Here is a 69,255-nt window from a genome sequence, read left to right as displayed (position 1 = left end):
TATTACTATTGCGTGGTTCATGATTATACTGGTTAATCTGTTGAAATTTGTGGATTTGAAACATTTGACTCAGTTTTGAAGGAATAGATAAGTAAGCCCAAATTTTGAAAAGATAGATAAGTAGATAGATAAATAGAGAGAGGGGGGGGGGAGGAGATATAGGACTATGTTAAACATAGAATGATTGCTCTCATCTGATTTATTTTAGATCCTCAGAATTGTATTTTATCAAGCGATTATGCATAGAATTTGATATGTAAAAATGTACAATTTCGGCTTTCAATTGCTGATACAATGTATCTCCTAAATCCTTGATAAGAATGAAATATGGTAGGCCTTTTTTTCTGTACTACCGTTTAAAGAAATCAGAAATGTAAGTTCCTCTGCAAAATGACATTCGGGCTCAATTTGAGAGTTTTGCCCAAGTGTCTGGAGTCTACAATTTATTATTAAATGGCAATTTTGTTATGGCCACCGCACACCTTAAGACTAGTATACGCTCCGATTTAGGTTTTACCAAATGAACACTTCTTTTTACCTCAAGTTCCAATTAAGAATACTAATATCAAAATTGTGGATAACTGAAAAGCCTTATTTTGGCGGAAATGCCAAATTGCTTTAAAATCGTAGCCGATCGTGAGCTTGCTACGGCGTTATTACTATTAGATAAAGAATTCACTTTTATTCTAGTAAAGATAATATCATAGTCACAAATTTCAAAACAAGTATTTACTACTTTGCATAGTAAGAGATACCAAGTCTAGAATATTCGGATCAAACGTAACAACGTTTTATTGTAAAATCGGGTCGCAGAATTATCGTTAGGTGTGCGGTTGCCTTAATCTCCGTTTGGCTACTTGTATTTATTCTCGTATTGATTTCGTATAAAACTCCCCCTCGCTACTCTTTTCTTGAAGTCTATTTCATCATAAACCATTCCCAGCTCCCACTATCTCTCAACTTTCATCTTTTTATTCTTTTTATATTGACAATTTGCGTTTGTTATTTCAACCATCCTTTCTTTATAAATCTTTCCAACTTTCTTTCTCAACCCAATAAAACAATCCTCTCCCCTTATATATCTCTTCCATGTGAATATGTACTTTCCTCTAACCCATTCCTAAATATCATTCTCTATACTTCAAATTTTAAGTTCATGCATTATTATTCTCCCCCCCCCAAAAAAAAAAAAACTTCATCCTTTTCCCTTCTTACATCCGGGCAATCTTGAACACCATTTTGCATTTCATTCCCCATTCTCACTCATTTTTTTGGTTGTTGCATTTTTTGTTTATTTCAATTTTCAGTAATCACTCATCTCTTCTCACCTCGCCTATTTTACCAATTAACGTTGGTCTATATCTCTTGCTCTGTCACATCCAACTTAACCCATGACTCTGTCATTGGTTACTTTCTCTGTTAACAAAAATTTTCATTTCATCATTCCTCTATCTCTTTCCCCCACACTCAATTGGAAGAATTTCATAGACGTTTTGTCAGTGAATTTCATTCATCAATTCGTTCTCAGCCAATCAGATGCAAGGATTTGCAGTAGCTTATAACAATAGTGAATAAAAATCACTGACTGACTGTTTCATGAAATGCTCACCATGTCAACCCAATTTCCACACAGCCCTTGGACAGAGTGAACTTCATGAAATAAATTACTTCTTTAGCAAACAAAAATATAATGGTTAATTAGGAACTGAACAAAACTTTCAATTATCCTTGGATCCAAAACCCTTATGATGTACACTTAAAATGTGCACAAAACATTAACTTTATCCAAAGTTCATTTTGAAATGACACTTTTCTTCATGTATTGCATCTTTCAATGTGTAATAAAATATTTAACATATTTTGGTAATTCCCTCAAACGCTATAAAAAAATCTATTCAATAAAATTAATTTCATTTTATGAAGTTCACTCCTGGCATATCCCTTATTTCTAAATCAAAATATACTTGAAATGTTGCAAAGTGGATTGTTATCGAGTTACACTCTATGAATTAGTTTTAATGATTTTTATTTTGGATTATGGAAAATTTTGTGGTTGATCAAGCATCCATTTGGATGAATAGTGAAAATACTTAAGTTCAATCTCTTAATAACGGGACAATGCAGCAATTGCTGCTATGGTATGAGAAGACGATCAATATTTAAAAATAGTAACAGTTTACCATCAATTTCAACCCATTTTGCAACATTTTACCAAGTCCATGATCAGGGGGAGGGGTGGAGGAACACTAATTGAGTGTTGCACATCTACAAGGTTTACAATTTTTTCGAAGCTTGTAAAAACCAATTCAGTGGATTTTTTATTTTATAAAAAAAATTGAGATTGCGAAATGATTTTCGTAGATGTGCAATGCTCAATTTAGGGGGATGATTAAACCTGACCAGTTGCAAGCCAAACTATGACATTCTCTTTCATAGTACTGTTTTAGTATAACAAAATATGATCTTGCATTTTACTGATTTTTGCGAGTGGATTACCAAAATAAAAATCTGCATGTTTAAATAATTGACTTGTACAGTGCAAAGGAATAAAAAAAAATCAAAATTGAATGAAAATAAGATATCATTGGTTTTCTATTGACAACCTGGCCAGCCTTGTCAAAAAAATTGAACCAGAAAATGTAACTATAAACATTAATTTATTTCAATGTCAACTTTGGCTTGCAAAATGGATAAAAAGGAGTAGGGCAACTTGGGCGGTCACAGTGGATTAAAGAGGGGCGGGGAGGGGGATGTCACAATGGATAAAAGGGGCAGGACAGAGGAGGGTTCAAATTAGATTAAAAGGTAATGTGGGGGGGGGTTACAATGGATAAAAAGGGGGAGGGGGGGGTCGACAAAACGGATAAAAAGGTTCGGAGGGGGGTCATGATGGATAAATAAATGGCAGGGTGAGTCAGTGTACACAAACGAGCACAAGTGACAATTTCTTTTTCATTTTTAAAGGGGTTTATTATCAATTTTGTCAAAGAAAAATATTTACCAAAAAAAAATGACCAGCAGCCAAGAAGATTCATTCAAGTAAGAGGCTAACAGAGCAAATGACCTCTTGAGACAATGGGGTAAACCCCTAAACCTCACAAAATGGCAAACTGTCTTATGTGAACTGGGGTCTTCTTGACAAAATCACACAATATGTAACAGCGCCACCAATAGTCATCAGTGTGCAGAGCAGGGCACTGGACACTGCCATGCATGGCATACAACATCTTTCATGTAGGTGCTTTATATTCAAATTTCAATGCTATTTTGTGTAGCCAAATGTATGCGAGACAATGCACTGATTTTCTACCCCCCCCTCCTTAATGTCATATGAATTGGTCTGTTAATCTCCTTTGTATTCTCTTTATTCATCCTAGAACAAAACCACTTAATTTCCTTTAACCTGCCCCCTTCCTCATTACCCCTCCCCCAATCCACCTCTACTTTCTACAGATTTACCACTTAATCCACTGATTGTGACCTCTCTCCATACCACCCTGTACTATCCATCTTGGGGAGCATTTCATGAAGATTTTTGTCAGGTGATTTTCACCGACTAAATATTCTTGCATCTGATTGGCTGAGAGCTAATCAGTGAAAATCATTGACAAACCTCTCCATGAAACACTCCCCATATCTGCCTTCATTTCACATCCTTCAACATTTACTAGCCATGACTGATATTTGAGTAATCTTTTAAATTCTTAAAGAATAAAATTTATGAGTATTATTACAAATTACTTTCATATTTTTAATCATGTATTAGTATAATTTCTGAATAATTCAAACATTAATGTCCTTTTCTTTATTGTTCATGTTCAATCTTTAAATTACTTATTTTCTTTATTAATTTGATTTCTTTAATATAATTTGGTATTTATTATTTATTTTCATTCATTATTAATTTATTTATCAAAATCGTTTATTATTAGCATTTCTTTATTTGAGGGAGGGGGGGCTTTCCTATCAAATGTGCAAATGAAAACAATTTTGCAAATAAGTACATCCTTTCTGTACATGATGTCATTTTCTTTTAAGAACTCAAATGTATATTGCATGTTGGTCAATATTTAGAAAGAAACCAACAGCAAACTTTTTTTTGAGAGGGGGGGGGGGTTGTTCTGCTGTTTTTTTTATTTGCTTTTGTTTTCCCCCATGCATTCATTCACCATCATAAAGGAATCAAATGTTTGTGATTGCTACTTCTCCATCACTCCACCATGAACTCTGAGAGATAAGGCAAGGCAATGAAACGACAAGTGAATCTAGATCTATTTATTGAGCCCTCAACATAGGCTAATCCTGAGGAAGTGCACTCTATATCCCACAGTGATTTATAATGCCCCATCAATCATTACAGTACAATGTATGAACCCCAGTAGTGAAGCGCAATGTCAAATTTCATAGACGGCACCAAACAAGATTTCTGAAATCCGTTCCAGGCTGGAACCAAAAAAACATTACTTAAGCAAAAAGGGTAATTAGAAAGCAAAGTCAAATTTCACAGACAGCACCCGATAAGACTTCGTAAACTTGTTCCACACTGGATGCAAAATTCATTTCTTAGCCAAAGTGTCTAAGGAAGTAATGTCAAATTTCACAGATGGCACCCAGTAAAATCTCCAAAACTTGTTCCCAAACCTGATGTAGGAAACCTTTTTCTCAGCCAAAGGGAATATTGACAGTTGAAGAAATTAAACAATCTCCTTTGAAGCCTCTTTCATCAATCACCATAATCAAGATTCTCTAGTCGCCTCTTAGGTCATGTAGCAGCTCTGCTTTGGACTGAACAAGTTTTTTTTTACGCCCAGTAAAGAGCTAATGTGAATTTGAAAGACAATGGGATCAACCTAATCAGATATGCCAAGTTCCCCTAAACGCCTTCCTGAAAATTGTAATCTCTCTTCAGCCAAGTGAATAAATGCACTGCTTGTTCACACAGGATATGACTTCCCTAAAAAAAAAAACTACCAGACGATTCGATGATTGAATAAACATGAATTGGACAAACGGGTGAATCACTGCCTTACTCCAAGACCAGAAGGCAGATGAACAGCCCAACAGCACCTCATGTCAAGCCCAAGAACATGGCTGAGAAACTTCAAACTCATCGAGGCTGATGAAATGGACAATAAAGAAGAAGGAACCAACTCTATGATGTTCTGCAAATACAACCTATACATCATTATAAAGACACTGAAAGACTTGCAAGTTCCCACAAAAGATTTTACAATGTAGATGCTGCAAGATCCAGGGATATGTCACTGATGAACACATATTGTGATGCTTAGAACAACGAAGGACACAGAATTGGCAATTCGGAAAATGGAAAACTGGGGTCTCTATCCAAATGCGACCACCAAGAAGCCAACACACTCATAGGATATCAGAAAAAAACAATCCTAGATGGCAAAAAGTTTAGATGACAAGGGTCATGCATATCAGAGTGCTAGTAAATGAAGCAATGAATATCCTCATCAGACCATCATCATGGCATCATACATTGGTATTAAGGCACAGACACCGAATACACAGAACTGCCAAACTCTGGGAATGAATTAACTATATTTTTTGGACCCAAAACTGTATTTTCTCCCCCCCCCCCCCAATAAAAAATGTATTCTATGCAAAAGTATGCACTGCCCCTGTAAACTGAAAAAAAAACCCTCATTGTAACACATGTTTATCTCACTGTGGTTCGAGTTTACTGATTGGAAAAAAAGAGCTGTATGAAAGTTACCTGAAATTAAGTTTATCCCATTGACTATACTTGTGTATGTTTTATGAAATAGAGATATACACAGAAATGATTTTCTCAATGACAATATTTTTTTTCGGGGGGGGGGGGGGGGACTTCATTAATGAGGAAAAAACATAATACCATAATTTGTTTGGATAAAATATACTAACTTTGGCAAAATGTATTGGTTGGCAGCTCTGCATTAAAGATATCAGTATTTGATTTCACACAAAAGATAATGTGCAAGTTTTAAAGAGTTCTGGATACCACAAGTAAACTGAAAAGGATACTATTTGTCTTGGTCAGACAAAACCTGTGGCATCCCAACTTTACAAGATGTCCAAACACCAAATACAAAGATGTCGCATACAACTGAACCAAATATCCGGAAGACAACAGCACTCTGTTCAAAGATAGGTCAACAGTTCCTCTCTTCTCTCCTTTGTGCAGACCAAATGGTTATCTGGGTCAATTCTGAGTACAACTGGTTCTTGAATGATCTTAATCAATGCCACAAAGCCCCAAAGCAGTCTTAGCTAAACAGCTCCACTAATGAAACTTGACAAACATGCAAAAGTCTCATTACAAATATCGATAAGAGTCAAATAGAAACACGACAATGACAAGGCTCTCGTGAAATGGATTGAGAAGTACTTGACAACTGAAGGCAGAATAGAAATCAAAATTTGACATTGCACTTCTAAAACTGGGTTTCAGATATGTATTGCTTTAATTGAAGGAGCATTGTTTTGCAAATTGTGGAAAAACCCATGTAGCACACAATCCTCATAAAAATGGATTAAAATTTAGTAAATACATTTTTTCAAATTCATTTGATTTTTTTGGGTGGACGAACCGATACTGAGAAGCCACCATCATCACTTGTCATTACACTGCAAGCCACTAATATCTCTACACATTGCTGTGATTTCATGATGGATACACACTTAGCAAACGTCACAAACATGAATTTTATGGTGAATAGGGAAAGTACCGAGATGAAGTTTAAAATATTACTTAAAATTTGTCCAAAAAAGTAACATGCACATGTACAGAAAATTAATATATACTACATTGCAAAACAATTCAATTTTAATTCTAATACTTTCTCAAATACTTGCTCTTCAATTATTGTAAAAATAATAAGATCAAAGTATGCAGAGATTTATGGATTGTAAAAGAATTTGCTTTTGTCTCCTTAGCACATTATTATATCAGTCATGGCAAATATCATGCTGCAACGATGTGAAAGATGAATTTAGAGGTAGCGCAGATAGTAAAGGAAGGTACAAGACAGACGGCAATCAATGGATGAACAAAAGTCCCGACAAATTTATCAAATTTTCCATCAGGAATATCATTTTTGAGAGATTTTTAAGTAAATAGAATATCATTAAATGAATTAAACAGAGTATAATTAAATCAAAAAGTGCAAAACATGCATAAAAAGCCCAATGTTGGTAAAATTGCTGCCCGATATCTCCAAAATTAATCGATGCCCTCAGTAATGATTACTGGAAAACCGATTGTATTGTCTCGCATACCCAGGCTAAACAACATATCATTAAAGTCATGAATAAAGCACTTACATGTACATGTACATTATAGATGTTGTATACCATCCACAGCAGTGTCGAGTGTCCTCCTCCGCACACTGAAAAATAGAACTCTTGGTAGTGATGTCACATATGGTGTGATTTAGGCAGGAAGATCTCAGCTCAAACCAGACAGGAAGCCATGTTTGTGAGGTCTGGGGCCTACCCCAGCAATCAAAGAGGTCAAATGCTCTGGTCCTTCAACTTGAATGAATCTTCTCGGCTGCTGGTCTTACATATTTTTTCAAAAAAAAAAAGTGTATGAATACAAAGTAAGTACATGTATACAGTACAGACAATCATACACTAAGTGTATAGGGCAGGTCCAAGCTATTTGACATGACATTAGGGACAGTGATTTTCAGTTAAAAAATGATCCTTCCTGTTTCTGAAAATCTGTTTCAAACTTGATCTGAACTGGAATATTCATTTTGTCATGAAACACAAATCATGTTTGTCAAAGGTAAATTCAATGAATTTTTGCATGAAAAATAAAGAACGCATATCAAAGAGGTGTTTCACAAAGATCGCAAAGATTTAAGTGTGACTGAAAATTTCTCATAAATTTCCACTGGAGTGTGGAAAATAACAGATCATCATATCGGTTGGATCATAATCAGAAGATACACACTTCTGCATGCTATCATATTGTTACATGGATTCAGATTTAAATTATCATGCGTGTATTAATACTTCAGACTTCATGACTTTGAGTCAATTTTGACTATTGTGAAACACTTCCCAAAATTGTCTTGGCAGTTTTATAAACTTTTAAATGAATTCAAAATGATCTGATATTTATATACATGCAGGCACTTTTCGAATATCATATTTAAGGTATGGGTTTTCTTAATGAAAAATAACCCAAATGACTGGAACAATAAAAGTACATAAGTGGGACTATGCAAAATTTGATAGCAACTGATGGGATTCTCAAGTGCACACAGTCAAAGTTAATGCCTCCACTTGAAATAATGGCCTCTGTGACCTTTGAACCCTGACTTTGTGAACTGATTAATATCATCCTCTCATATTGCATTTATGAGTGAAAATTTGAGATATGTTCTTCAGTTAAAGTGAAAACAAAATATCTTAATGTATGAAATCATAAAAGCGAAATCATCTATCCCAATAACAAGATATTCCTGTTTATAATGACCTATGTGACATTTGAACTTTAACCTCATGACCCTAACATCTTTTAAGATCATTACTTGTGTATGTACACAGGTAAACTCTGAAGTTGAACCCTTAAAAGGTTCTTTAGTTATTGCTAGAAAAATATATTTTCAGGTATATCGTGACCTCCAGACCCCAAATCTTGTCAGATCATTGCCCTTTCAAAATTCTTATTAGTTTGACCAAGTCTGCAATTGATCTCTCATACAGTTTTTAAATCATTGCAAGAACAAGGTATTTGAATGTATACAATGACCTTTGACCTCAGAAGTTCATACCCTACAAAAAATACACAGATCATTCTCAATTCTACAATACTTAAAACTAATAAAACAAGTTTAAAATTGATCTCTTACACAAATCTTTAGTTATTGGAAGTACAAAAACAGGACGGATGGACAGAAACCATGACAATTCCAGAAACCACCTACAGTGGGTTGAGGTATAAAAATCATGCCCTGACAAACATTTTAAAATACTGTCATGTATATTCAAGCATTAATTCCCCTAATTGTCATGTATATTCACAAATTGATTTGCCTAAAAATTATTTATCAGGCATAATGCACAACCATCGACTTGATAATTCTGATATGAATTAATTAAACCAATATCTCACCCAATAACCAATACAAATTTGCTGCCTTTAACAAAGCTTGATTCATCTACCAATGGTCGATGAAACTACTAAAGCATCAGGTGTGCTGCTTTAATGGTTTGAAAATTTGCTCTTTGATCACAAACAGCCTAACTTTTGTTCAATTAATTAATGCTAAATCTGATCTTCTGCCCGTAACCTGCAGTGTCCCACACAGTGTACACACTCTAACCATTCCTGTTTTTAATGATTCCTCTGAAGTATCAATTTTCAATTATGTATGCAGATAATACTAAAGTATTTTGTCACATGAAAATGAAGTCTAACTGATTAATCAGCCAATAATGAGCTGCACTTGTGGATGATAGGCATAAATACAAGTGTTTAAGATTAACAATGTCAAACACATGACATTCTGTTCATTTGAAATACCCTTTTCCTCTAATTAGCAATTTAAATAGGTACTGAAATTGAAAATATTCATATTACAACCCCCCCCCTGATTTCGGCAGTCAACTGTACCAATCTACCTAATTGTATAGTTCATTTTATTTTTTTAAATGATATGATTACATTGATAATGCAATAAAGTTATGCATAATCCATGTCGCTACAAGAAATTTTTGTGATTTAGATTTTAGATGCTAAGACACCCCATTCCCTCACCCCTCCCCCCAACTAATTCTACGACAAGTAGATCCAGGGTAAAAAACCAGAGATAAAACTCAATAAGGAAAAACTCTGGAAAACCTTTGGGTCCACTTTTGCAGAATAGTCAGCCCAACCCCCATCCCCCCTCCCGACTTGTTGTACTACAAGTACATCCAGGAAAAAAAAGGATAAATGATAAGAAAAAAAAACTCTGAAAAACCAGTGTACCACATTTGCAGGATAGTTAGTACAATATAAACACACATACAAACTTCATAAAGTTGTAAACTATTAACTCCACAAACATCTCCTACATCTATTTTCAAACTATGATAGCTTGGACCTGCTCCTCCGAGCTACACAAAATTCATTAAATTAAAATGGGTTCATGAGTAGTGAATGCATTTGCAAGTCAAATATTTCATACTAAATATGTTTTCCATAATTTACATCAAATGTGAACTAAAATTGGTTCATGCAGTCTGATGACCCCCCCCCCCCCCCCCGCCCCCCTCACTAAGGTTTAATCATATTCTAGACATTCTTGGGAATATAAATCCACATAGCCATACACTTAACACCAAACATCATCTACACTCTACATGTATAACAGAAAAATGTTTAAAAGCCCAGTTGAAATAAGGCTAAGACCAGACAGAATGTAGATAATGACTGGTGTCAAGAGAATATCCCTGTAAACTATCTCTATCATGAATACTAGGAACCTCATTAACACAAGATGAAGGGTGGATATGAAGAGTTTGGTGTCAAATCCATTCTTATGTTGACCATACTTCAGCAAAGACCTTCACGCCAGACATTCCGTGTAGATGAAGTCTTGAAGATTGGTGTCATCTTTGGTAGACTATCTCTCTCACCTCTGCTTGGAAGATGGTTAGAACCAGATAAGGGGGTGTATCCATGTTTACACTCAGTGACATGACTGCAAATGTAAACTGAAAGAACAAAATATCATTCTAACAACATTCTCTTTCAAAACTATTCATTGCACTGTGACACACGTACATATGAAATAAATCAAAGTTTGCATAGGAACAAATATGCTTTTCCTTTCATTTTTCAGTTTGTTGCATTTTAGTCTTTTACACATGCAGCCTTGATATGTGTCAGAAAAATATTCAGACATGTCATTTACATGTAACTTCTTTCACATCAGTTTGAAAGTAGATACGGTTTCTATTATCCAGAGTAGGAGTGTGTAGTAGTGATCAGGCCCCCATCTTACAAAGAGTTATGATTGATCCAATTAATCGTAACTATGGCCGGCCGGCAACGTCAACATGTATTATTCATGTTTGTTCAAGATATTGTCTAACTATGATGTATATTCATGCATTCATTGTTTTCTTGAAAATTCACTGTGCTTCTCTTTGTTTACAAAGGACATTGTGCAAATTTCCTAGAGAAAAAAATATGACACTGATGGATTTCAATAGTAACGATTGATTGGATCAATCATAACTCTTTGTAAGATGGGATCTGACTATATTCTTCTTCTTTAATGCACACAAAGAAAAATATATTACAGACAAACTGGAAATGAAAAAGTTTGAAATGTGTACTCCTTAGAAAAGATGATTTCCTTTATAAATCCTAACATGGGGCCTCAGCTTTATCATATAATAAAATCATTTCATGGTAAAAATATTAACATACTTATTTGAGAAAACAGAGAACGACTGTTCCAAAGAGTTTTGATTGACGCTGGATAATCAAGTATATTGTCTGTATAGCAGGAAGTGCAAATTGCCAACCAGACCAAATAAGATACATGCTTTGACTTACATTCAACCAGTGTTTTCACAGCCTTCACAGTTTCCTTGCCTCCGTTGAAAAGTTAATGGGTCCTTTACGTTCGGCAAGATGACAAGAACAGTATCCGTTCATCCCTCTTCTGGCAATCCACCCTTGTTATAATGGCTGCAGCAACAATGACACAGAAATAAAGAGTAATAAATGGAATAATCAATGATAATACACCAAGTAATATATTAAAAGCTTTTGCAACATTAAGCAAATTTAATTGTAATTATTAAGCAAATTTAATTGTAATTACAGCCATTTCATTTGTTCTGTTAGAAATGAAAATGAATAAATTTGGATTTAGTTTGCAAGCCTGTTAGTTAGGGCATCAAAATCCTTGCCATAGACTTTACTTTGAAACTACAAATATTTAAGATGGCATCACAGCCTTTACATTCTAGAGAGAATATGCCCTGAAACTGCACACTAAATACACCTCTTGACAGAAGTTTTACCGGGACTAGTGAGTTTTGTAGAATTATACAATGAATTTGTGACTTGTTATTATGCACTGATTATTGGCTACATCCTTGAACTCATTACAGCTCTGATATCGCAAAGACAAATCATATGTATGTAGATACTAAAATAAGCATTTTCAAAATGCACTGCTATTCAAAATATTATAATAATCATAACACTGCTCAACTTACCACTGATTCTGGTGGCATATTTCTGGACATTTTGTTGACCTTTGACCTGAGATTGTTAATTCTCAGTTTAATCCTCCATCATGATGACTTCTTTATAATCTTGCTCCATCCAGTTGGGCCACTTGTGCCAGATACACCTTGTAGGGTTTTGCTTTTGTGAATAGCATTGTATGCTTACTGCAGAGAGAAAAGTAAATTCAAGATAATTTTTTTTTCATCCAGGCAGCTCTACAGTGTAGAGCTGCCAAATTGGATTAAAAAATACTTGCATTGGCCGATAGATATCAGGAATCGTAAAATATTTGTTTTGGTCAATAAATATAATATAAATTATTTTATATTTCAACCGAAACAAATATTTTACGAATCATGATATTTATTGGCCGATGCAAGTATTTAAAAAAATCTAAGTTGCAGCTCTGCACGCGTGTGGCATCTAGGTATCGATAACAAAAGACTTCAAAATGGCGACGTAAATAGACTGGGTAAGTGAACGCTCATGCTCTTAATTTTTTTTTCAATTTTACTACTCTTTATTCAATGAAAATTGGGAACTTTAATAACTAGCACATCAATGATGTATAGCTCATCCCGCATCTCGCAACAAAATTCAACACAATTTCAGCCCAGTTGACACTGTAGTGAATAATATTGGTGACATAAATTGAGGATATAGAATTGAAATCAATGAAGAAATGACATAGAAGCATTTTTTTGTGATATACGAACAAATTTCATATGAATTAAGTAATAATAATTATCTAGTCAAAGTTTCTTAACACTGTAGAACCTTGGTGAACCTAATTTAGCTCTCAGATGGAACAAAAATAACCAAAGTCAATCAACAAACAAATAAGTAATTTTTGTGAGTTTTGAAAATAGATGAATAAATTAGCATATTTAATGAGTTTCAAAGTTCTATGTTGAAATTTTGTATCACCACCTCGAGCTATTATATAAAGCAAAAAAAAATTGAAATTGATCAACAAACGAAGAAAAAACATTTCTTTGTAATTCTGTGTAGAAGTTTGGTGAACCTCATAAAGTTCTACAAAATGGAAGAAAAAAATAAAAATCTGTAAACAAAGAAGAAAAAGCATTTTATGTGAATTTTCAAAATAAATCAATTTCCCATAAATTAGCATAAAAATTGTTCTAGTCAAAATTTCAAAATTCTGTGAAGAAGATTGGTGAACCTCATTAAGCTCTACCAGATGGAAGAAAAAAATCAAAATCAGTCAACATATAAAGAAGAAGCATTTTATGTGAATTTTTAAAATATGCATAAAATATGCATAAAATATGCATAAATTAGCATAAAAATTGTTCTAATCAAAATTTCAAAATTCTGTGTAGAAGATTGGTGAACCTCATGAAGCTCTTCCAGATGGAAGAAAACAAGTGGAATGCCTCTGGCCGTCTCACCTGCATCACGCGATTCAAAATAGCAGCAGTGCTGACTTTGAAAACTACTATAACTCGCACAAGATGTTCAGTGATACTTGGTTACTCATATTTCCATATTTTATGAACTAGAACCAATACACTTACAGAGATAGGATGGTAATTCAACAAATACCCCCAATGTGACCAAAATTCATTGACTTCACATGACCTTTGACCTCGATCATGTGACCTGAAACTTACACAGAATATTCAGTAATACTTGATTACTCTTATGTCTAAGTTTCAAAAGTCAGATCAATAAACTTGTAGAGTTATAATGGTAATTCAACAGATACATGTACCCCCATTATGGCCAAAGTTCATTGATCTTTGACCTTGGTCATGTGACCTAAAATGCGCAAAGGATGTTCAGTGATACAGACCAACATACTTTCAAAATTATGATGGTACTTCAACAGGTCCCCAATTCGGCCAAAGTCCACTGACCCTAAATGACCTTGATCATGTGACCTGAAACTTGCACAGGATGTTCAGTGATACTTGATTACTATTATGTCCAAGTTCCATGAATCAGATCCAAAAACTTTTAAAGTTTTGATTTAATTCAACAGATACCCCCCAATCGGCCAAAGTTCATTGACCCTAAATGACCTTTGACCTTGGTCATGTGACGTGAAACTCATGCAGGATGTTTAATGATACTTGATTAACCTTATGTCCAAGTTTAATGAACTAGGTCCATATATTTTCTAAGTTATGATGACATTTCAAAAACTTAACCTCAGGTTAAGATTTTGATGAACATTGTATTCCCCAAACATGGTCTAAGTTCATTGACCCTAAATGACCTTTGACCTTGGTCATGTGACATGAAACTCTAATAGGATGTTCAGTAATACTTGATTAACATTATGTCCAAGTTTCATGAACTAGGTCCATATACTTTCTAAGTTATGATGTCATTTCAAAAACTTAACCTTAGGTTAAGATTTGATGTTGACGCCGCCGCCGTCGGAAAAGCGGCGCCTATAGTCTCACTCTGCTACGCAGGTGAGACAAAAATCAAAATCGGTCAACACATGAAGAAGCTTTTTATGTGAATTTTTCAAAATATGCATAAATTAATTTCGCATAAATTAGCTTAAAAATTGTTCTCATCAAAATTTCAAAATTCTGTGTAGAAGATTGGTGAACCTCATGAAGCTCTACAGGTTGAAGAAAAAAAAATCGTTCCACAAATAAAGAAAAAGAAGCATTCTATGTGAATTTTTAAAAATATGCATAAATTAATTTCGCATAAATTAGCATAAAAATTGTTCTAGTCAAAATTTCATAATTCTATGTAGAAGATTGGTGAACCTCATGAAGCTCTACCAGAAGAAAAAAAATCAAATTCGGTCAACAAATAAAGAAGAAGCATTTTTTGTGATTTTTAAAAAATTCGCATAAATTAGCATATTTAACGAATTTCTAAATTCTGTGTAGGCCCTAGAAGTTTTGAATCCCCCACCTAGTGCTATCATATAAAGCAAACAGAATTAAAATGGTGAAGTAGTAGCATTTTGAAATTGTGGACGGACGACAGAAGACGGACGCCACGGCATAAGCTCATCTTGCCCTTCGACGGACGCCACGGCATAAGCCCTTCTTGCCGGATGAGCTAAAAACTGGGGGTAAACATAAAATTGCACCATGTACGTTAGTTTGGGCACAAATTACTAAACAAAACGTAAAATTTGTGATTTAGGTCTAACTTGTTAGGCCTAGTTTCACCATTTTGGGTAATCCTGGCCTCTACAGCCAGGTATAGATAGCCACGCCAGGCGTCATAGGGCATGAAGGGAGTAAGCCTACGTATAGTAGATGATTTTTATTCCCCAGACGCCTCCAGGCTAAGATCCCGCCAAACTTGATATTTAAGATGGCGACTTTCTGGGGGATGCAAGGCCAAGAGTGACAAGATCATATCTGTTTATACTATGGACCTCAAAATACATGATGTAAGATTTAAATGTAATCATAAAGTATTGTACAACGCCTACTTAGCTAGTTGTACGCGATCAAATGGGAGGCTGAACGTCACACATTCGTACCGTTGCACACACAAGACGTACCATCCAAAATGTACCATTGCACGTACGGCTTTAGGAGGTGACGTCACAATGCGATTTCATTGAATAAGATGACAATGCGCGTAAAACCAGCTGGCTAAATGCGCAATGCTGTCCAAGATCATGTGCGCTTGTGGGCCCAGCTTGTGGGATTTTGCTTTTCGCTTTCAATATTTTTGCTCCTTTTTCATAGATAACTGGAGGGAAAAACTCTTCTTTTTTCATATTTTCGGTAGATTCCGAGGCGTTGTACAACACAAATAGCGAATATTCTTATTCGTGCAATGGTGCGAGATTTCGCATTCGGTGAAAGAAAGAAACGCTCTATTCAACTCGGCTAACGCCTCGTTGAATATAGCAACTTTCTTTCACCTCATGCGAAATCTCGCACCATCGCACTCATGCCTATTCGCTATTTGTATACTATAACGTGTTTCACTTACATTGTACATTAGCTTTATTACATGATTTTTTTTTTTTTAAATACAGACAAATTATACATCACTTGAAAGGTTTTTCAAGACAAATTCAATGGTGAAGACCAAATTACAATTGGAGCACCATAACTGAAGATATGGCCTCTTAAAGGGACGCTATACGCGGAACTTTTCTGCCACCCAAGACAAGTACCCATTGGGTGGCAGATCTACAGGTACTTGTAGATCTAAGAAACTTCCATACTTTTTTTTCATGTAGGTTACTAAGTTAATTTGACTAAAATGCAACACAAGAGGTGATCTTGTAGAGCATGGCTGTGTTACCTTTAGTCTTCCTCCTCCTCCACGACCAAGTCCCCTGCTCTAAGGTCCTCCTCAGCAATTTGCTTCTGTGCGATTACAAGCCGCTGTAAGTTCATATTTCGAATCGTTGAATGACTGGGCACTCTGTTTGGTTTTTTGTCCACAAGTTTCAGAACTTCTCTGATTACGTTTCCCACATGATTTATTCCAACATTTTCAGTCAATAAACTTTGAACACACCGTTGTGTTTGTGGGGTAAACTCTTTATTGTCTTCGTCGTATAGTTCTACTGTATCAGAGGTTACCTCTTCCTGCAGAACATAAATTCTATATTCCATTTCAATAACTTCCTTCCTAATATCTTCTATATCTTCTGTGTCAGCCGACTCCTGCTGAGTAACTTCCTCAGTATACTCTGGTTGTGTCTTTTCAAGTTCAGAACATTTCTCTCTATAATACTTGTGCTTTCCCCTTTCTCTTTTCAGTTGCAAGTTTTTCGCACGTATTCTCCTCATTAGAGTTTCTCGCTCTCTATTTGTATTTTCCATCTCTTTATTTTTATTTTCCATCTCGATATTGAGTTGCTTCACTCGTTCTTCTAATTCTTGTATTCTCTCATCTTTTCTTTTCATGTCACTCTGAACTGTCTCCACCAAAATTTCATGCGTGGATGGAGTGTGTAATCTACGAAGTTCACCCTCGAGGGTGGATGTGTGTGCCTCTGGCTCCTGTTCTTGTTGTTGTCGTTCAATCCCATATCTAAAAGTCTCTTCTAAAAATGTATCTATTGCTTCCTTTCCTGTTTTTCTGTGCTGGCTTTTCAGAAGTTTTTTGTATTTCACATTCACCCTCTTCACTTTCTGTTTCAGGATGCTAACATTTTCATTTGTCTGTCCACCAAGCAACCATTTCACAACGTCATCACATGATCCTTTAGCCAGTCTATCAACAATGTCCCGTTTTTTTACTTCACCAGCTGCCATTGTTACATATATTGGAACAGGTGACAGGGACACCCGCTTCCTCTTTAGTGTGTTGTCCTTCGTGTACCAGTACAGATAGTTTCCTCCGTCCTCCAAATGTGAAGAGCTAGCTGACTCCCAACCTGATCCTGGGGGAGAAGAAAAAGATGAATAACCTCGAGCAGTAGAAGCTGGTGCCTTGGGAGTTGTTGGTATAATTGTTGGGGAAGATGGGATGGAATCTGGGGAGTTCTGTCCACATTCGGTCACTGAAGATACTGGTGAAGATACCGGTGATGATGATGGCAACCTCTGTGCACATTCAAAGATTGAAGATGGTGAAGATACCGGTGATGATGATGGCAACCTCTGTGCACATTCCTCATCAGACTGAAACATAAATTGAAAATAGTTGGGTAATAATCAACCAAAGGCATTAGAATGAGAACAATTTTTAGCAATTTAAGCAAAATATAGTTGTATGAATTCATATTTTTCTTATTCAAACAGCTTCTATTTGTGAAAATATAGTATACAAGAAGAAAGATAACAAAGTAGAATAAGACAAGAGAAGTGCATGGGACGCTTTGCGTTGTTAAAAAAAATTAATCAACTCTTGGGGGTCTCATTCCTCAACAGACTTTAATCAGAAAATAAAAATGAATGTCCCACTATACTTCCCGGTATCTGTAAGATTTATATCATTCAAAAGTAGAAAATTAAGTTTTGCAAGTAAATTTTTTTTTCTTTCTGTTTGTCCATGTTCACTCTGTATTCTGTATAATTACCATGATGTCTCAAACTTGTTTGCAGATCCGAGAATGCGAGATCAGACAGCTGGAGCTGCAACAGTAGCTAGAAATGTACTCCACTGCTTAGAATTATAGAATATATTAACATTAAATATATTGGAAAGTTAAAAAGCAAGTCTCTGACATTATCTGAATTTCTACTACATTTAAAATCACATTTACAAAATAATCTCCCTCCTAGTAAACATAATAAAACAGGGACCCATTATTGTGTACATCATGTGAATTGATGAGACAGCTTATTGATATGATGACACAAAACAACAGAATATAGACATAGTCATGTATCTATTCATTTTAATACCAGTACCAGGCAGCAGTCAATGCATGGTCTGTGCTTGTACACCATGAAAAAAAATGAGGCTGGAATTAAACATGCTTTAACTCCCGCCTGTTTTTTTTTTCTTGAAATATTAAGTTGAAATTATCATTAATTTATCATCAGTACACATAATTCATGCAGAAATCAAACGCACAACTTATCACCTACAACTAATTTCAATGGGTTTAACAATAACATACATGCATCAAGTACCACACCCACGGCCACCACGCCCACTCACTCCTTTCGGTCAGCCATGGCACCAAAATCACACTCTAGGCGGCACAACATGGGCTTGCATTCGCCTCTTGCACAGCTATGCGACACATTCTTATATATCAAAATAGATTTTCTGATACAAATACACTTAGTTCAAAGAATTAATTCATATCTGATATTTGACTGTTCCCTGGGAAAATTTCTGTTTATACGGCTTTGAAGTAAGAAATAGAAACATGATTTACCTTAAGTGTCCAAAAAACTCCTTTTTGTAACGAAAAACATTGCACTGAAATCGTCACTAACTTGTAGAAGAAAGTCTGCCGATTTTAATGATACATAACACATGGTTATTTGATGCCCTAGAGGGCGTCAACAAGTAAAAGTAACTTGCAAGATTAACCCGGTTCTGGAGTCATATTTTCCAAAATGGCGACTTCCATCGTGTGACCACGGACAGGTGGTGCTCTCGAAAACGGCCTTAAAAACAACATTTTGGCGATGCAAATGTGAGTAAATTGACTAGAAATAAAAAGTTTAGATATAATAGAAAAAGATCGTAACATTTTATTAAAAAAAAAGGATTTGAAATGTTGATACACTGGCTCAATGAATTTTGCCCATTTTGTGTGTTGGCAGAATAGGAAATGTGTTAAACGCGAACCCGTTGCGATCGCTACTTACATACCATTTTTATTCAAAAACTTTTTGGAAAATTAACTTAACACGGTGACAGATACGACAGTGTCGTAATCTCGAACTGGCTGTGATATATAGCCTATATTTATTATAGTGAACACCGTGGCGCATGCCGCTGCCTAATTCGGCGGCGCCAACTCCCTGGGCGCGGCCTGGCCTGGGTAAAGCCGGCTTAGCCTTAGACCAAAAGCTTCGGTCTCTGTTTTGTTGGTTATTCAGCTGAACTTCGTTGGCTTCACTCACCAAATACAGAGACCGAAGTTCTAGCGCGATCTGTACAGGGGACTCAATGGCCATATGTGTATGTACTTAAGATCGGATAAAACAGGGAAGTGAATTTGCGAGACAGCCGAGGTAAGTCACTGTTTTTGTTCCTTTTAACTTCATTTTTCTCCGTTTTTTGGCAATTGATGCCAAGAGGGAATATAAATTTGCACTGAGGGGCCCGTTTCTCAACACTTGGACAAGTTAGTCTTATCTTTATCCACAAACCACGGAGTTAGTTCCAATCTTACTAAACCTGTTTCACGAAAGGCTTCCTAACTAAAATACCTTGATATCGATACTATATCGGTAAAAAGAGCAGACGAGACGTAGCCTTAGTCACAAAATAGCATAATTTTCAAAAAGAAAAATTATGACAAAATTGCAAATATTGTGATGAATTGGGAATTACATCTTTTTAAAATAATAGCACAGGTAAATTATGCATCATACATACTTAGACCTTTAAGACTGGGGCATTCAATTGCTGAAAAATTGAATTATGAATAATTTATTTCATGACTAAAAAAAATCACATGTGGACGTTGAGATGGGTACCCCCGGGATATCCAATTTTAATAGTTTACGAAAGTAAACCATAACGGTTTTATTTGTAAAATTATGATAATTATACAATGTTTTACGATTCCAACCATCATCGAAATATAGTTTAACATTATTTTTTTTTATAAATCTTTGATACTGATCTTACGATTTGACAAATTCTATGCATAAATTAAAGATTAGAATTTAGCCAAATGTCAATAGGGTCTGAAAACGACAAATACAAGTCCAGTTATGGATGGCCTGACGTGGTAGAATTTCTATCGATTAAATTATTTTACTATTTCAAAATGAATGGTTTTGTGGCGTTGTACCAACAGTTTTCATAGTTACTTTGTATTACAATGATCATTGAATGCATTATCCCACTTATTTTGGGATGTAATTTCAACCTCTGTGATTGATTACGTAAGATTATAATTTTTAAATTTCTCGACAATTTTGCATGTCATAGTCTACCCACGTGATGCCACTACGTCATTAAGAAAGAAGTTGTGACAGGTTCGGAGGTGTCATAAATATTTAGTGAGGTTGTTGTACCCGATCTTGGTAAAGAGGGCTTCGTGAAACGGTTAGCGGACAAGTAGCTCACTATCTCCGATTTAGTCAAGAAGTTAGACTTATGACGGTGTTGAGAAACGGGCCCCTGGTCACTATAATTTTCGAAATTTTTATTCATTAAAGACAAAAATTGAAAAGCCCCGACGGGGGGATTTTGCATTGCAAGTCCCCTAATGGTGGCTGCACGATAGCGAGCCGTCTGTGTACGAGGAGAAATAAAAAAAAAATGTTAAAAAACTCCTCGAAACAGACGGCTGCCAGCTGTCTAGCTTAGCCTTAGCTAGACTCGAGCGCGAGTCAGCGAGCGCACAGGTCTAAGATACAAACAAATTACACGATAAAACCCGATTAATATTTCAGAAATACTCACCTTTTAATTATCCTCCTTTATTTCAAGAAAGAAAAGTGCAATTGAAAAGTCACAATAACGACAATAAGTCATTGAAATCACAGGATCTTTTTGGTCGTACCTTTTCTTGCAGCATTCAGTGCCACCCGCTTGAATATGGCGCTAGCTTATGTGTCGCCGAATCGAAACGTCCAATCGCAAAAATGGAAAAGAAAAGAAAAACCGGGAAGAAAAGAAAAGATAAGAAAAGAAAAAAAAACAGAACTTTATGTGATAGCAATTTTTAGTTAAACCTGGGTTCCTGCTGCAAAAAGTTGTATGTCGAAATAATTGAGTGTGAAATGGAAAGAATAAGAACATACAACAAAAGTTTAATTGATACATTATTACTGACGTAAATGGAAGAAATTTCAACCCGGCATTCCTTACGAATGTATTTGAAAATTCTAATTTAGACTGTATAGGTATAAAACCTGGGTTATGCCACCCATAAAATCGCGACTAGAATCCTAGGCAATAATCATCTAGTGCTCTAATATATATAGAGACCCTTGCCGATTAATTTGTTTTGGTTCTTATTTGGACGAAATTGCTATGAACCAGGAAAAACATAATCTGAAGAAGAAGGAGTCGGAAAGCAGCTGCACCAAACACAGAAGCAGGAACTTAGACAAAAAATAAAACAGTTGTAAGCCTCGTTTAGCATGCGGAGAAAGCCAGGTAATTTTCTATAAGGTCTGGGGGTTCCGAATCATAAACCTTTCTAGTGTATGATCAGTTCCGTTACTTCCCGGGGCAGATCCAGCTTTCGCCAAATAGGTCAGAAAAAACCCAACATTTTCCCAGATCGGCGACTAAATTAAAAGAAATGCGAGGCAAGCACAATTTTTATCTTACATTTGATGTGCCAGTGAACGCTGAGAGCCTCTCATCGTTCACTGGCACATCAAATATATAAAAAAAAAATATTGTAAATTTTTGTAATGGTGATCAAGAGGCGTATTTATGCCCTAAGTGAACAATATTACATGCGTGCGCGAAGCCCAAGATGAAATTTGCAATATATTGACATAAAAACATGAAAATGGGACTGTTTATTATTATTTTTTTGCAGTGTCTCATGAGGAAATATATCCCACCAACCAAACAATCCGCGCGCAAAGCGCGAGTTAAACTTTTGTTATATTTTCACAAAAAAACTTGACAATCTAAGCGCTCTTTATGCCAATGATCAGGATGTTATCTGAATAAACTATTGATGCGAGCGCCGAAGCGTGAGCTGAAAATTCTCTATATTCAGACCTTAAAGGACCAATGATCAGATAAGTATTGAACAATTGATGTGATTTTTTTTATATTTCGATTGGAAGAAAATGGGTGCTATATGGGAAATCTAATAAACATTTTTGGGGTTTAGATCTAAAAGTGGGACATTCTATTCACTTTTTATAATCATAAAAAGGATGTGTATCTTGCTAAAGAAATGTTGCGAAGCGTGAGCTGAATTCTTTTTATATTCCAATCTGAAAACTAGACAAGCACGCTTTTAAATAAAGAGGAAATAATTTCATGTGACAAAATACAAAATAACAAGTGGGGATATGGCATCCATGATCATTTTGCTTATTGAATAGGGCCTACTCAGTAGCGTATCTAGGATTTTCCACAGGGGGAGGGCAAAATCGTCCGCCAAAAAAATTGAGAAGCAAAAAAAAAAGTCCTCAACAGGATATAAAAGACATTTCGCACGCGAAAAAAAAAATTCAAGCAAAAAATAAAAAGTCTTCAACTTCAAAGGAGGGGCCACTGATGGCTCGTCAGAGATCACTTGTGACTCGTCGGGGGGGGGGGGGGGGAGGGATACGTTCCTTGCATGAGTTGTGACTCGTCGGGGGGGGGGGGGCAGTCTGCCCCCGTAGGTACCCTATGCCTACTCATGAGTATATGCATAGAACTGTTTCACCGAAGAAATGCAATTCTTCAAAATGGTATTCTTCCCTTGGCCGACTTTGATCATATGGGTTGTTTTTTTTTTTTTTTTACATCTGTTTATATCATATTATTTTCAGAGTGGAGTGGAGTGGAGTAGCCCTTTAATGTGAACTCAAAGCGCTGAAAATAATTGATATAGGCCTACTGACCAGAAAAGGGAATTTAGGAATTGGTTAAAGACAGCTAATCAATTGTCATTGCACACTTTTTTTTATCATGAAGAGGATGTTTATAATTGCGTTGAAACAAAATAATTAAACTAAAATCGCGATAAGATCAGATAGATTATGAAATATGTTGTGCATATTGGCTTTAAAAGTTGGATCTTTTAAGCTTTTTATTCCATTCATTTTTCTTTTCTTTTTATTCATTTTCTCCTCTCCTTCCCCTTTTCAACTTTTAATTATTATTTTTTTTTCTATTTTTTTGCTACATTGGCAAGCGGCGGGGTAACCCCTGGCTATGGCTCTTAAAGCTAATCATGATATCAGGGAATGGCTTAAGGATGAAAAGAGTGTGTTTCTCACTAATAACAATGCGAGCGCGTAGCGCGAAAAACTGACATCAAATAGGAACATTTTAAGGACTTTATGAAGATAATGTATCTCTTACTAATCAAAATGCGAGCATGGGCCATGCATTTTCAAAAATAAAAGGAATTAAATTTATTGATGACTTTTAAAATCTTTGATTGATGGGGGCGCGGAGCGCAAGCTAATTAAATCCGAAATTAAGATATTCTGAGTTTAATAATAATACCGGCGCAAAGCGCGAGATTAAAATTGTTGAAACTTAACATTCTAAGCACTTTCTGTAACCATGAACAGGAGTGGCTTAGGCCTATAACTAAACAAGTTAAAACAACTGATGCGAGCGCCAAGAGTAAAGTTTCGATTTTCTAACATGAAAACTGGACCACTTTAACAAAACTTTATAAAGAAAAATTATACATGTATATATGTATCTCAAAAGCACGAGGCGCCAGCTTATTTTTGTATAGCTTTAGACCTAAACAGGTACATTATTCTATGCACTGCATTATAATCACAGAAAGAATGGGTATCTTCTGCATGCTTGCATAATAGGTTCCCAATTGTCGGGTAAGTATATATAAAAAAATCGCATTAATTGTTCATTTAGGTATACAGCCCAATTGTTCTTTCCTTCGAAACGTGCTTAAAACAGGATGCGTATCTAAAAAAAACCTTTCCATTTGTAATCTATTCATTAGGTACAGCTTTTTTCCTCTTTCACCCTCTCTTCTTCTCTTTTAAAAAGAGAAAAAATTCTTCTCCTTCTTCTCCCCCTCTTCCTCCTCATTTGCTCCTCCTTCTTCTACAGAAATTTCCGATAGATATATCTAAAAAAAAGTGTTAAAAAAAATTACTGTTTCCGCCCGGGTTCGAACCGGGGACCTTGCGCGTGTGAAGCGCACGTGATAACCACTACACTACGGAAACGCTGTTAATTTTCAGCTTATTACATCACATTTAATTCAGTTCTTAGTTCCTGTTTACCAGACTGATAAATATTATGAAGGCTCTCTGTGGGTACTGATTGGTCATTGAATAAACGCACTCAGATCCTAGAAAAGTGTTTTTAGACTATTATGACAGGCGAAAAATAGAAAGAAAATCGGTTCCTTTGTTATTTTCATTTTGACACTCACATAACTTGTTTTCATTTTCAATATTATCATACTTCTTCTCTTCTTCTCTTCTCTTCTTCTCATCTTCCTTCTTCTCTCTCTTCCTTCCTCTCCCTTCTTTAATTCTTATCAATTTTTATTTTCATTATCATCCTTCTCGTCTCTTCCTTCTCTTCTTTTTCCTTCTTCTTCTCCTCTTTCTTCTTCTTCTTCACTCTCTCCCTCCTTTCCTCCTCTCTCATCTTTTAAAGGACAAGTACACTCCAACAAAGAATTGATTTGAATAAAAAAGAGAAAAATCCAACGAACAAAACACTGAAAATTTCATCAAAATCGGATGTATAATAAGAAAGTTATGATAGTTTTAAAATTCGCTTAATTTCACAAAGCAGTTATGCACATCCTGGTCGGTGTGCAAATGAGGAAACTGATGACATCACTCACTATTTCTTTTGTATTTTATTGTATAAAATATGAAATATTCTAATTTCATCATTATTGTCCTGTGAAACAAAGTTTTATTTCTCCCTGAACATGTGGAATTACCATTGTTTAACATTTAATGGTTTAATCCAGTTTGTCCTTATTGTGAAATGTGTAAATATTGAAATATTGTATAATTCAAACAATAAAAAACAAAATAAATAGTGAGTGAGGGACATCATCGATTCTCTCATTTGCATGTGACTAAATTGTGAATATAACTATTAGGGAAAAATAAGCGAAACTTTTAAATGTCATAACTTTCTCATTTTACATCCGATTTCGATGAAATTTTCAGCATTATTCTTGTCTGATTTTTCTCTATTGATTTAAATCAATGTTTTTCTGAGGTGGACTTGACCTTTAATCTTATCAAGTCTGCACAAGAGGGAACATAACAGGATCAGAATCTTTCTGTGGACCTCAGGACAGTTTCAAGTCATAAACTGAAAAGATCTCTTAGTTACTGCCCCTGGCGACCCTAAGGAAAATGTAAACATAAATGTAGAGGCCCATATTCTGAAGCCTAAAACCCTTGGTCTAAATCTTGGCTTAAATTATGGCAAGCCAAATATGTCAAAAATCTGTTTACATTGTATATTTTTAAAGTTTACTGCACTCTTTCATCATGCTTTAATGATGAAATTATCTGTTTTAGCTAAAGCTGTGTGCGCTATGAACACCTAGCCTAGCCGGATAATATAGGAGCGCCTTGAGCACCTAACAAGGTGGATATGTGCGCAATATAAATACCCTATATTATTATCATTATTTACAGATATGTATTTATTACTTGAGTAATAAATGAACAGATCAATTGAATCTACACTGTTATAGATTTATTTCACAACTGGCCAATAGTTAAACCACAATTTTAGACCAGAGTTTATACTACACCTGACTTCAGAACATGGGCTGTAGACAGTGGAGTTACAGTTCATTGATTATTAAAGAATAACAATTCTCCACCTGAAAGATATCAGAAATGAATTCAAAATATTTAATTCAGAGCACTTTGCACAGTAAGTGTGTGTACAAAACAGTGACGTTATATACATGTCTCAATGTGAACATACAATGTATGTCTACAAGTAGATTACATGGCAAAACACACAGAACAAAAATCCTAAATATACAGGGAAAAGGTGAAAATCAAGAAGGAAAAATATTTACCACTTGTATCTTTCATTATTTTTCAACACAGAAAAATACAAGTGAACAATAGATTGCTAATACGGAGGAATCAAGTAGTACAGCGCATATTAACAAAAAGTATGCACTTTGAAAAATCCCTCCAGTTGAAATTTTACAATTTTACTTGCTTAAGCGGAAATGAAAACAATAAAAACTTAATAAAAAAAAACTTTTTGTCATTTGCTTATAGAGACATGTACCAATACATAAATGTGGAAAGTGTCTTACCACATCACATTTAATTGAAAACGAATTTCCTTCAAAGAGCATACTTTTTTTCACATACAAACAGTTGTCAAGCTTCAATCTGTTTGCGCATTTGTGTTCATTTATCCCCATTACCTGTCACTATCTCCTTAAAAATTTCCAAATATGAGCTTTACATAGTGTAGGTAATTTCAAACAGCCACAATTTTCGAATTTCTGGTCAAATTTCTTTCAACATTCAACCTATACTTAATAAATCAGTCATTAGGGTTGGATGCTCACTGGATCACAATTCAGAATACCAACCTGCACTGACCGAACAGAATCAATGCTTACGTTGATAATGCACTAACGGAGGCTTACAACCGGTGATGTTGCAGTGATGCCTACGTCACAACAACATGTTACATCTTGTATCAACGTTTGACATCATAACTCAAAAGATGTGACTGGGCCTACTGTTAGTGCGCTGTCAGCACTAACGTTTCTGTGTGGACGGGTACAGGGACATAGATTATAACTGGCTGTAGAATTGTATATATTTAAAGGTCTAGTCCACCTCAGAAAAATGTTGATTTGAATCAATAGTTTTTGTTGGGGTGGACTTGTCCTTTAATAATTCAATCATGATTCGACTCTATATTCATCAACCATTCATAGACTTATTGTTGAAGAAATACAACATAGGTTACTAGTAATATACAACTCATTCCTTTTAAAGTGACATAGTTGGTGAACATGGAATGGCAGAAAAGGGAATAAAATATCAATGAAATAAATAATACTGCATAGGGTTTTGTCTGGGGTAACAGATTGGGTTCAACACATAGAGTATCTGGAGTTAAAATAACCTACAAATTGGGTTCAAATTACAAAAAAAAAAAACACAAGAATAAAGCAAATTTTAAAAATGGCAATTCTTCTTAATTGAATGGACATGGCACTTTAGACAATTTTAAAGCATCACAGCATTTACAGCATTTAAACAGGTATTGTTGAGTTAATCAGATATATTTAACATTAAATAATATAAACAACAACTTTAACCAAATTTTACTACACAGTTGCATTTTTAGTGCACCAGTGTCCGTTATGTGAAACAATGGCCCAAATTCACAACGGCGGTTTTGAGCATACCATGGATAAAAAATGGAATATAATGATTTCTTGTATTATTGTGTCTCACTTTTCTAAGCGTACGCAATGATATAAGCATTATTGTGTACAAGAACTCTGCATACTCTTTTGGGTTGTACCATGGTAAAATTAAAATCAACTTTATGAAATCAGGTCAAAAATCCTTTTTTTCCTTAAGTGCTCAATAAAATCTGGTTAAATTTGGAGTAAGTATAACTTTTCAGCTTTCTGCAAATCATGTTATGAGGTGAAAGGGAATTTTCAAAATCATTCCATGGCTGTGATGTTACCTTTTACAATTATATTTTGTAAAATACTTTCTGTATAATATTCTATGGATATATCCTCGACACATCCTGCAATGCACTGGTATAACTTGAAGTAGAAATCTAAGGATCTTTCTCAAGATACCCATTCTAACTTTCAAAAAGTGATACACATCTTTGAAAAGGGGAGCTAATTAAATTATAGCCTATGATTTGATATGCCAACAGTGATTATCCAGGGTTTACATCATCCTTAAATCAATGTAAATGCTCTTTCTCACAATAAATGATAAGATGCATTTGGATGTCTTAGCCCTTGATATTCCAGTTAGAAAACCAGTTTGTGTGTTGGCAATCATACTATAAGAAAACATGACATATTTCATATCTCAAAATAAATTTATCACATATCTAATGATTATCTATGATACAATGTACACCTACGTAAAGCAGCCTGTCCATAATCAATATGATTAATGCTAGGATACTACCAAGGTCATCGCCTGTCTCTTTCTCTTCTCCTATCCATTCGTTCTTTATCCCTTCTATCATGCCTATCTGATATATAATCCTCCTTCTCATAGCTTCGGTCCCTTCTTCCTTCTCTTTCATAAGAATTCCTGTACCCGTCATTCTCTCTACTTCTGCTATCCACAGGATATGAGCGTACATCTTCTCTTCTTCTAATGTCTTCTCTCCGCTCTTCTTGCCGTCTTCTCACTTCATCCTTTTCCGGTCTTCTATAATCTTCTCGTACATGATTGACCTCTCTACGCTCTTTGCTCTCCTTTTCATTATCTTCCTCCTCTTCACTTTCATCACTATCACTACTATCTTCATCACTCTCACTTTGCTCTTTGGCACGTCCACGCTGATCTCTCATCTGACCTGCACTTTTTCTCTTCTCTTCCTTTTCTCGTTCCGCACTATCACTCTCCTCACTATCACTACTATCTTCACTTTCACTCTCACTTTCACTCTCGCTCTCTTTTACACGCTCACGTTGCTCTTTCATTCGTTGTTCTTCTCTTTTTTTAGAGGAAACGTTTTCACTTTCACTCTCTTCACTATCACTATCCTCACTATCATCGCTATCATTATCACTCTCATCACTGTCACTATCCTCACTCTCATCTCTTGCATTCTTGGAAACATGATTTCTTTCCTCTTCTTCCCTCTCCGTGCCCCTCTTTTCATTTCTACTCCCATCGTTTTTCTCTCCTTCTCCCTCGCTCTCTTCTTCACTACTGGAATCATCAGTTGAATTATCCTCACTACTATCATCCTCCTCACTGCTAGATTCAGTAACTTCTACCTTCTTTTTCCTTTGATCACTATGCCTCTCTTCATTTTGAATCTCTATTCTTTCATCTGATCTCTCCCTTTCCCTTTCCTCTTTTCTATTCCTATCACGTCTTTCAGATGTTTCACGTTCATAAAAACCTCTATCGTCTATTCTCGGTCTTGTTTCTCCTCTCTCATTCCTTCTCTGTTTTGAGCTATTATCGATTTCATACTCTTGTTCTTCATCACGTCTCCTACGATTGTCACCCAGATTTCTATTGCCAGTTTCAAATTCTTCTTCCCTCAGTCTCCTTCTTTTGTTTCTATCATTCTCATCAGACATATCAGAGTCCTGCTTATTTTCATGTCTTCTTTCTCCTGTTCCCATTCTCCTTTCTTTCCCCTCTCCTCTCCTTTCGCTACCATCTCTTTCATTCCAATGTCTTTGTTCTCTAGACCCTCTTCTCCTTTCATCATCAGAACTTTCTTCTCTTGTTCTCTCTATCCTTCTATCTTCATCTCTTCCCTTTCTCTCATTCTCTCTTCTACCTCTATTCCTCTCTGATATCTCCTCTCTATAACCCTTATCCTTTGATCTAACACTATCTTCTTCCTCAGAAGTATGTTTTTCCCTTCTTCTTTCATTCCCTCTCCCTCTCCTTTCACTATCATTTCTCCTATTCTTCTCTTCCACCTCTCTGTACCTTCTCATATCTTCCCTCTCAGAAGATTCCTCTCTTTCTCTCCTTCTCTCTTCATCCCTTTCCACCTTCCTACCTCTTCTCTTCTTCTCCTCCTTATCTCTCGACCATTCCATACGTTCATCAGAAGACGAGTCCTCTTCCCTTCCTCTCCTTTCATTCTTCTTACTCTTCTTTTCTTTTCCCTTGTTGCGTTTACCATCAGAGTTTATATCCTCTTCTTGTTCTCTCCTTCTTTCCACATCCCTCTCTCTTCTTTGATTTTCTTCCCTCGGCCTTTGTCTCTCATCCTTTCCTCGTCTCTGTCTCCCATTTTCTTCCTCCTCACTCTCTTCCCTCTGCTGTTCACGCCTATCTCTCTTTTCTTCTCTTCTGTCTCTCTTATCTTTATCATGCTTTCTTCTACCTCCTTCAGACTCGTTATCTTCCATAGCATGTTTATTCCTTCTAACTCTACTTTCCTCTTTTCTTCTGACTTCCTCACCATCGTCACTTTCCTCTCGTTTTCTCCTTTCCTTCCTTTCCTCTTCTTTATTTCTTCTTGCTAATTCTTCATCACTATCATCTACATTTCTCTTCTTTTCCTTGCTTCTCCTTTCCCTTTTCTCATTCATTCGTTCTCTCATTCTCATGGCTAGTTCTTTGTCACTATCTTCATTTCGATCCTTCTTATTCCTTCTTTCTTCTCTCTCTCCTTTCCTAAGCCGTTCTCTCATTCTTGTGTCTACATCTTCATCACTATCCTCTTGATGTCTCCTCTTTTCCTTATTCTTTCTTTCAACTCTCTCATCCTCCCTCCTCAACTGCTCTCTTAACCTCGCTGCTAGTTCTTCATCGCTATCAGCTCTATCTCTCCTCTTTTCCTTACTTCTTCTTTCCTTTTTATCATCTTCCCTTCTTAGTTTTTCTTTTCTCCTATCAGACTGTTCTTCACCACTGTTTCTTTCATCTACTTCCCTAGTATGTCTTCTCCGATCTTCATTATCTTTCCTTTCTCCTTTTCTGTGTTCCCTGTTATCCTCTTTTCTGTGTTTGTCGTCACTTCTTGTCCTATTCCTCTCACCTTCCTTCTCCTTTGCCCTTCGGCTAGCCCTATCTGATTCATGACCTGTTTTACCCCCTCTATCTCTGTCTTCTACATGGTGTCTATTTCTTTTCTGTGGAATGTGATCAGTAACGTCTTCACTCTCTTCACTGCTACTATCTACCTTTCTCTGTCTTTCATTAGATTTCTTGTGTCTTGAATCTCTTTTATGATGAGAGTCTGTTTTAGTCCGACGCTTATCTTCTTCTCTACTCCGCCTTGAAGATGTTTCCTTCCTTTTTCTTCTGTCTGCAGAGCTTCCTGTGAGAAATAAAATAACAGAACAACTTGGAGTGTCTTTATTCAAAATTTAAGATGTTGTTTAAATGTTGGCTCAAGTGTAAAAACATTGGGGGAGCTAACTCGGCCCTTCCCCCTTGATTTTCTTTTGCAATAAATCGCTTTGGCTGAAACTTGTCATGACTCATTTTTATCAAGTCTTAGGCAACTTTTGAGACCAAACTCGCGATACCTGAATACATGGTCCAAAATAAGTGCATGCTAGACCCTGCACTGCTAAAAAATATGATTTTATAAACAACTCCAATTTAAAATCTGTGTCTGGCAAAAATTCATAAAAGCGTCATTATTTTTACTTCCATGAATATGTTTCTTTTGTCTAATCTCGGATGAGTTTGTCTCAGATCTAACACTGATTATTCTAAATTCTAATAAAAAAATGAATTTCTGTTAAACTCTTACCTGAGCTTTGACCTTCTGATTCCTCATCTGAAGATTCATCTTCATTCCCACTATCTGTTGATTCATGCCTTCTTCTCCGTTTCTTATCTTTCTTTTTCTTCTTCTTTCTCCTTCTTTCCTCTTCCTCACTATCCTCACTGCTACTCTCATGTCTCTTCTTCTTTTTCTTTTTCGTCCTTTTGTCTTCTTCTGGACTTTCTTCACTGCTACTGTCTTCCTCCTCTTCCTCACTTTCACTCTCATCGCTGTCACTCTCTTCCAAGGGCTGTTGCTGCTGCATGATCTGTCGTTGAAAGTTCTTGAGATGATCACGAAGGTTATCCCTGCAAAGATAATCAATCATGAAGGTTAACTCTACAAAATAATCACAATCATGCTCCAATAATTGCTGCCTGATCCGATTTGATTTTTAATATCATAACAAACAAGTATTATGAAATGGATCCCGTGAGTTGGGTGTTCTTGAGAAGACAAAAACTGTTATAAAGGAAAATTAAATCATAATATAGTATTTTGGACTGCATGATTTGCCACTGCAATATCAGGGCATACTGCACAAAGCTTTGAAAACTAATGACTTCTCCATAGGCATATGTACAATCTTACTATGTAATATCGTGTTATACTGCATGGTCTCATGAATACAGATCATAAAAACTTATCATTATTTCGGATTGATTTTCTTCATGAGAAACCAGAAACATTCTACTTGTATATTCTGCATGTCAGGGTAAATATTGCACTCATCTTCAGTTCATACAATCCTAGCCAAACTTGTTGATTATTTTTCGGGTATAACATGAATAGCCATCCAATATAATATAATTATTAATCATATTTAACCATGCTTCAGTAATTGCTACATGATCTGGCATTGAATTTCTAGAAATTTAATATGAATTTCAAGAACTATTGGAATATTCTTAATATTATTATTTGAAACCTCACTGATCTAAAATAACCTTTAACTTTGATGATGTGACATAAAATTCATTCCAAATTAGTCAAAACTGAGTCAAAACATGTAATTACTGTTAGAAGTATAACCAATTTGAAAATTACTTATCCATTTGACTGAATGGGACAAAACCACTCCCCAAAAGTCACTGAAAATTCACATACATATGAATTTAGATGAATTAGATGTGAACTGAAACTCATGCAAAATTACTACTGACACTTGATGGCATTTCAAAAACTTAAAATTTGATGTTGATCAAGTTGTAACCATCAAATAAACAGTGTCTGTTTCTCACTTCTGCTATGCAGGCAAGACAAAAATCATATATGCAATTTATAATTCCTCAATAACAGATTGAATAACTTACGTTAGACCGCCAAGTCCTATGGTGGTGAAGAAATTGATGGCGAACCTTGTATGAGCAGGGTTGTTCCTAGGTAACATTCCTTCAAAGAATGGCATAAGGGTCCTGTATGCAAGTGATTAAATGTTTGAGAATTATTACAGAAGCAACATAAGTACAATTAAATGAACAGAAAAAAAGGAATATCACACACTTTTCATAATACCAAAACTGACGCTAAGTACACAATGATGTCAACAGTGTCTCGACCAATAATTTGACAAAGACTTTTTTTTAAAGAAATAATTGATAATAGTAATTCCGCGTGTTCATAAAAGCAAAATGAAGTCAACTGACAATTAAGGCCAGAAATAGCTCTCATTTCTTTTTTCATTGTCAACTTGCTTTACACTCTGCAAGGTGATGTTGGTGTTTGAAGGTTATGATCACCGGATGTACTTACGCATCTTTGAGTCTATCGTTAAGCTTTGGGAGTCCCATGTACTCTGATAATTCTTGGAAGAGGATCTTTATGAAGATACGACTAGATGATGTAGTTTCTTCCTCATTCAGATGAATACAATCAATTACCTGTGTAATAAGAAAAACAAGTGGAATGCCTCTGGCCGTCTCACCTGCATCACGCGGTTCAATATAGCAGCAGTGCTGACTTTGAATACTACTCTAACTCACACAAGATGTTCAGTGATACATGGTTACTCTTATGTCCACTTTTTATGAACTAGACCAATAAACTTACAGAGATATGATGGTTATTCAACAAAAAACCCAACATGGCCAAAGTTCATTGACCTTACATGACCTTTGACCTTGATCATGTGACCTGAAACTCGCACAGGATGTTCAGTGATACTTGATTCCTCTTATGTACAAGTTTCATGAATCAGATCCATAAACTTTCAAAGTTATGATGGTAATTCAACAGATACACCCAATTCGGCCAAAGTTCATTGACCTTTGACCTTGGTCATGTGACCTGAAACGCTCACAGGATGTTCAGTGATACTTAATTACTCTAATGTCCAAGTTTAATGAACTAGACCAATAAACTTTCAAAGTTATGATGGTAATTCAACAGATACCCCCGATTCGGCCAAAGTTCATTGACCCTAAATGACCTTTGACCTTAATCATGAGACCTGAAACTTGCACAAAATGTTCAGCGATGCTTGATTACTATTATGTCCAAGTTTCATGAATCAGATCCATAAACTTTCAAAGTTATGATGGGAATTCAACAGATATCCCCAATTCGGCCAAAGTTCATTGACCCTAAATGACCTTTGACCTTGGTCATGTGACGTGAAACTCATGCAAGATGTTCAGTGATACTTTATTAACCTTACGTCCAAGTTTCATGAACTAGGTCCATATATTTTCTAAGTTATGATGACATTTCAAAAACTTAATCTCAGGTTAAGATTTCGATGTTGATTCCTCCAACATGGTCTAAGTTCATTGACCCTAAATGACCTTTGACCTTGGTCATGTGACATGAAACTCTAATAGGATATTCAGTAATACTTGATTAACCTTATGGCCAAGTTTTATTAACTAGGTCCATATACTTTCTAAGTTATGACGTCATTTCAAAAACTTAACCTCAGGTTAAGATTTGATGTTGACGCCGCCGCCGCCGTCGCCGTCGGAAAAGCGGCGCCTATAGTCTCACTTTGCTTCGCAGGTGAGACAAAAAACCATCAGGAAAGGTGCATTTATACCTATCCAATGACAAGAAAAAAAATCTATGGTTGGTGTTTCATAAAGCTGTTTGTATCGTTACGCACGACTTTACCCACAACTGGAACATGTTCTAAGGTGCCAGGTCAGCCACACACACAGTTGAGGCCAGAAGTTTACATACACCCAGGAAATTCAAAGAAAATTTGACACTTGCCAAACATCATAAATTTACTGTATCTTATAAAATATTTGTGCTATCATGATGAATTTGATATCAAACAAATGAGTAGGTCATGCCCCTTCATCACATTGCTTTGTCATCAGGAGCTGAAAAATATTTAGGTGTCACTTTTCTCCCTAAATCTTCTTATTTTAGACAAATTAAAAATAAAAACTTAATAAAGAATTAAATATTTTCGCTACTTACTTTTCGACATAAACATTTCAGATTACACTATTTTGTTCAGTGGTGACATATGATAGAAAATGCAATATAAATCATAGCTTTGATTTTTATATATTTTTATGAAACGATTTTTGAAAATATAATAAAAAAAACATCCCAAATATGTGAAAGAGCTTAATATGGTCTCTCATTTGATACCAAATTTGTCATGGTAGTATCTATATTTCTGAAGATATAGTAAATTTTACGATGTTTGGCATGCGAACAAATTTCATTGTTTTCCATTGGTGTATGTAAACTTTTGGCCTCAACTGTACATGTAGGAATATACCATTTAACGCAAGAAATGTACACCAGTTGTGTGGGAAGTCATTTGCAACAAACTGCTCATTAACACCCATTTGGTACTTTCTGAACGGAAATTATACCTAGATCAGAAAATAATAACAAATTTGCCAGTATAAGCAAATTAACAGTAATGTCCGCAAAAAAAACCCCTAAAGGTAGTAGGTTTTTTTTAACTTATGACAACTTTCACAGGAATTTTTCCAATGTCACAAGGATTTGCAGTGAAATCAAAGTACAAGAACTTTAGACACAAGGCAAGAAGAATAAATATCATGTACAGGAAACCAAGAGTCTTGTATTAAACTGGCTCATAACTACCAGAATTTATCGGGTTGAGGTGGGTGTGAACACAAATATGGCATTTTGAAGCCTGAAAAAGTTTTCATAATTTACAGGTATTCTTGTAATCGAGTAGATGTGAAGACGACAGAGAAGAATAATTCCAAAATGTACTAGTATGCTTGCAGAGTACAATTCTATTTAGATGGAAAGGAAAATAAAGAGAAACGAAGGTTTTGAAATTAATGAATCATTATGATTATATGCCATTATATTATACAAATATTTCAGGCTTTGAGAAAGTTTAGTGGGATTTATCCCAGCCTCGAGGGAAAAATAGTTCAACCGAGGATGAATAATTCCCACAATGCTTTCAATAGAACCACCTGATATATTGCTTTATATCCTACTTTTAATAAATTAGAACCAAAATCTATGCACAGAGCTTCCAGAGTATGGTTACTTGCATTGAATGACCAACTTTCCCTAAGCCACCATGCTCAGCAGAACGCAGATTAGTGCCTGACGCATCATGGGACATGCCTGGGAGACAAAGCTCTCCGACCAGTGTGCCCGCGAAAATTAGCTAAATATCCGTTTTCTTAAATAATGGCGTAAGAATATTGGTATAGCGAAAAATATATTGAGGTCTGATCTCACGCAATATCATAGTAAATTTAGTCACATGATGGTATTTGAACCAATGACTATGCAGGATTCAATATATATAGGATATAATAAATAAATGAATATTTACGAGGCGTTCACATACCGTCCATGAGATAGCATCGGTGTAGAGAAGATGAGAGAAGAACTTTGCCACATTCCTCAATTTGTTTGTATCTAAGCGATGGCAGGTCTCATACTGTTCAGCAAAAACCGCTTCATATTCCCTTACATACTCCTGCTTCAGCTGACAGAACCTCTGCAATGAAGAAAAATACATGTAGTTGAAGGTATCAGGTCTGCATATATATCTTTTTACATTATTTCAATAATAAATTGTTGCACTATATAGTATAATCAAAGATGCAATAATGCCTATAAAACCATCTTTGGTGGTAGGAGCAAAATCTACATATGAACAGCTTTTGCCAGTAAATATAATTCATTATATGAATATTATTATGTCCGTTCCTCAAAATATTCAATAGGCTAAATCCGTGAACATTCTGTAGGTAAATGCTGTGTTGGAACATGGGGTAAGTTGGAACATTGTAATTTTCTTTAACGCCTGTAAAATAAATTTATGCAATACTGCCCTCAATCTATTGCAATAATAATTCAACACTGTTGTATTATCAATAGCAATAAATTGAGGGCAGTATTGCATAGATTTATTTTACAGGCGTTAAAGAAAATTACAATGTTTCAACTTACCCCATGTTCCAACTAACCCCGGTCTCCCCTACTGATATCTGATTCATCTGTCCATGGCATAACAATAATAATCATAAAAATCTGCTTTAGATTCTATCTGGTACCTCTTTCTCATCCATGTGAAGAATGAAACAAACCATAGATACCTTTGGTTAGGATGCTACAGCCATTATGATACGCTCCTCATACAAGGTGAGATGCAGAGCAACAAAAAGACCTGTCTAAAATGGATGTATTGGTTTTAAAGTGATATTAAAATCTATCTACATACCTGTCCCAAAAGTCCAAAGAATTTCTCATATGTCCTCTGTTGAGCACAGCAATCCAGTATCATCAGACATACTTCTTTCTGCATTGCAAAAGGAAGAAAACAGAAATCATATCTGGGGAACTTGCACTAGAACATACAATGTAATAATAGTAATGAATATAATAATAACAAAAAGAAAGAAATATATTTTTTAGGCCCCATAAAATGAAACACCTAACTTAAAACAAGTGGAATGCCTCTGGCCGTCTCACCTGCATCACGCGGTTCAATATAGCAGCAGTGCTGACTTTGAATACTACTCTAACTCGCACAAGATGTTCAGTGATACATGGTTACTCTTATGTCCACTTTTAATGAACTAGACCAATAAACTTACAGAGATGTGATGGTTATTCAACAAAAAACCCCAACATGGCCAAAGTTCATTGACCTTACATGACCTTTGACCTTGATCATGTGACCTGAAACTCGAACAGGATGTTCAGTGATACTTGATTACTCTTATGTACAAGTTTCATGAATCACATCCATAAACTTTCAAAGTTATGATGGTAATTCAACAGATACACCCAATTCGGCCAAAGTTCATTGACCTTTGACCTTGGTCATGTGACCTGAAACGCGCACAGGATGTTCAGTGATACTTGATTACTCTAATTTCCAAGTTTAATGAACTAGACCAATAAACTTTCGAAGTTATGATGGTAATTCAACAGATACCCCCGATTCGGCCAAAGTTCATTGACCCTAAATGACCTTTGACCTTAATCATGAGACCTGAAACTTGCACAAAATTTTCAGTGATGCTTGATTACTATTATGTCCAAGTTTCATGAATCAGATCCATAAACTTTCAAAGTTATGATGGGAATTCAACAGATATCCCCAATTCGGCCAAAGTTCATTGACCCTAAATAACCTTTGACCTTGGTCATGTGACGTGAAACTCATGCAGGATGTTCAGTGATACTTGATTAACCTTATGTCCAAGTTTCATGAACTAGGTCCATATATTTTCTAAGTTATGATGACATTTCAAAAACTTAACCTCAGGTTAAGGTTTCGATGTTGATTCCTCCAACATGGTCTAAGTTCATTGACCCTAAATGACCTTTGACCTTGGTCATGTGACATGAAACTCTAAAAGGATGTTCAGTAATACTTGATTAACATTATGGCCAAGTTTTATTAACTAGGTCCATATACTTTTTAAGTTATGACGTCATTTCAAAAACTTAACCTCAGGTTAAGATTTGATGTTGACGCCGCCGCCGTCAAAGCCGTCGGAAAAGCGGCGCCTATAGTCTCGCTTTGCTTCGCAGGTGAGACAAAAATCAAATCAAGTGTGTCACTTATCACAGGAGAAATAACAGGATAAATAAAACAAAACTATTCAATAAATACATTGACAATGGTTGGGGGGATTTTTTGAAATTGATGAAAATCTATCAAATAATGATGGAGTCACAGTCAAGCAGCTCCTCTATGTGTTGGGTGATAAAGATTTCCCCTAATGCAATTTTCTCAAGAAATTGAAAGTGATGTTCATGGGGAATGAAATAATGTGTCTGATAATATAACCAATATTATCAGTCACAACATTTCATTCCCCATTCCATCTTTATTCATCTTGTTCCATCAAAAATATGGAATTTACAAAATTTATATTACATGAAATAGTATATGGGGGACTATTTGCATATGACGTCACAAATAACAAATGAAACAATTTCATAATCATAACTCTCACATTCTTTGATGGATTTAACCAAACATTCCCGTTTAAATATTTCCTCAATTTTTCTGCTCTTATCGGGACCATGTATCTACATGGTAAACTTTGCCTTTAAGGATTCTGAAGCCCCATTTAATAGACAGTGCCTTGGCAGAGAGTTAAGGAATTATCTAATTGAACAGAATGTGGTACCTCTTGGCCGGGTTTCAACTCCATCTTGAGCATCTTATGAGCACACTCTTCAAAGTCCAAACTGGACTGGATGGTGAGGTAGATGATACGTCTGAGGGCTGTCAGGTTTGTCTCAGTGTTATCTTTGATCTCCATCTTCTCTTGCTCTACATATTATAGAAATAAGGTTGGGCAAATATAAGGGATCAAAAGAGGATAAAGAGTGAAGGGGGTGGGTATCCATAAAATGTTAATCAAATTATGCAAAAACAAACAAACAAATTCAAGCAATGGAATTTGGTTAAAGTTATAAACTACAGAAAGAATTCAGATCAAGAAACCATTGTTTTTGCACTTTTTTCTTGGATTAATAGGTCAGCATTTGGCATCTCATTTTAAATTTACAAATAATGTACATGTGAGTGTATGTTTAGTGGAAATGCAGCCCATACAAGGATATGTACAATGGAACAACATGACACTAGGGACAAGTGCCTGAGCACCTCATTGTTAATACCTAAAACAGATGGGAGCATCACCCTGGTTGCATGAGTTTTGAAACAAGTGGAATGCCCTATGCAGTTTTGCCTGCATAATGCAATTCCATATACCGTCAGTGCTGGCCTTGTGACATTAAAATATCAAATATATGACACACAAATCAAACAAAGATATCATGTCAAAGGGTGAGTTCAAATTTGGTGTTGCTGTTGTAAGCACAAGTTAGATTGCCTCCCTTAACTCAAGCACCTTATCTCAAATTACTGAAAGCACAACACCCTGCAAGATCCATCCCAGTAAAAATTTCATTCCAAACTAAGCGCTTTGCTGATGTAAATATTGGCCCAACACCAACACCCAAAGGTCAACACCAAACTAAATATTATCTTTTACCTTCTTCATCTTGCTCATCAGAATCTTCTTCGCTTGATCCGCTCTCGCTTCCTGATTCAGAGTCCTCACTGCCTTCATCTAAGATCTCTTTACGGATTGCTTTGTATTTCGCTTCATTCTCTAGAAACTCTGGATCGGCCTTGAAAACATCTGGGTAAAAAATGACCAACAAGTTTTGTGTTAACATCAATTGGACGTATCACTCCCACCCTATCAATCATGTCAGTCTTATGTGAGCAAAACCAACACAAATGCCATTCCCATTACCATGTGGATAAAGTAATTTGACATTGAATTAAATTGAATTTATTTTATTACCAAATATCACTGTCAGGTACAAGGAATTGTACAACACATATAAACAAAACATTTGGTGATTGGAGCTAACATAATAGCAAGATGCTAATCGAGGTTAGCCCCAAATAATGTCATTATCATAGTTTAAACAATAATTTTAACTAAATCTCAATATAGTACATCAAATTCAGTACTAATTCTACTTATTACTGTTGCCATGGCAACAGTTTCTTACACATGTCAAAATTGTGTCTTGCATTCTTCACTCTAAAACCAAGATGCATGCCAACTATGTTTAGCATTGGCAAAAAGAAAGTGGTTCGTTCAATAACATTTTTCCCCAATTTATTGCAATCATAATTAGGTATACTTTCACCATTTGAATCAAAACAGTACCCTGTCTGGATGAATGGAAATTGTGGATTTATGCAACTTACTGAGTATATCCTCTGTATTGTAGTCATCTTCAAGAGTGAGTAGATGAGTGTACTGGTCATCTTCTTCCACCAGGTCCAGTTCTTCAATGACCGCAGGGAAGTCCTTGAAGCCATCTTTACGATTGGCAAAGATCACCTCCACCATGTACTGAACTCTCTTCTCAATCTCGGCTTCATGAAGGATGCTACGCAGTCGCTCAAAGATTGCTGTAATAGAGAGCAGACTAATGTTTCTATGTGCCAGGCATTCAGTTCATTATCAGCCAAATCTGCATGTATGTCTAACTCCTATGAATTATTGATAAGCTGATTGTTGATAAGCTTTAATTACTTTCCTTTGAAAATACATTAAATTTAATAGTGAATATTAAACATAAAAATATTCATAATAAATCATGAGTAATGAACAAATATTTTTGAGCTTCTCATTTCCTAACTTTTCAAAAAGAAATATCACTATTCCATGCCTGCAGCTCTTAGTAAGGAATGCAGTGGTTTAAAAGGTAATATAGAGAGACAAAGTGATTACTAATTGATAATTTCAATATAAACAATTGTTAGTTTTTGTTTTGTCTTACCCATGATTCCTCTTGGAGAAAGTTCTGTGAGTTTTTGTCCAACTTCCTTGAGAAATCCTACAGCTACCTCAACACTGTCATCGGTAGCTTGCTCCAACAATAGTGTTAAGATCTCAAGAGAGACTACTTCATGAGCCTTAAGGAAAAGAAGAAAAAAAAACAATTGCAATTAGGTCTTCAAATTTCATCACTGTAATTATTTTCATTAATGATAAATTAGAAGATATCTGGGCTGTTTTTTAAGATTATTTTTCAAAAATAATATTGGACTTTACTGACCAATAAATGTTGACATGTTGATTGACTATAGTTTCTAAAAACAGCTTTGATAGCATTCATGGTCATGAAAAGAATAAGAGCTGGCCTAGAAAATAGCATTTGCAACCACCATCACCGCCGCCACCACCTCCACCACTACCACCACCACCACCACCACCACCTCCACCACCACCACCACCACCATCATCATCATCATCATCATCATCATCATCATCATCATCATCATCATCATCATCATCATCATCATCACCATCATCATTACCAGCATTGTCACTGTCATTAACATCACCGTTGTCAACATAAATGTACCCATAACCATCTCTATTACACTCATCACCATCAATGCCACTGTCATTGTCATTGCAATGATCACCATCACAATAAAGAAAAGAATGTATCTTACCACTTGCTGGTTGACCAAGTGAGCAATAAATCTGGTTGACGACAGACAAAGTTTCTTGTCATTACGGCGATAACCCTTCTTGAAATTAGTGATGAGCCTACGCAGGATCAATTCTCCATTTTGAGGAAACTAGAAAAGGAGGGGATGATGATTAAGAATCACAATTATAATCATTTCAACTGATTATGCAACAAGAATGAAATTTTATTGAATTCTCACAAGAGGACAATTAGACATATGGATGGAGTGAAATCCAAGGTTCATTTTTATCTACTAGAAATCATTGGCAGGAATAAGCCAATGAGAAAGATCATTTTATGATTCACAATGGGATTTATAGAAATGATTTACCTAAATCAGAAGCCAAGTTTATTACAATAAAATCAGCAGAACAGGAAAAACAAGTCAGTAGAAAGCATCAAAATTACAAAATTGCTAGAATCACAGATAGAGATATGGTGACTAAAACTTTGAGGTGGTAGATTCTGCTCCTCCCAACCCCCTTGAGCTTTTTACAACTAAAGGGGATTTGAGTACTGTTACTATAACAGCTCCTGCAGTAACCCATAAGGAGGGCAAGACAATTTTGTTTGGCATATTGTCTTTGTATAATTAGAACCACTGTCTGTCAAAGCCAAAGCAATTTTTGCAGACTTGCTTTATTACAGGCCCTTACCTGTATAAATAATGCCCCCAGCAACCACTATGTTTGGCGGAGGTATAAAAAGGTTTAGTTCCACTAGTTCAAGGAATGATGGATTATGATCAAGTAAGAAGAGATCCATTGCTGTGTCTTACCTTTGTATTGATGATGGCTATAAATGCTGCATACACATGTGTGAAGGTGGGAGAGGCAGCCTGGGCATCAATTACTGCTTTAGCTAACCAACCACTGAAAAGAACAATTAATATGAGAACATCAATTACTGCTTTAGCTAACCAACCACTGAAAAGAACAATTAATATGAGAACATCAATTACTGCTTTAGCTTGCAAAACAATTCAATTAACACCAGTTATAAATCCACTATGTGGCGATATAACAGCAACCACCCCCCCCCCCCCCATAAATAATTGTCTAACAATGTAGAGCAATGTTCAAATATACCCTTTTCCAGCTAAAACTAATCAAATGTGAATAAAAGGGAATACCACTGGTTAGGGATGGCATCTTTCCTACTATTTCCCTCAAACTCTGGTGAGTGGGATTTGAATTAGAGGGTGATTTCTGGTTTAATAACCTTTCAAGGCAAATTTCCTCTCTGAAACAGCAAAAACTCAATCATTCATAATATAATATTCATGAGGCAATAAATCATGGTCCCAATATGAGGTTTTTGCTGAAGTTTAATGTAATGTACATTACATTGTACATGCACTATGGTAATTTTCTGTATATTTGTCATTTCCAACAAGCTGGCATAAAACAAGCTTTGCAGATTTCATAGATTTACATACCGTCCTCGTACGATGTTGAGCTGTAGCATCTCTTGCACAATCAAGCCAAGATTTGAAATATTAGCCTTGTTTACCAGACCATTGATGCTCTTCTTCAAAGCTTCCCATGATATCCTCTGGTATGCTACACTGTAAGGACAAATGAACAAGGGTTACAATGAACTATGAATTATTACAAGTTTGTACGACTGCATTTAATATGGGTGTATCTGTTTTATTCTTCTTTTTTTTGCAACAACCTTTAGTTACTCTGCTGCAACAGTTAAACAGTGTAACTGCAGTGGAAGAATCAATCAAGAGTCGCAAACAAATAACAAGTGGAATGCCTCTGGCCGTCTCACCTGCATCACGCGGTTCAATATAGCAGCAGTGCTGACTTTGAATACTACTCTAACTCACACAAGATGTTCAGTGATACATGGTTACTCTTATGTCCACTTTTTATGAACGAGACCAATAAACTTACAGAGATATGATGGTTATTCAACAAAAAACCCCAACATAGCCAAAGTTCATTGACCTTACATGATCTTTGACCTTGATCATGTGACCAAAAACTCGCACAGGATGTTCAGTGATACTTGATTACTCTTATGTACAAGTTTCATGAATCAGATCCATAAACTTTCAAAGTTATGATGGTAATTCAACAGATACACCCAATTCGGCCAAAGTTCATTGACCTTTGACCTTGGTCATGTGACCTGAAATGCGCACAGGATGTTCAGTGATATTTGATTACTCATATGTCCAAGTTTAATGAACTAGACTAATAAACTTTCAAAGTTATGATGGTAATTCAACAGATACCCCTGATTCGGCCAAAGTTCATTGACCCTAAATGACCTTTGACCTTAATCATGAGACCTGAAACTTGCACAAATTATTCAGTGATGCTTGATTACTATTATGTCCAAGTTTCATGAATCAGATCCATAAACATTCAAAGGTATGATGGGAATTCAACAGATATCCCTAATTCGGCCAAAGTTCATTGACCCTAAATGACCTTTGACCTTGGTCATGTGACGTGAAACTCATGCAGGATGTTCAGTGATACTTGATTAACCTTATGTCCAAGTTTCATGAACTAGGTCTATATATTTTCTAAGTTATGATGACATTTCAAAAACTTAACCTCAGGTTAAGATTTCGATGTTGATTCCTCCAACATGGTCTAAGTTCATTGACCCTAAATGACCTTTGACCTTGGTCATGTGACATGAAACTCTAATAGGATGTTCAGTAATACTTGATTAACCTTATGGCCAAGTTTCATGAACTAGGTCCATATACTTTCTAAGTTATGATGTCATTTCAAAAACTTAACCTCAGGTTAAGATTTGATGTTGACGCCGCCACCGTCGGAAAAGCGGCGCCTATAGTCTCACTCTGCTTCGCAGGTGAGACAAAAATAGCCACGCTCTTACATAAAGCAATGATACTATAACATTACCGGCCAATACATTCAAGAAAGACATTATATAAAAATCACCTTGCTCAAGTACTATCTAGATGAGTGTGCAGTATACCGACATGCTTGCAGTGAAACAAGCCTAAATCTCGAGACACAATATATTTGCAGAACATTCTTTATTGTAGATAAGTATAAATATTGTTTGCTCCATACATTTATCTAAATTGTGTTAAACCTGGAATATATAAAACGTATAATCACTAAGACAAATTATTACTTCCTTTCTATCCATCTATCTATCCTCACTTTCAAATCAGAACAGCTACATCCAACTCACTTTGAGATTGTCAGTTTGCCCATCACCTACATCAATGGTCACAATCAACAGGACTTTTTAAAGTCATCATCAAGCATAAGAGCATTACAGTCTAGACATCTAATTTGATACTGAATTATTTACCTTGTTTTATCTGTTATCTGTTCTTGCATCATTCTAAGTTTAGCTGGAGGGATATAAGCTCCACCTGTCTTTGTTAGAATAGGATCCACCTCTGGTTTCTTCTTCTTGGGAGGAGGTTCAGCATTCTCTTTGTTCTCCTCTTCACCGTCTCTTCTCCTCCTAACAAGATAAAATCAACCAAAGCAAAACCTTTATCAGTTGATAGATCACATGGAGACAGGTTATGCAATCATTGTTGGTACCTATTACTATTAGATAGAGGGCGTGCATGCTTATAACGTAAGGAACCAAGGATTGGAAACTTTTCAGCCCTCTAAGATGCAACAAAAATAAAATATGATATCTTAACATTTAGAGTACATGTAACTTCCATTAGTCAGACATAATTTTTTTAACATACTTGTAGCAGAAGTGAGTCACATCTTTAAAAATCAATTACATAAATCATACTGGTCTACAAATTGATTTTGACAATCATTGAATCACTCCCTCTTCATTATCATTCATGGTATTAATGGTAATATATTCAAGGCAGGTAATATGGCAAACCTGGCAACAACAAAGATTAAGAATTAAAGACAATCAATTAAAAAGATACGATACACACTCACCGTCGAGTGTTGTCTTGGTCTTTACTTCCATCCCACTTCCTTCTCTCTTCCTCCTCATCTCTGAATCTCCTATTCCTGAATCTTCTCCGAGCATCTTCGTATCCACCCGTCTCCTCCACCTCCCCCTCTTCCAATCTGTCCTGCCTGGAACGTTGGAATCTTTCTTCATATTTGTCTTTCATCTTGCTGTAGTGGTTTGGTGAACGAGATCTACCCCTTCCATCACGGTCTTCTCTCCTGAAAGTCATAATAATTCATCAATTTTAAGCCGAATGTATCGTTAAAGTCAGTTCATTACATGTACATCTGAACAATTAAATCAGAGGGAAAGATGATACAGGCTAGGTACAGTGATACCTGTCTTAAAAGACCACAGGTGGTAGACAAGAAAAGCAGTCTTTATGAGCAGATAGTCTAATCATTCTTCATCTACTAATTATTTTTAATGTCATATAAAAAATATACTCATATAAAACGTTCATCTAGACAAAGTAGTGTAAGACTTAATTTGATTAACGGATTGAGTGGAGTCGCCACCTGGTGGCCACAGCAGCATAACAGAATATGATAAATAGACTTGTTCAATCTGCAACAATAAAATCAAAATCTATTTCCCTCAATTTTAATTCACAGCTTATAAACTGGTTTTCATGACCGAAATACTAATATTGAACACTGTGTTACATTTCTTAACTAAGTTAGGATTAAGTATGAAATTCAGGCTTTAAGATACTCTTTTTAAGAAATACAAAAAAAAGGAAAGAATTATACATGTAACATTTGGAAAGATGTTAGACAACTAACTCATTAATTCTTTCTTCATTTTTTTCCATCTCAATAATAAATATTGAAATCCACATGGAAAACAAGACAAAAATTAGGAAATGAGATTTTAAACAAAATACCATTATGGGGTCTTTACAAGAAGCTTTGACACAAAATTCTTTTTGTTCACATAACAAGATGGAATGCTGAGCCCGTGAGAATGGGGAAAAAAACGCTATGTAATGTACAACGAAGGTGCCAAAAAACGTACTGAGAATTTTTCCCCACTTATCTCCATTTATGGTTTAGATTAACCCATGGTAGCTTAGATGGCAGAAGAAACAGGACCACGAAAACATGTTCAAACAGACCACAAATTTCAGCTAAAATTGCCAGTTTAATTGATCGATATGAAGCAAGTCCTTTCTTTCCCTATCCTTTCTTTGTATTATCACAATACATATGGAGTGCAATTAAAGTTCTCAAATGATAACTACTACGAACCTAGAACTGGATCTATCACCATCTCTTCCCCTTCTGTCTCTCTCTTCTCTGTCCCTTCCTTCTCTCCTCCTATCACGGTCTCGATCCCTGTCTCTATCTCTCCTCCGCTCTCTATCTCTGCTGTCCTCTTCCTTTTCTTCCTTCTTCCTCTTCCTTCGATCTCCTCTCTCTGTATCCCGGTCGGAGTGTCTGTCCAATTCACCGTCTTCTACCTCTCTAACGTTCCCGTGGATGATGTTGCTTCCAACAGCACTCTGCATTTTCTTCTGTTGTCCGTCTTCATCATCAGAAGCAATGTCCCTGAATGCAATAAATACAACAAAACACTTTATGGTAATGGGGGGAAAACACTGCTGACATGAATTTGGTAACTGCAAACTCTGAGCAGAATGGTCGGTCTGTTGTTTAAAATAGCATAAGAGCGCTGTTCTGTCTGAGTTGGACTCATTGCCGTCACTGTGTCATTAATTGTGAGCTGATGGATTTTTGACTGTGCACAGTCAAAGTCATGCCTTTGCCATTTCTAGTTCAGAAATGCAGTCCACACCTTCCTTCTGAAATTTTCAAATAATGCCCACTGTAAAAACTATTGACCTCATGAACTTCAAATCAGGTCATTGTCATACTCACACCCATAGGCAGAAAGACCTGTGTGACTTTGACATTGATAGCCACACATGCGTACTTGGAGACTTTAAAGTTTATCAAACAAAAATTCTTTATTTATCCTGAGAATGAAAATGGGAAAGGAAGGACAACCTGAAAACATGAATTAATGCCGCTGACCACCACCCATGGAGACCAAAGATATAGAAATTGTTGTATAAACAATTATCACTGTAATAGACTATAGAACCACATTAGCACTCCTTAATTCTTTTGTACACTTAGAGTGTAAACAAGAGACAAAGGATGTTATCTGATATGTCTCTGATCAAATATTATAATAGTTTGATTTAGCTTGTAGAAAATCAGTTTGTTATCCTGTCCAATTTTAATTTCTGAGACAGACAAAGGCCACTACTGTGAAATCATGCATATGGTGAAGCCAGAATTGGTACATTTTTTCTTTTCTAATATAAAAACAATATCATCTCTTACCATTTTTTTCTCTCCTCTACTTGCTGCACATGGCTTTGTAGAACACTTTTCACCCTTTGTTCTCTCCAGTCTTGACTATTATCACTGTCATCACTGTCACTGTCAAACCTAGCAGGTTTCCTTCGTTGTTGCTGCTGTTGAGTGGCTTCGGTGATGCTAAAATATAAAAAACCAAAAGATTTAATTAAACATAAGCATATTGGTGATGCTGAAATATTAAAATCAAAAGATTTATCATTAACAGAAACATAATGGTGTGAAGATAAATTATTTTGGAAACACTGAGTATGTGTTGAATTACAAAATACCCGGTAAGCTTTGGTTGCATAGGCCAATGTCAATCAATGCTGGTCAAAGCTCTGAATTAACCACTCATAGTTTGATAAAATAGAATATGACAATGATCAATCAGCCAAGTACTACCAAATACACGGGGCATTTTACAACCAAAAGACTATGAAGGAAATATCAACAACAAATGAGCATTTCATGGATGCATATTTTATGTAAAGATGTGAAATATGAATCTTATGGTTTTTCTTACCCTTCTTGCAGGTTGTCAAAGTCTGAATCAGCACCAACGGAGAGCTCATCATCAGATTTGTGTTTTCTATGATTATTTTCATCATTTTCTCCCCTCTGTCTTTCCATCGCCTTTCCATCTTCAGCATCATCCCTCTTGAGGAATTTCCTTGGATGTTGCTTCTTCCTCTCATCCTGATATTCCACATCTTCTTCATCTGAAGATCTGTCTCTCATCTCATCCTTACTCCTTCTCCTCTCATTACTCCTTGAACTCCTCGTCGATCCATGTCTTGGGGATGGAGATCTTCTTCCCATCCTCCGACGTTCACTTCCGTCATCCTTCTCCCGCCTACTATATTTTTTATCTCTTACATGACTTGGTGATGCATCGCTTGAAGATGCAGAATCACTGGAATCTCTTTCACTACAATAAAGAAGAGAATCTCACTATTACGGGACCCTGTCTATCAAGATTACCTCCTGATAAAAGACATCTTACTTATTTTACTGTCATTGGAGCAAACTTCAGCAAAGCAAATCTAGCTTCTTTGTGGGATAGATCATTGTTAAGTACATAGAGAACATTGTTGATGGAGGATTTCAGTATGCACGAAAACATGAAGTACCAATTTGTCATGCAAGTGACTGTTTTATGACTAAAAAATGAAAAGCTTTTACAGAAGTTGAATCCAAGAAAGATAGTTTTATGTAGATCTATCTATCTCTTTGAATATCTAATGAAAATGAAACAATTAAAAAATAAATTCAATCAATAAGATGGATGTGAACAACTGAGAAGATGCAAGTTACACAGACAAAATTTAATATCGCTGTAGAGGGGAATCCAACCAAAATGACAAGATATTTTCAGAGGAAAAAGAACAGCCAGAAATAACTATTAAACAATGTCAAAGTTATGAATTGCTAAAATATGGAATCATTATAAGCCATGGCAGAAGCCAAAACAGCACAAATACCAGTATTTTTTTCATGGTTCCTCAACTACTTTTGGTGAGGCATCCTCCTCCCGCAAAAGTCAGGTTTTTATAATCCTTTCGTGAAAACTTGCAGAATGATAATTATTGCAATTTTACAAGTTTTTTTTTCCAGGACTTGTTAACTTGAAGTTACAATGGGTATACTTCTCTGTGCGATTGATACGAAGAAGTGCCAGAAGCATTTATTGGAGACTAACCTCCTCTTAAGTGTTAGCGAAGGATTTTTGTTCCTCTTCACCTGGGAAAGAGAACCCATCCCCCACCCAAAATAACAAGATTGTTGAGACTTCCAGTTTGTTCACTTCATATTTCTCTGTCAATTTTTTACTGTTTCTTACCTTGCTATGCTAGCGAGTGCTGATACCAGAAGAGGTTTTTTTAGCGATAAAAGCCGACAGTTCCGACTAGTCTAGACTGAGACTCTTTACTGACTAAATAAATTGATGTCTATGGACAATTACACATACTCAATCCTACTCAAAAATTTGACAGAATAAAGCCATACTTTGGTATGTACATGTATTTCTACTCCACCATCATATTAGGGCTAGATATATTATTTTGAACCTTCTCCATTTTTCATTTCAATTTCAGTGGGGGTGCATATGGAACTATTGCCTCCACCCAAACACAAGCACCAACACATTATGACACAACTTAAAGGGGAACAAAAGGTTGTTGAGACTTCCAGTTCATTCACCTCAGATTTTTCTATAATTTTTTTACTATTGGCTTTGCTTACATGTACCTTAGTTGGGACTCAGACTCACCTCATTTTATCTGCAGTCAAGACCTCTTCCCGCTATGCTAGCAATTCTGAACCTTCTCCTTTTTTCAATTTTATTGTCAATTTTAGTGGGGGATGCATATGGAACTCTTGCCAAATCTGATGTTAATGCAGTTTCGCACCAGCCAATTTTGAGCAAATTTCTCAGCAGTATTTCTTGAATGTCATGTAGCAAGTCTCTCAATCACATTTCAAGGTCAATATGCCCACCGCTTTTCTGAATATCGCGATCGAGAATGACTTTATTTCGGCTTCGTCATCGTGTTAATTTTCAGTCAGATATCACTTCGCTTTGGCCGTAATTTTGATATGAAATGAAGTGAAGTTGAACATGTGGCAAACAAACGGATGAGCTGTCACGCTGCAAGCAAATCTTTTGGTAGCCACTCTTACTTAATCCATATCAAGATTATGGCAAAACCAAACCTTAGTAAATGGAACAATCATTGTAACGCCGAGATCAGAGCCAAAATACAATCGCGATATTTGGAAAAGTGGTGGGCATGGTGGGAATATTGTTTGACCTCGAAATTTAACCGAAAGACTTGCCATGCCATTTGCAAACAATTTCAGGTGGGGAAATTTGCCAAGACTAAGTCAGCTGGTGCAAAACTGCATTTTGCGCCAAAAATCCATTAAAATAAGAAAAATAAAAAAACTAGAAATATTAAAAAGTTAGAATTTAAATTTTCTATTTGTGACATCATAGACATAGTACCAGTAGCAGCTTCCCTAACGAAAGGAAACCAAGAAAAGATTATTTCTAACAAACAGGACAAATTCAAAGCTTTCCTTTGACCGAAAATACCACACAAACTCAAACCCATATGTCACAAACGCAATATGGAATACCGACTAGGAGTAGGATCCCCAAGTAACGATTCTAATGCTACATTGCCACTGCACTGCATTTGCGTTAACGTCGTAAGTTCCGATACGAGTTACGCTTTGTTCTGTGATTTTTAAAACAGTAAATTCGGGATCCAGACCCAAGATCTATGACTTGTTTCATACATGAGATTAACGAAAATATAATGAACTCCAAAGAAGTTATAAACAAATAATATTTACCTGTCTGAATCCGGCATTACAGGAATTTTTGGTGTCTTCGTTTAGTCAAAAACTCGTTCTTTCTGTGCGCGCTGCACTCTATTAGGATATCGTCAAAAAGGCAAATACAAAATGAAAAAGCAATTGTTCTCCCAAGAGAATGCTCCCCCCTCCCCCGCCTAAATTGTTTTAGAATAAGTGAAACACAGGCTGTCCCATTCGACAACGTGTTTTTTTTTAATTAATTTATATTGTGATGCATAAGGCCAGTGGTGTTAAGGGGGGGGGGATTTTTTTTCACAATTTGAGAGGCCAAACATGGTGCATCAAATTTCTAACAAGTCGCGAGCCAGCAAAAATTCCCTCTAATACTACGAAAAGCTTTTTAATGCTATACTTTGAACTATGATTAGAAAATGATATACAATTTCACCCTCTTTCTTTCCTTATCGCCCCTTTCTCCTTTTTTTCTTGGTAGAACTGTGTTGGCGTTTTCCTTTTTTTAGGGGAGAGGCACCGGGGAGGGGGGCTCCTCTTGAAATGAACTAATAACTAGTGAAAGTTACAATACCTCCTTATGGGAAATATGTCAATATACCCTTTTTGAGAGCACAATATGTGCATTACAATCTTGGGTTGTGTCATGATATTTTGATAAAGGGGGGGGGGAAGATTACTTGTTTTTTCTTGGATTTACAAGTGAAATATAGGGTAACACCTTTACATATTCTTTTTTCTCTCTCTCTCTTCCTTTTCTTTCCCATTTCTTCTTTTTCTATACTTGAAAAATTTATGTACCCTTCGGATTACAATTTCAAAATTCATGTTTCATTTTGTATTTCACTTTCACACCTTCCGATTTTTCCACAAGTTAATACAGACAAAATAAGCAGTATAAAACTATTCCATAGAATTGCCCAACAGTTTTATTTCGCACAAAAGGCAACGATTCAGTCAAAACTATGTCGCACAACTTACCAAAATATGTTGACATACAAGTCACAATAAAACTTCAACATATCTTTCAAAGGTATTTGTAATAATCACACTGAATTAAACATATTCAAAATTGTAATGTTTCTTTGTATATATATAATCTTTTATAAAAAAAATACTGTAATAACATAAACATTAAAATTATGAAAAAAGCATGACAGGAAGAAAAAAAAGTATGACATGTGCAAAATATTCATAGGAAATAACATTAATGTAATTGTTCAAAGAGCTTCATTACATCAAATATTTGGAAATTAGAAAAGATTTAAAGGCAGCTGAAAAAAAAACCTTCCAAAATTTATATGCATTACGAAACATGTTTAAGCCAACATCATCCCATCCAAACCCTAATCCTCCGTGGCTGCCATTGGGCTGATATGAAATTAGGTCAGAAATTAAAAACTTCCTAAAATATCTTATTAAAATATTCATAGAACTGTTTGAGACTTCCTTTCCACAATGTAATCACGGTATTATTCATATACATATTTGACTGGAGGTAATCTGAAGACTTCAATTTCACTTCAAAATCCATCAACTGAAAATGCTTTAACAAAAAACAACAAACAAGCAATAAGTAATATTCCATGTGATATTCTCAACGTGGCTCTTGAAAGTTGTCGCTGGGCAATTTCACAAAATAATGAACCTTCTTGTACATCCAACCCCAATTTTCTCAAGTTTCACATCATAAACTGACCAAGTCATGATCATTTGAGAGCATTAAAGACTACCAAAAGAACCAGAAATCAAAGACAGAAAATTTCATGAAGGTCTCACACACATAGGGTAGGACGTACATACTTAATGGAATTGCCCAGCTGTTGCGACAAACGGGCACATGCAAGTACTGCTTGAAAATAAGGTGATATGTTTACTATACACTCTCATACTTAACCTTTTGCTTACGGAAAAACCCTTTATATCATGTGAAAGAACAGATTTGTAATATTCTGATTATATTAGCCCAACTCTTCTTAATGGGGTAAAACCTGGGTCCCGTTTCATAAAGGACTTGCAACTGTTGTAACTTTTTGCCATTATGGCAACTACCATGGTAACAGGGCTCAGCAGGCAAACATTATCAAGGTTTCCATGATTACTGCCATAATGGAAAAGTTACAACAGTTGGAAGTCCTTTATGAAATAGGCCCCTGGTGTTAGTTCATGAAAACAAAATTTAAAAGCACACAGGCACATTTGAACCCTATAACGGTTCTTCAAATATCTGGAGAAAGAGACTTATTGTATATGACCTATGTGACATTTACACTCTGACCATCTGGGACTGCCACTCTCATAAATCTATTTGGATGAAGCTTGAACTTGAACCCCCCCCCCCTTCTCCTCCTCCTCCAATTTTTTTTTGGCCAACATATGCACAATGCTGATGTACATGTAGGGATGCCAAACTGGTACAAAAGAATTCCAGTATTATGAGAGATGAAAGAAAAAATGTTTGGTGTAACAAAAAAGAAGAGTATTGTGCATTTCTCCAGAAACCTGCATATTATGATTTTTCAAGAAATATATTGGAGATTTTTTTTTCATTAAAACTAAGATGAAATACTGGAAAAATTGAACATTTGGCAACTCTGATGCTAGCACCTGCATAACATGGTATAAACTAGAAACTGTCATTACCTAAAATACCACATCAAGTTATAGTAAAATGTGATCAGAAATGAAGCTATTAGGGCAATTGAAATTAGATACATGTCATACTGTTAAAAAGGCTCTTCAACCGATTGAAATCACAATGTGTTATGAGCTCACATAAATCTCCATATTAAAATGAGGGAATAAAATCTAACAAAAAGAATGACTGAAGTGTGACATGTCCTCCTATCAAAGTTAGAACAATGCAGGCTGCCACTTCCCCTGAAAATTTCCTAGCATAAAGCCCTCCCCTTGACATGCACAGCAAGGTCTAATCACATATGCGAAATGAGTTACATGAAATAAGGATAACACATGGTATTCTAATATAATAAATTGTACTAGTATTTGTATTTGTTGAGAGGCGAGGATAGCTTACCAAACATGGTGTAATTTTACTTTCCTTTTAAATATTTGACTATAAAATTAATACATTCTTCATTTCTACATGCTTCATTCACACAATACTAATTATTTGTCCAATATTTAAAAACAATGGTAAAAAAATTATTCATTATTCAGACCCGGTTTCAGGGAACAAGCTCCCGAATTCACATCTAAAAAGTAATTGATATATGACATTTTTTTCTAAAAGATGTTAAAACTTATAAATTAAAAATGTACCTAAATTCAACAAAGTAACTCTTGCAACAGGTATTTTTCTTTCTTTTTTTCTGAAGGGCAATCAGAAATGTGACATTATATGAAATGCGCAATATAAATACTATTCATTATCATTACAAGTCATGTACAGCTATATTACAAAATAAAATTAAGAGGCAATTAATTATAAAATACAATTAATGGCAATGAACTTCTATTAAAAAAAAGTAAAATTGCAGACAGCACCGATTCTTATCTATTACTAATTACATGGTTGAAAGCAATCATCATAACTGTTTGCCTTTCTTGTCTTTGTTGCTAGGCAAGCCAGCTTCCAAGATGGCTGACATTAGGACCTTATCTTGAAGAGCGAATTCGACCTCCTTTTCATTCATCTTCAAGCACATCTGAAAGTATAAAAGGAAAGAATAGACAAGATAAGGCACATATCCAGTAAAACAGGAGTTTTAAGTTAAAATGCCACTATGAGTCACTGCTAAGTGTCAATCCTATTCAATAATCAAATTCAATGATATTACCCTAGCTATATCATAATACCCAACAAAATCTTTATTTGAATAAGTAAAGAAAAATGAACAAGCATAACAGGAAATTTCATCAGAATTCCAATTTAAAAATGTATTTTAAACTCCACATATCACAAAACAATTTAATGTACAATGTCAGAGATAATGTCACATCCACACTGGCCCGTATATACTTACATTCATTCATGAAGAACAAATGCAAGGACTCACCCAATCTACACAAGTTCAAAGTGTAGTTAAAAAGTGGAGATTTTGGGAAGGACAAATTGCGACATACTGGTAATCTAAACAAGGTAGTTCATAAACCACAAGTCTTGCCTGATTTTGCTATCAAGATTGCCTTTGATGTATGCTTTGTAGGTATAAATACCTAATGATTTGTTAAAAGTTCAACAAAATTGATAAAAAATAAGATGAGGACTCTCGTAACAAGAATAATTGCAAACCATGTGGACTATTATTTTTTCGAAGGTCAAATGATAAGCCTACAATCATTTGACCTTTTGACCCTCGATGACCTTTGCTCTTATCATCACCACAAATGCGATATTACCCAAGTATCATTACAACCAATTGATGCAGAAATAAAATAAAATGAGAGCAAGTTAAACAAAACAAAACACTTTTGTAACAAACTAAGAGGAAAAGTGATTATTGGTTTCTGTCTAACTTCATTCAGGTGAGACATAAAGGGCAAATGTGGGTCTTATTAAAACAAGAAAAATTAGTGCTTGGGGTTGTGGTGGCCTAGAGATGAGGAATGTTTCTGACCTTTGTTTGTCGAGCATCCTTTGATTTCTTGAGAGCAAGGACACCTCGAGTCTCGATCAGCTGGCAAAGAGACAGGAACTCTGATTGGTCAACAGGTGCCACATGACGACTTGCACAGATCTTTGAGTATGTATCATGGACCTGCAGAGTATAAAGTATATTCATGTTGTTAGATTGCATTCTTTGGTGTGCATAAAGAATGTTAATAAACATTGTTTTTTTTTACATTATATCTTGCCGACCAGATGCAATACAAAACTCAAGCATGGTATTTAAGATGAGTGTTGATCTAATAAATGCTCAAAAGTAACATACAATTCTATAACATAAAATACTTGAAAACAATTTCCCATTTTAGAAATATACAGTCCATATCATTTTCATAATTATACCCTTCATGCGACTTACATCTAAAACCCTTCTTTAAGAAAATACACTGTCAGTAGCATTATGAGTCAAAAATTTTGAGGGGGGGAGGCAAACATACCATACAGGAAAAATTTTAAAGACTGAGCTTTTTAATTCAAAATCTGACTTTGTGACAGATTTTAACATACTCTTCAGAAAATTATATACTACACCTTTTTCAATTCCCTTTCTCCTCTTTTCTTGGCCTTGAAAATGAATGGGGGGGGGGTCTGTGCCCCCCATTTGTATGCCAGTGTACTTCACATTTTCACAAGATAAGCCATATACTTGCTGGTCTGATGTTGAATAACCATTGAATACTTCTATTGTTGCTCAACCTTCATTGTTTGAGAAACTTTTTAATACCGCTATTGTTCTGGGCATGCATTTGCATTATGGATTCCTTAATACTAAATACCTTCATTGATTAGGGAGCTTAATGGCACCATGAATACAAATTAATCCCTGCACCACCTAATAAATCCCCATTCTTTACTAGATAATTCCAGTTCATAAGATGAGACACAATCAACTTTGCGCTGAATATTAGTTTTGAAGAGCATTCACACAAAGCATTAGTGACAAGGAGCAAATCCTTGTTGGGGTCCTGGGAGCAAAGGACCAGATGGCTTGGTGGTAGAGACACTGCCCATTGGATGGCAAGTTCACAATCCAAAATTCAAGATAATTGCTTTAAAAAATTTCAGGGGCTAAAATTCACAAATATATATTGTGATAGAGAGAAAAATTGATATCAAAAGTATGCATTTCAACCTACCTTTCCCAGTGTGACCTCTCGAGCCTTGCCTTCCTTGACCATTAGAAGAACTGTACAGATAACCAGCTTCTGTTGCAGTGGGAAGCTTTGACCTTTACTTCCTGTTGAGGTCATGACCCCTGACCCATACACCTCATTGATGACATTGGAGACTTGAAGCAGAGAGACTTTCTTTGGGAGCTTTGATGGAGAACCTTTCTTGGGCGAATTCCGGGCGGATGATTTGACGGGTGACAGTAGGGTTTTTCTTGGGGAGCCTGAAATGGAAGAAAACCATCCTTGTCATATTATCACTCTTGAATGCAACAAAATTCTCATTTTAAATAGACTCAAGCAACAAAAACAGCTCTAGGGAAAAAGGGTATACAATGTAACACTTCTTGCATGGTGTTGCCACCAAGGGTTTCTTTACACCATTTATAACCTTTTTTTAAAGCTATGACACTGTTGTTTTGTATTTACCTTCTAAAGTATCATCATATTTACTGAAACCATACGGTCAACACACAAACAAAATTGCCAGAATTCATGAATCAAAATGGAATTTATTCACAGGGTCTTAAAATCACCATTTCTTAGAACATTCTTAAACATAATTTGTTATTTTACTACTGGGTACCCAATTAGAGGGTTTAATTACAGTGTAAAATATATATCAGGTAGAATCTCGCACATGGTTTCAATGCCAGCACCGCAATTGTGGGATGTTTCATATAGGTTGATTGCAAAACTGAGATATTTCGCACTGTCCAACAGCCGATTTCATGGGTGGGATTTTTCACAAGATCTAAAGTTTGATGGCAAATATAAAGTATTTCACACTGTGTAAAGGATGATTTTATACCTGCTGATGGTTTTAATATCGACTGCCTCCTGATGTCTGCTTCAACAATCTCTACTGCTCTCCTGAAGTGAAAAGAAGACATACAAAATTGTAGTTATCTATCCATATGAAGCGAACAGTGAGCAATCTACAATACAAAAAAGCTCTATATTTTAACATGCGATACATTGCCTATATGTTAAAGAAATCTGTATCAGGCAACCAATGTCAAATCTATTATTGTACTTTTTACTTCACACTATAGGTGTATTCAGACTACCTTGAAGTTTGAGAGTACCAGGATTTCTCTGATCTGGAAATTCACCTTGATCTATTCAGATCAGAAAATACAAGGTATTTTTGACAATGAGAAAGCAAAAAAGTTGTAATATTCCTGAAAAAAATACCTGCGAAACCTCCTGTTTAGCAAGTAGCCAAATATGAGATCACTCACAGGGATCTCGCCAAGGTTATGGAAAGCAAATTATGGGAACTTTCTCAACCCAGCGACCATACTGCTCGTAACCTACCGTGAAAGGGTCTGTGTGAATGTGGAAAATAATCATGGGGTATTTCGAGGCCTGACAAGTAGGTCTGAATAATACCAACTGTGCTATCTTCTTCTTACCTCCCTGGAATGATAAGTGATTTATATGAAATGAAAACCTTCCTAAAACTTACCTACAGACGTCTAGTGCTTTCCTCACGTCTCCTGCCACTGCTGCTACTTTCCTTGCACAAAGCTGGACGGCCATTGGATCTACTACAGCTGTACCATCAACAGTACTCTACACAACCAAAGAGAATCAATGTATGATTACAGTTATGAACATGTGTTAACACTTTGGATTCTTACAATCGGACAGGATTATTCAAACCTGGGAATATCCTTCAATAATGTCACCAAACACCAATAAATTGGGCAATTCCAAGTCCAGTGTTGGCGTTGGAAGCATGATTTCCTAGCTCTAAACTCTATTCTGAGTTTACACAAATAATCCGGATCACAATATTGACAGCCCCCTACCCAAAGTGTTTTCTGGAATACATGAAACTAAAAAGTGGGCAATAGCACTGCAGTCTCTAGAAATGATGGGATATAATTGTCCCCTATATTCTATTACTATTATCAACAAAACATCTTAAGAATCATAAGATGACGCATTTCGCAAGCTCAATTTAATGTCAATGCATAATGATAATGACTGTTACCTCTTTGAGTCTATCCTGCAAGATGGTCGAGATCTGAGTCCTGGTGTATGGAGCAAAGTGAAGAAGCTCTGGTCGACATTTGGGTCTGGATTGAAGCCTAGGCAGTATCCTATCTGTGAGATCCAGTGAATTGGCCACACCTGATAGACACAGAGTCAATACATACTTAAAACAACTATCTAAACAGAATCAATTATGAACACACTACATGTGATCGAAAGTGTCCACTGTCATTGCAAGCTATAACTTTCAATGTTTTAGGGAATTTTTGAAAATAATATACAAGAAAATGTGGTTGGGGAATAGGGTCACCATAAAATTACAATTACATAAGATAGTATAAAAGAATGTGGCTTGCAAAACTGTGTTCCCCCTTGACAAGACATACAAAATAATGAATCAAGAAATGAAAGCAAAAAATCATATCTACAATAAATCAAGTGAAGAGAAAAAAGGACAAATAAGAAACATAAAACTTGAGCTGTAAAAACAACGTGCAAGAATAAAAAGAATAAAAAATGTCATCTTACCAACAAGAACCAATCTTGATTTGGGTAGACTAGGCCATTCAAACATGGTGTAAAGAACCTCCTGTCCTTTGGAGTCCAAGTGATCAATTTCATCCAACACTAACAATCTAAAATTAAATAGAAGAAAACAAGAGTTTCATTTCCTCCTTTAGTGGCAATAATGGCATTCAACTCACATGGTAAGTGTGTATGATGGGTTTGAAACTTAAAAAGGCACATTAATAAAAACGTCTGAAGCAAATCCCAAGTAGTCGGACCGACAATTTCGACCATTATTAATTAGACTTTAAATGCAAGGGCATAGGAAAAGCAATTCTTTGCGGTGGATCATCCTTAGTGTCCCTTGAATAGTTTTCCTGATCAGAATGTGTACAATAATATGTATCAGTCCATATACCACCTGCTAATAATGATTACATATCTCTTTTGGGGGGTCTTTATTACACCTTTCAATATCAAAATCTACAGAAAAAAAAACACTTTTTTTTTTTCTTTTTCCCAAGACAACACAGAAAGGAGACAAAATAAAAAAACTTTGCATATTGGTTCACAGACTTTACACAATGCAAGACGAAACATTTGCAGTACATTACTTTAATGGACTCCAACAAGACGAAATCCCACCAGAATAAAAAGCAATAAATGTCTGCAGAAGATTTACTTACACAGTGGGTCCAGGTGATGTGAAGGCCTTCTGTAGAGCTCTGGCAGCCATCTTTGCTGACATTTTATCTGTTGATACATCATGATTGACCTCTTTCAAGACTGTATGGTATATACCTTGGCTCTGTCTAACTAACATACAGTTTACAAATATATGCTGACTGCTCTTTCTGCTACCCTACAGTGAAAAAAGAAAAGAAATGTGTGGCAGTGAAAGAATGTTGTCAAATAATATAATCAAGGGATCGTATTCATAAATCCAAAATCAGTAGACTAAGCCCATAAAATGTACTGTGGGTGCAAAGGTAAGACAAAGTTGTCATTGATGGCTGTAATTGAAGTTCATTAATTGTTCTAATTAATGGAATTTGTCTTAACATCCAAGGGCTTATTCACAAATCCAAAGGCTATTTCACCCATAAAAGCTCCACCCCCTCAAAAATGTATTCTGCCAGACACATTCCTCTAAAGCTAACAAAATAGATAACTGTATAGTTGATTTGCTTGCCTTTATACTTTTCATACATAATTTCCTTATGTTATATATTTGTAGATGAGCACTCAACTTTTTGTGGTTTAACTGATATGAATATTACCTTCTAATTAGAGCTTGCAGGATTATATCATTGGAGTTTACAGTTTACAGGTCAGTCGACAATCATTTCCAAGAAACAGTAACAAGTCTTTCAATGTGGTCGTCATCAAATTAATCAAAATTTGTCATATTTCCCAATTTTTTAACTTGATGACGTACCTTTTGTTGCTGCTGTAAGATCTGTTTAAGGCAAGCTGTCTTGCCGGTTCCCGGTGCGCCGGAGATGTAGAGACTCCCCGGCTTCCTTGCAGTTAGATGATTCTTGAGGAAAGACTGGATGGTTTGAGTCTCTTTCTCTCTGCAAAGGAGGCGCTCCGGAAGAGATGTGTGAAGGGCTTTCTTGGCTGAGCTGTAACACTCACCTGAAATACATTAACAAAAAAAATTGATTTCAAAACCTATCTAGGTTAAACAAATCTTGTTCTCCCACAAATAAAAGGTTGTTTGGTAGTGAATTCTATGAATCGAGGAGTAGAGGCGAAATGTAAGTCAAAACCTTTTCCTATGACACATTGGATTCTGATATCTTACCATCTTGCCTTGTGACGCTGAGCTTCCTGATAGGAGTGGACTCGCTTCTCTTTGAAGGTGACTTTGATTCCAGGATACTTCTCTTTACTTTAGTTGGACTGCAAGCTTCTGGCTCTTGGTTTTCATCATTGTAATGATCTGAATCCAAATAAAAAGCAACCATTTTCATGTAATTTACAATGAAGTATCAAACAAGCCTTCAATTTTGAAATTATAGACCACTTTTTCACAGGGCATGTTTTTTTAATATTACTGCACAAATGGGATAAATGAAAAAGGAATTAAATCTCCAAGGCCAATAGACAGGCATCAAGTTAGTCAAAAGGGCACCCACAACCATGACACTTGATGGCCTTAGATTTATTCAAGCCCAGAGGTAGGTACTTTAAGGACCTGCATACTAAAGGTTTAGTCCAGCAACCAGCGCAGAAAAACCATGACACCTACTGCTCAAGTTGCTCCTCAATACCCTCAAATAATTATTTGTAGTGACCATTTTCTTCAAATCGCCCCAAATATGCAAAGAATTGTTTTCTAAAGTCAATGCTATACATAATGGTTTATATAGCTACAGTATATAGCTCTAAATGCTATTAACTTTATAACTGTGTGATGTGCAACAAAAGATGGCCCCCAAATAGACAAGAATTGCCCTACATTTGCAAGACCAAAAATCTCCTTTTTCTGCATACATACAAGTTGATACATTCATATGACGCCATAATCATATTATATCGCTTCAAAAATTTGTCCCATAGCTTTATGAAGGAGCAATTGTATATTCAGCGGACTTCTGATTTGCAGAATAGTCAAGATTGTGAACACACCTGAAATCGATCTTTTCCTTGGAGATTTAGATGGTGTCTTTAAAGGAGAGTCCTTAGCAGCAACAACTGAAAATTAAGGATAGATAAATTAGTCTACATTGAGGAACATGATATTACCATAAATGTTGAGATAGAATATTAATATGCAACATTTATTTAGTGCTCACTTAATACAAATGTTTCTAAGCATTGCATATAATTACTGAACCCAGCATTAGTTAAGAACATTCATATTAAAGTGAATTATTTGAGATTACCATGAATATGAAGTCCAAATAATTCATTGACAGAATAAAAAATTGTCTTCATTTTATGAATTTTAATGAAGAGTCATCTTATCTTGTGTTTGAAGGATTTTAATACATTTCTCCAATTTGTTATGATATACATGTACTCTCTAAAGTAAAAATGAAAAGAAAACTGAGCAGAAAGGTAAATCTACACTGCAAGAACTAGAAGTTCATAATGTACATGTTTAGAAAATACATGAATGAGATGTATGTGGGTCTTGCATCATTTTGAGTTAGCCCCACAAGCCCACAACCATGGAGATCAATATATTCAACATACAAACTTCATGAAATCATGCATCACAATATTTCACACTACATGTACCTAGTTTGATACTTACTGGTACTCCTCTTCCTAGGTGATATAACCCCATCCAGTGTATCAGCCAGCGATGTAAAGCTTTTTTCACCATCTACATGTACAGATGTTGATTTTGAAAGTGAAGAGAGACTTTTACTTCTGCAGTGATCTCTTTTTAGTCTATCAAGTTTCTTCTCTCCACCTCTGTGTGTGTGTTCGATCCTACTCGGTGTGTTAGTTTTTCTTGTTGGGAATGACAAAGTAGACTGGTTACCCCTTCGAGTTTGGACTGGCATGATGCTATGGTCAGAAACAAACTACAAAGAAAGAAAGATACAAAAATTGTGTTCAGACGTTAAATGCTGTCAGGGGCTATGCAGCCGATGAGATTTTAAAAAATACTTGCATTGGCCGATATATATCATGAATCTCAACTCGATGCTAAAATATCCCGCACGCTAGACCAGTTGAAGCAGGATTTAGCATGAGGTAAGATTCATGATATTTATCGGCCGATGCAAGTATTTTTAAAATCTAAGTTAGCACTGCTCATGATATTGTTGCCCTCCTTACGCGTCTTGTAGCTAGGCAACGATAACAAAGATGGCGACTATAACAGACTGTGAGTAAATGCTTCTCTACTTTTAATATTTTCATTCATTTGTATTTAATATTATTTAAAAATATGACTCTTTAGTGCCAAAAGGGTCCAAATGATATTGTAGCCCATTAACATAAGTTTGGGCTCAAAACCCTAAGAAAATGTGTGTTTCTGAGCAACTTTATTGTTGGAAAAGTACTTGGTGCGTGAAGTGCAATGGCATCCCCTCCCTGGCTCCGTGGAGACAGTGATATACTCATGGTACTAAGTGAACTAAAGTTTTATAGGTCACGATTTGAAACTGTTTTTAGGCAAAATTTAGAGTTTCATGGTTTCCATTGCCAGGGACACCTTGAATCAGATTTATTGAAAAAAAAATCCTCTGGATGATTGAGAAATCTTTCATCTCAGACATTTCCACCTACGCTGGCGGTTTTCATTGCAAGTTGCCATCTTGAATGACATCATTATCCTTATTAACTTTTTAATGTCTCAATATATCAAATGTCATCTGCTACCCTTGATCGTAGCAGTTTACATGAAGCTCGCATATGGAGCAGATCGTATAATATCGAAAGCAATATCAATATCACATTCGTAAATTGTTGACGCCCTCTCTGTTCCTTGGTAAATATTTCATATTTTGGTTGCCATTTTGGAGGGTGATTCTCAAGACCAAGACAAGTAAACATAGGTAATGCACCATTTCCTCACCTTTTAATCTCTTTTTTCATGTCTTGATTCTTTAGATATTCAAGACATTACTTAGGTAGTAAAATCCTTAGACTGCAAATTAGATTTTTTTTTTATAAAAAAAGTCCAGACAGTACTAATCGCCCGAAATGGTCGACGTGATAACACATGCGAGCTCACACTAACGAACTACCGTCGGTGAATGGGGATTATATTAAAATGTCAGAAATTGTTAAATGAAAATCCCCAGAAACGACGGTTACTCCTGTCTAGTCAGTGATATGACATAAATCTCCAGGAGCCTCCTGGCTAAGCCTAAGTTGGATGGGAGTCTTCCATCTGTTAAGGAGGAAGACCGAGAAAAATCAGAAAATGTTTTTTTTACAAAACTCCTCCGACATCAGATTTTCCAGGCAGTGATTTTTTACTTATGTTATGGTTAGTTGTAGACCAAAAGCTTTGGTCTGTTATGTTGGTTGTTCTGCTGAACTCTGTTGGCTCCACTCACCAAATACAGAGACCGAAGTTCTAGCTTGATCTGTACAGGGACTCAATGACAGTCATTGTCAATGTAGTCTTGAGGACTCAATGATGTCTTTCTTAAATCCTTTCATGCCATTGGACATCTATTGACTTCTTCAACATTGGAGTCTTGAACCCCTGCCCATATATATATATATATAGTGACGTATTGTATTACCGGACACTATCATATTTCCGGACGCGCATATAACTGCGTAGGAAATCAATTTCGTACCGTAAGACTTCCGCAGTTCAATATCACAGATCAATTCAAAGAACGAGATTGCAAAAACAAGGCGAAAATATAACTTTTACCTTATTTTTCTCTAAAAATGACAGAAAATGCTTGAAATAACATATAACACAGTTTTGGCATTAACAATTGATCCCAATTGATCTATTTTCTGATTGAAATACGGACCTGATTTGCCGAATTTCAATCTCGTACGCTCCATCGATTAAATCGTTGAGGGCTAGTTCTCAATGTACCCGTACCCTGGCCGTGCGCGAGGTTCACCGTGATGGAGAGCCGTCAATGATCGACAGCGCATCGATAGAACTTAACTTGATGACTGAGTCTTACGATATGAACGAGCATCATTAACACTTGGAAGTGCAATATCGAACGCGCAATTAAAAAAAAAGGAAATTAGTTAGCAAACGCAAATTTATAACAAAGATCTGATCAGAATTGTTACAAGAAAGCAAACAAAAACTTAGAATTTACTCATGAGATGATTAATCCCGAAAAAATCACACTAGGCCCTAATTCTTTCTTACATCATTAAAAAACATTATAATCAAGAATATTTTTACTCGTCCGGCGCGCATCCAGAATTACAATATAATTTGTCACGCACGAAAATAATTGTTTTTCGCGGAGGGGTATGCGGCAAGTGCGGTGCAAAGAAAATGGTTGGAAAATATAAAATAATTTCATCATATTCATAATTTTCAGAATATTTGGAATAGCAAGTGATAATTTTTCTTGATTGTATTTCCTCTAGTTGTCATTTTTAAAGCACTGAAATGAAAGTGTCCGGCATTAGGATACACTGCCATATATATAAGAGACCCGGGTAAACAAAGATGGATTTCCAAGGAGAAACTGTGAGAATAGAACATTCTTTTGCCATATCACGACATCGCACACACGCCGGCCGGCCTCTGGTCGACGTGAAGTCGCGACGGGCGCAGACCCATTCCATCCGAGGGAAGCATCGCTTCGTCAAGTTAGCTAAGTAGTACGGTAGTAAAAATAAAATCTGCATCTGGTACCGGTACTCATTTTAGATTTTCTATAATTTCATATTTCAACTAATTTACTTGATAAAAGTGGCATGCAATAATACTACTACCAGTACTCACTTTTTAGAGAAAAAGAGTCAAGTTTGTGTAAAACACAATTCCAGAATAATTTTGCTTGACAGCAGCAACAGCAAGCTTTCCAAATTCCACCCTCGGCTTCTGATCCGCTAGCTATCACGTCATCAATACGGGACCGTCAATACGTCGTGTATTGTGAATTGGCTTCCCGCGAAATCGAGTTCCGCGCGAAATAGTCAGCTGATTGATCTAGCGTCCCCAAACGAGTCATCTGATTGGTCGGTCCAACCCATAGCACCTCTTGTCTTGCATATTGCAGTACCTTTAAACAAACTGAGTGTGCGTAGTAGACGGGGTAGTAGATACATGATATTTATTTTACAATGTACATTTACCTCTGAGTAGAACATCGTTTGCACAGAAGACATTTGTTTTTACTGGTCCAAAATTATGGAATTCTTTTTCAAAGGATATTATACAATGTAATTCAATACAAAATTTCAAAGGAAAACTTAAAAAAATATCTTCTGGATTCATATTAGATTATCGTTTTTGTCACAAAGTAATGTAATTCAGAACTTAATATGTAAATGTTTTTGTTAATTTCTCTCTGTATATATATATGTTTAATCGTTTTATGATTTCTGTAAACAGTGTATACTGATTCATTTATTTTTATTTTTGTTTATTTTTTATTCATTGTATATATGTATTGCTTATTTCTTTATTTTATCTTATTTTTATTCATAAAATGTACTCATGAAAGGGGGCCTTCACCCTACAAGCTCTGCTTTTTAGTTGGTCTCCTCTTTCGATTTCATAGTATTATTGTATTATAGAAACGAATGATATGTTATATTTTGTAAATATGTATATTGAACTATCATTGTAAATGTAAAAAGATTGAAAGAGAAAATAAATGAATTTAATTGAATTGAAAACATTTGGAATAACACACACATACACATACAGGTATATATATATAATGTCATGTGTTCATTAATTTCCGCATTTTCATGACTATACACTTCATAAACATTTATCAACAAATTTTCCAGATACAAATAAACAAATTCAAAATGGCACTAATAATCAAAATGCAAAATGCACAAATTTCATTTTTTTGGTGACTGTACACTATAACTTATAATAAGCAGAAGACTATCAATGAATATCACCAAAACAATGTAGGAGGCATTTATATAAGGCTAGAAATTTCACATTGATGGATGTCTAAAAATAAAAATAAAAAAGTATAAGGAGGGAAGAAACGAAACTGAAAATAATAATTGAAAAAAATGTCTGCATATCACGGTATATCATAAAACAGAGACCTTCTGTGCATTATAAAAAAAAGTATTTCGCTGTTAGAGGCTAACGTTACTTCTCAGAATAATTGATATATTTTAGGGAAAACTATCATTACAGTCTCTCTTTTTTGGGGGGGGAGGGGGTGGTTATGTTTTCAATTACGAGACCACACATCTCTACCATTTAACAATCAGTAGACACAGTTACGGTTACCAATCAGAACTTCCTCTTTGAATATTGCTAGTTGGCCTACTTAACCTCAGTGTGCCTGTGCGTATAAAATCAGTAGATGTCAGGCCCCTATACATGTTATGTTATTACTATGTACTTGACTGTATATATTCATATTGTCCTTATCAGGAAATCTACCAAAATGCTCGTTCATTGAACGAAATGACACATTTTTTTGTTCCAATCAACAGTGGCGTAGCTACGGGCTGGGGGGCCTGGGGGGCACGTGCCCCCCCAGAAAAAAATTGGCAGAGCAAAAAAAAAAGGGGGAGAAAGAAGAAAAGAAAAAAGGAAAAGAAGAAGACAGAAGAAAAAAAAGAAGAGGAGGAAGCATTGGCGGCGGAAGCCAAAAATTTTAGGAGGGGACAATCAACAATTTTTTGACAAGCAAAAAAAAAAAGGTTCTCAACCCAAAAAAATTTAGGGGGGACGTAGACGTAGGAAAATAAATTGACAAGCAAAAAAAAAAAAAAAAAAAAAAAAAAAAAAAAAAAAAGGTCATCGACGACAAATTTAGGGGGGGACACGTCCGCCCCGCTTCCGCCGCCTATGGGAGGAAGACGAGTGAATAAATTAATGTGAGGGGAAAACTTGCAAAGAAAAAAATCTTTCATGTTACTCTATAAAATTTTTGCTTGCGCTTCGCGCCAGATTTGCCTTTTCAATGAGATTCATATCTTGCTCAATAGGCTGATATGGAGCAAGTTTTGACGTCAATATACAAAACATATTTTAGCTCGGACATCGAGCTTTCATTATTTTTTTCATTTACAAATTTAAGTGCTCTGTAAAATGTCCGTTTTATGGTCTACATATCAGCATTTTAAGCTCACTCTGCGTGGTCACATTGTTTGATTTGCCAAGTTAATATTGTCAACTTGTATTCCATAATGTTCCATAAACAAATGTATTCAGAATGCCCAGAT

General features: G+C 35.7%; 3 protein-coding genes and 1 non-coding gene across 7 annotated transcripts; all 4 read right to left on the bottom strand.

Moving 5' to 3' along the window:
- Window positions 1-10,285: 10,285 nt before the first annotated feature.
- LOC121421886 lies at window positions 10,286-21,420 on the bottom strand. 4 transcript variants are annotated; one of them, XR_005971053.1, is made up of 5 exons: window positions 21,272-21,420; window positions 18,249-18,331; window positions 16,520-17,850; window positions 11,570-11,704; window positions 10,286-10,706 (listed from the first exon to the last, which is right to left on the bottom strand). XR_005971053.1 is itself a non-coding variant. In XM_041616700.1 (2 exons), the coding sequence occupies exons 1-2, from the start codon at window positions 18,249-18,251 to the stop codon at window positions 16,522-16,524; spliced, it is 1,332 nt and encodes a 443-aa protein (XP_041472634.1). In that variant the 5' UTR covers window positions 18,252-18,969; the 3' UTR covers window positions 16,449-16,521. The 4 variants fall into 4 exon arrangements, 1 of the variants encoding a protein (XP_041472634.1); XR_005971052.1 differs by lacking the exon at window positions 21,272-21,420 and adding an exon at window positions 12,241-12,417 and having other exon boundaries at window positions 18,249-18,969; XR_005971051.1 differs by lacking the exon at window positions 21,272-21,420 and having other exon boundaries at window positions 10,286-10,719; window positions 18,249-18,968.
- A 3,209-nt stretch (window positions 21,421-24,629) lies between these two features.
- On the bottom strand, window positions 24,630-24,702 carry TRNAV-CAC. The gene has a single exon. It is a non-coding gene; the product is annotated as a tRNA-Val (tRNA).
- A 2,646-nt stretch (window positions 24,703-27,348) lies between these two features.
- Window positions 27,349-52,221, bottom strand: LOC121421876 (pre-mRNA-splicing factor CWC22 homolog). Its single transcript, XM_041616679.1, has 19 exons — window positions 52,132-52,221; window positions 49,295-49,699; window positions 48,751-48,906; window positions 47,650-47,949; window positions 46,381-46,617; window positions 45,770-45,928; window positions 43,893-44,021; window positions 43,233-43,326; window positions 42,435-42,563; window positions 41,753-41,888; window positions 41,175-41,381; window positions 40,441-40,590; window positions 39,568-39,713; window positions 37,641-37,718; window positions 36,762-36,914; window positions 33,716-33,843; window positions 33,277-33,378; window positions 31,949-32,271; window positions 27,349-31,507 (listed from the first exon to the last, which is right to left on the bottom strand). The coding sequence occupies exons 1-19, from the start codon at window positions 52,146-52,148 to the stop codon at window positions 28,674-28,676; spliced, it is 5,883 nt and encodes a 1,960-aa protein (XP_041472613.1). The 5' UTR covers window positions 52,149-52,221; the 3' UTR covers window positions 27,349-28,673.
- A 797-nt stretch (window positions 52,222-53,018) lies between these two features.
- On the bottom strand, window positions 53,019-66,955 carry LOC121421867 (cell division control protein 6 homolog). Its single transcript, XM_041616670.1, has 13 exons — window positions 66,830-66,955; window positions 63,686-63,962; window positions 63,055-63,120; window positions 62,228-62,365; window positions 61,856-62,058; window positions 61,104-61,279; window positions 60,439-60,545; window positions 59,909-60,048; window positions 59,378-59,484; window positions 58,718-58,779; window positions 57,874-58,130; window positions 56,688-56,828; window positions 53,019-55,775 (listed from the first exon to the last, which is right to left on the bottom strand). The coding sequence occupies exons 2-13, from the start codon at window positions 63,939-63,941 to the stop codon at window positions 55,656-55,658; spliced, it is 1,773 nt and encodes a 590-aa protein (XP_041472604.1). The 5' UTR covers window positions 63,942-63,962; window positions 66,830-66,955; the 3' UTR covers window positions 53,019-55,655.
- Between the last annotated feature and the right edge of the window lie 2,300 nt (window positions 66,956-69,255).

The sequence above is a fragment of the Lytechinus variegatus genome, chromosome 1 (assembly GCF_018143015.1).
Source record: "Lytechinus variegatus isolate NC3 chromosome 1, Lvar_3.0, whole genome shotgun sequence".
NCBI lineage: Eukaryota > Metazoa > Echinodermata > Echinoidea > Temnopleuroida > Toxopneustidae > Lytechinus > Lytechinus variegatus.
Note: the sequence above shows the minus strand (reverse complement) of the source record. Positions and strands in the feature narration are given on the sequence as shown.

Bases quoted from the DNA above. Each gene is read 5' to 3' on its own strand.
- LOC121421867 (XM_041616670.1), bottom strand. From the start codon at position 63,941: ATGCCAGTCCAAACTCGAAGGGGTAACCAGTCTACTTTGTCATTCCCA. The intron at 63,121-63,685 runs GTAAGTATCAAA...CTTAATTTTCAG, and splicing joins ACCTAGGAAGAGGAGTACCA to TTGTTGCTGCTAAGGACTCT. The intron at 59,485-59,908 runs GTAACAGTCATT...TTGGTTGTGTAG, and splicing joins TGCAGGATAGACTCAAAGAG to AGTACTGTTGATGGTACAGC.
- LOC121421876 (XM_041616679.1), bottom strand. The intron at 45,929-46,380 runs GTGAGTGTGTAT...TTATCTTGTTAG, and splicing joins GACCAAGACAACACTCGACG to GAGGAGAAGAGACGGTGAAG. The intron at 37,719-39,567 runs GTACCACATTCT...TTTGCAATGCAG, and splicing joins AGTTGAAACCCGGCCAAGAG to AAAGAAGTATGTCTGATGAT.